General features: G+C 43.4%; 1 protein-coding gene across 1 annotated transcript; it reads left to right on the top strand.

The window, feature by feature from the left end:
- The first annotated feature begins 19,027 nt into the window (after positions 1-19,027).
- On the top strand, positions 19,028-40,140 carry LOC126282161 (prostaglandin reductase 1-like). Its single transcript, XM_049981685.1, has 3 exons — positions 19,028-19,343; positions 33,493-33,840; positions 38,492-40,140. The coding sequence occupies exons 1-3, from the start codon at positions 19,143-19,145 to the stop codon at positions 38,942-38,944; spliced, it is 1,002 nt and encodes a 333-aa protein (XP_049837642.1). The 5' UTR covers positions 19,028-19,142; the 3' UTR covers positions 38,945-40,140.
- Positions 40,141-70,399: the final 30,259 nt, after the last annotated feature.

The following is a 70,399-nucleotide window of genomic DNA, read 5'->3' as shown; positions in this document are numbered from 1 at the left end:
TATTCTTCTCTGAACTTTCTCGATGGGCTCCGTTCATCGTATGTGGTAAGGATCCGAGACCGCGCACCAGTACTCCAAAAGAGGATGGACAGGCGTAGTGTAGGCAGTGTCTTTAGTAGATCTGTTGCATTTTGTAAGTTTTGCCCAAAAGTGCGGTCTTTGATTCTTCTTTCCCACAATACTTTTCACGTGTTCTTTCCAAATTAAGTTCTTCGTAATTATTATTCCTAGGTTATAGTGGAATTTACGGCCTTTAGATTTAACTGATTTATGATGTAACCGAAGTTTAATGGATTCCTTTTAGCCCTCATGTGGATGCCCTCACACTTTTCATGATTTATGGTCAATTGCCAATTTTCACACAATACATATATCTTTTCTAGAACGTTTTGAATTTTTTTTATCTTCTGATGGATTTACTACAAGATAAACAACAGCGTCATATGCAAACAATCTAAGACGGTTGCTCAGATTGTCTCCCATATCATTTATATCGATGAGGAATAGCAGACGGCCTATAACACTACCCTGGAGATCGTCAAAAGTTACATCTGTTTTACTCTATGACTTTCCATCAGTTACTACGAACTGTGAACTCTCTGAGAGGAAATCACGAATCCAGTCGCATAACTAAGACGATATTCCATATGCACGCAATTTCACTACATCCCGCATGTGTGGTATATTGTCAAAAACCCTGTGGAAATCTAGAATCAATTTGAAATCCCTTGTCAATAGCACTCAACACTTCGTGTGAGTAAAGAGCTAGCTGCATTTGACAAGAACGACGTTTTCTAAAAGCGAGTTGACTGTATGTCAGTACACCGATCACTTCGAAGTAGTTAGCAATGCTCGAACTCACTATATGTTCCAAAATCCTGCTGCATGTCGACGTTAATGATGTTTCTTGAATATTGGTGTTAGTTATGCAACTTTCCTGTCTTTGGGTACAGATTTTCATCGAGCGAGCAGTTAAATATGGTTGTAAACTATGGAGCTATTGCATCAGCATACTCTGAAAGGAATCTTTCTAGTATACAGTCTTCACTGGAAGACTTCGCTTTATGAAGCGATTTACGTTGCTTCACTACTCAGAGGAAATCTATTTCTAAGTTACTAATGTTGGCAGCTGTTCTTGATTCTTCTTTGTATCGTCGTCATCGGAATGCAATATTTCCTGCGGTTCCTGTAGTTCCCCAACATGAAAGTCTACTTTATGCCATTCGTCAGGAGCTTCGCGTCTCCCCTATTAATTTCAACATGATTTTCTTGAAACGAAGCAGAGATTTTACTTCTTCCATTTCTGTTACACATACCCAACGAATCCTACCAGAATCATTCTGCTAACGAGCAGATAATTGCTCAATTGCTGCCGTGAGGACTTCAGTTTGACTTGTTACCTTACATACTACAACATCGGATTGGCTTATGACCTTGATTGATTCGATGCTTTCTGACGGATGACGGACATCGTGTAACATTTCATTATATTCTTTTATGACTTCTTCCAGACATTTCTTCACAACGTCTGGACCTAATGCAACATTATCCTCACTGGCTCCCTCATTACTTTTGATCACTGAAACTCGGTTCTCTAGATTTTCGACTACCTTCACATTGTGTTTCTTCATTTTGTCTTAGCACTGGTTTATCACGTTTAATGCCAATTTAAAGCTTTGGACTTCCTGCCGAAGGTTTTCAATTATCCCCATACTGTCGGATATAAACTCTTCTAAACTCTGTTTAATGCTCTCTGCCTGATCTTCTATATTCTTGGAATTTTCTTCTGTTTTTCAAAGTATGTTCTAGTTTTTTTTTTCAAATGTCATTTATTTGTTGAATTGTCTCCTCCTTTTTTCGAAGCATTTTCTTCTTGGAAGGAGTGCTTGCAACTTATTCAGGTCAAAGACAGTTGGTGGAAATCATGCCATGTGTGACCTATTCTCTTCCATTGTTGATTCTTAGAAGTGGGTTAAACCTGTCGCCGTGCCACGGGCGGTAAGCAATATTCTGGACCCTTGTTTCTTGCGTCTGTCTTCTGTGCGTCAGTTCGTTGACTCACGTAGCCACTCTCGACACCTGCTCGTTCCAAACCTATCGGACTGGTTTCTGCCTGGGCCTCGACCACGGCGCTTTCACCTGGCATCGTCTTCTTCAGGGCTGAGCCCACAAAACCTTTCACTCGCGATAGCATGGCAGTATTTATAGTTAAACTTCATTATTTCTTACCAAAACCCAATATGGCTCTCTTGAAATCAGCAAACGCTATCGACTCCTAATTCAACCTCAGATTTAACTAAGCGACTTAAGAGCTGTTGTAAAACCAAAAACATCTCAAACAAGGCAGTATACTCATCAACGATGAGTCACAATGTCACAATGCTGAATAATTCAGAGACCCGGTAAAACAGAATTGCGTGATGCCTATTGAAAAGAGAAAATCACATATTACATAAATAAAGTTAAATCTATCTTATACCACTTCTTTGTTCTGATTGTGGAAAACCGGGATGCCATGAAGTCCCATCCTCAAGCAGGGTCGCCATAAATGTAACCTAGTTGTTGATTTATTACGAATTATTGTAGTACAAATTATTGGAGTTGTCTGGTGGTAATAAATGACAAAACTTGTGAGAATCAATCTCAATGAAATTCTCCAACAGCCATGTAACGTAATATGTTATTTTATTTTATTTTGAAGGCTGTCAGTTTCTGTATTTCACTATGCCATCTTCAGACCCCATATGCATCCGTCCAAATAAACGAAAATGTCCTACAGCGATATAAATCACTGGATGTCGTGAAATGAATCGTTGGCTATTGCTTCATTCGAAGACTTGATAGCATCCGAGTCTTCAAGTCAAGCAATAGCGAAACGATTCGTTTCTTGACATCCAGGGACTTACGGCACTATATGACATTTTCATTTATTTGGAGAGATGCATATGGGACCTGAAATTGGCAAAGTGAAATGCTGAAACTGGTAGCTTCCAAAGCAAAATAAAATATCATCTTAAGTTAGGGGGCTGTTGGAGAAATTCATTGACACTGACAATTACTTAACCAGCGGATGTCCCCCTGTCCATGATGGACCAACAGAGAAACTTGTGAATAGTTAAAAGCTGATCGTTTCTAGGCTATAATAGTACGTCAGTGTCTTTTCCAATCAAGCATCCAAAACTTTTCTCTAATATTTTCCAGTAGTTCTTCAGTGATAAGTGCAATATATGTACCAGTTCCTATTCATACAAACATGAATCTTTGAAGTCTTGAATTTAAGAGAGAGACCTTAATCAAAGCCTATACAAGGTACCCCTAACTCAAGGCAGCATTAGGATGACGGTTACTCGATCATTACATTTAATAGTACCTTCTTAATTTCTACCGCCGATTACAGCTACACGAGAAGGGGAAACTAGTAAATTTTAAAGAAACATTGCAAACTTCAACATTTGTTAACATTCTTTTGACCAATTGACGTGGAATTTGACTATCAAAGAATGGAAATTTAATTCATTTAATTGTCCCGTATACACTAACAACTGCGTGCAAACTAAGTGGAAGGAAGATCAGAAAGGGCATACGCTGTTTATTGAGGAAATGGATACTGCGTTGAAGGCGATGTCAGTCATACGAACAGGAGTCATGCTCCATTAAAGGAACTCTGGTAAACAAATGTAAACACTGAGATTTTAGCAAAGACAGCTACAGACCATGTAGGACACAAGCTGAGAGAGACAAGTTAGAGTCCGCTAATTAAGGTTTCGGAACAAAGTCTTTCTGAAGGAACATATCGGATACTCACGTGAACTGAAATAACTATTCTAAATTTTCTCATTATTTAACTGTTCTTCAAAACAGGAGAAAAATTAAATACAAATCAACTACTCCAGGGTCCACAATACATCTCTAACCTTACTTAAAATTACATGTTTCTTACCATTTCAGCGTGCATGCTGGAACAGTTCCGTACGGCAGCAACCTCTGCAGTCCTCCATCTCTTCCATCTGACAAGACTCTGACTTCTGCAACGCCCAAAGTTGGTCTGAGGACCTCAGCACTGAATTTACTCCGAGTTGCTCGCAGCTGTTATCTGACGATGCCCAGCACCGAGATTATTCTTCGTAATCTGCATAACTTTCCAACGCAATCTCACTGAACTTCATACAATTACACGGATATCTGACTACATTTGCAGCAAACTCAAAGCTGTCTCCACTGTACTCTTTGCTCCCCACAAGCTAACACAGCTATCCTCTTCGCCTTCCCAAAGCTATCAGACTTCTCTCCAGCGATCAAGACGCTTCTTGCCCTCGTTTTAAGCAGTCCTCAGGGACCAACCCTCTGTCACGTTTTACTGCTCGATGGTACAGATCAGACTCCGAGAACGCATAGAAACAAATCTTACTTGGTGCCTTCTGTCGATAGAGAGCTACCACAAGCTCCTAGAAGCACCCCCCTCCCCCCCCCCCCCCCCGCCCCCACCGGGCCAATAACCACCCTGCTTGGAAAATATGGCGGGAACGTCACACCGACCGAGGCACGTAGCTCTCGCAGGAAAGTACCGTCGGGCGCTCCTACAGATTTTCTCAGCTTGTCCACCACGCTATTGTGCCACGAAAGCCAACGGAGCCTCGAAGTGTTCCCTCAACAAGGCATAACATAAATACCTCCTAAAACTCAGCTGAACTTACATCCTCATGCATTAGAGGGAGCCGGAGTAGAGTTGAAATTTGGTGATTAGGAAGGGGACATAAAAATTAAAACAAAACGCAGGTTACGCCGACGCTGTGCATCGGCTTTGCTGCACCACATTTAAAACAGGCTTCAACTTAATGTGATACCAAATCAGATTAATAGATCGTACGTCGGTGAAAAAGGCACGGAAACAACTTACGTCTTGCGCCTGCATTCCCCAAAAAGCTCTAAATTTGTATTCATATCCTCTCTAGCTACAGCGTGTATGGCTGTATTCGTAATCTTAGCTTTACTTCAGTCTGACAATTGACTCTTCGATCAGTGGTCAGTGCGGTGATACAGTCGACGGAATAACCACGAATTTCGTCATCTGACCTCGCTTGTCATCCACACCTATAGATAAGATACTGATAGAACTTGTCTGCTAAGTCCATGATCTTGTACTTTTACGTTATCTAGAGAATATTCTCAAATCTTAGCACAGAGATTTTTATCTGAGTAAACACTTGCGAATACCACTTCCTTATAATCAGTAGAAGGGCAGGACAGTCACCTCTAATAATAGAGCGTGACGTTACTTTGCGGGTGCTTGTGTCTGTAGTCATTATGAATTGTATGAAAACACTCTGGATGTCATTGCTTTAAGGTTAAGCAAAAGTTAACACTTCTGCTTCCTCCGGTGCTCAGAGTTAACTCTTCACACTTGCACAGCCGAGTCAACGAGTACAGCTAGACAGGTTGAGGACGTCGCACTTGTAGCCAACATGTAACACCATAGTAAGACATTATGTAATTTTTACTTATGCTCTTGCATCAAGCGTATTTTCTTTAAAATGTGTTCTTCGATATGTTGTACTATGATTTCTCTTTACTGACTAATTGCTTTGGCTGTATTCAGAAAGGGATGATTTTAGTTAAATCACTTTGTATTGATTAGTTAATACGGGGAAATGAAATGTTTGATTAAAATTTTAACTGCTAATCCACAATCCACACTTAGCGCTCTTTGTTCATGTTATGGTAATAGATGGAGTGGTTTCCCTCTAAAACGGAACTTATTTAGCGCGCGCAAATTGCGGTCCATGTCCAAAAGGTGGAAATGAGAGTCAGTCGGAGACCAGCTACCGTACAGTTTGGAGCTAGTGATTGGGAAGTGCGTTGTACATGTGCCGAGTGAGAATTTTAGTGCTTCGATCTATTCGCGAAGGCCTAGGGTGGATGAAGGGATTGAATATGATGCTCTGTGGCCTGGAATCGTTATAAAATCTGATGATCGTCGCCATGAAGAAAATAACAGAGCAAATCAATTACAAGTGCACGTCCATCTGCCATCATACACTTGCCGCCAGTATATCGCAATCACTATAACAGAGAAGAGGAATCATAGATTCGTAAAGTGATGGATCAGCACATTTAGTACGTACAAATACAAGGTAATTCATATCAAAATGTATGTACCTACCTTGAGTTTTTCCCTATCACAACACCTATCATGATTCTCTCCTTTTGAGGTATGATTCCTGAGTGTCCAGATTGCGACAAATGATTATCAAAAATTGAAAGACAATTATCTAATTAAATTTGTTCAAAATGGCATGAAACAGGTTATTTAATATTACTGAGGATTTTCGTAGCGTTGGGAATGAAGCTAGTTTTAGTGAAAGCCTCCCAGTGATTGAACTAATTCATTTTAAAGTTTTGTGGACTTTTAAAATTACTAGCTTAACTTCTGGTTTCAAAAGTAAAGAAATATGATGATAACTAATAGACAACAATTCATTTTGAGGTTAGCTTTAAAGTAAATCTTCTTAAAGATTGGTTTGAAATGCAATATGTGGTGAACATATTTACTGTAAAATCTATTATAGAAATGCATAAAAGGTGGGTCAATCTTTCAACAGGAGAATTCGAAAAGTTGGCATTCTTTGCAACAGTTGTCAAGATTAAGGGGCCCCAATTGAAAGTTGCTAAAATACATTACGTTACAGGATTAAGGAACATTCTCAATGCTCTTGAAATTTATGTTGAGTTTTCTGCACATTGTGATCTACAAAGTGTAATATCAGTTTATAAGCACCCACCCACTGTTTCATTCTCACTGAAGGTAATGTTACTACAAATAACATTATCCATGAATACAGTTACTTCTTTGCTTTTCTTAAAAGTGTGAAAAGTTATGCAAATAAAATTGAATTGAATTTGTGCTGCATAGAAAATATCTGACAAAGTAAGACTAGACACATGTTCAATTTCCAGTTTAGCGTTGGCTTGCATCTTTTGTATTGATGAGTTACTCAAGTTTGACACAGTATTTAAAATTGATGAGTATACAATAACTGTTAGTATCAACTTTACCTTTTCCCCCCCTTGTCATTGGGGTCATTGCACTTATGTGGGAAACAAGCATAGGCTGTGTTTCTCCACTAAAACTGTTTACTTTTTTATAAAAGAAATGTTACACATTTCTATGCCTAATTAGGCTGGCAAACGTATTCTATTTCATTCGACCGAGTTTGATTAGTTAAAACAGTTCCTAAACAGGTTCAGTTACTTTTAGTGTGTTTACGTAACTTCAGTTTTGTGTCCGATAAGCAAAAACCCTTTAGGCATTTCACGGTCAGTTCTGCAAAAATCCTCACAGAGAGTAACATTATACTGCATCTAAATAACGTAACTGGTTATAAGTATAGTATCAGTACACACACGGTGGAGTGTATAGTGCTATACGTGGCTTTTTCCGTAACTCTTTGTTATTTTGGGGTACAGTGCGTAGTGAACCATATGTGGTATTTGATAGCACACGTGTAGGAAGTTAATGTTATAAACAGAACTAGCAAGACAGAACTTTTACAAACAGTGGACAAATATAATAATTCTCCGACCAGAAGCATGACTGTCTGAGAGATGGGCCATTTCTAAGTTATATTCTGATGTATCTGAATTTGAGGTAAGTTTTATGGACTCGAGATGTGAATTCTATTTATAAATTAAATTAATTTTTACAAAAAAAAGTATGTTTCTATTTGGAGAAAGTGTCCCCTTAACTTGTCAGCCAAAACGTAATTCTTATTTACCCACAAAAAATTAAAGTATAATTAAAATGAACTATAAAGTAAATGTGAATGTAGGCTTTCCCGGCGTATACAGCTGGCGAAGAGTTCTCGGGCTTCCATCCGGGTGGCGGTGTCTTCAAACTGCGACGTTTCCACGAGTGACATACTCGTCATCTTCTGGTGATGTGCCGAGACTTTGACGCTGACGCTAAACATACGGGCCTCATCCTTGGCCCGATGTATGGAGTCTAAGCTTAGTATAGCTGTTCCTCCAAGATCCTCATGGGTTGGAATGGTGTTGCCTCTCGTTCTGGATGGTCCTTGCGTGTTGCCTGGTCGTAGATCCTGGTTGCTGGCGGTGACGTTGGATGTTCCTGTGGTACTAGGTGTTCTTCCCATCTCGCGCTATGTTGTTCAGTGCTGACTCCAGCTCGGGTGTGAGCTTCCTCTCTCCCTCTCCATCTACAACTTCTTTCTTCAGCCGCGCGACCGCGTCCTCTAAGATGAAGCCCCAGTCCCGCGTCGTGAAGATGGGGTTGGAGTTTTATGGTGTGGAGGCCCTTCTTCGTTACGAATTCGAGCATAATTGCCCGATATTCGCCATGAAGCTCGAACGACCGGTGTGGAAGCGATGGCTTCCGTTTCCCTTCCGCTTGCGCGAAAAAGTACGGTTTTCGTTGGACGTCGTACCGCCCATCCCGCACCATGGTCGCGATCTTCTTCAGGACCGCTGGGAGGTTGGTGAAAGGGATGGTTTCGAAGTACATCCCTCCCCGCTCTTGTTTGTCCTGCTGCTGCTTCTTCTCCACATCCGGCGGTGGCGGCGGCTGCGGCGGCGGGACAGGCTCCTTATTTCTTCCCGCAACTCTTGCAGCAGCCGGTGGAGACCGACGATCTCCTTCTGCATGGCCGCCCTCTCTGCCGCCATCGCGGCTTTGAAGGCGGCCACAGCGTCGTCGGTGGCGGCGCTGGGCGGCATTGCGGCTGCCCCGTTTTCCCCCTTGGGCGGGGGTGGCGGGACGGCTGCCTCTTCCTCATGTACCGCTTTCTTGGCGGTTGTTGGTGTCCGATGCTTCAGCTGCGGGCGTTTGCGGCGTGCGGGCCGCCACAGTTAACGCACGTTGACGTGACGTGTGGTGGCTTGTCGCAGTCGCGTGTATCACGTGCCTTTGCACATTTCAGGCACGCGACTGCGTCCTTACACGTCCTGGCGACGTGTCCCATCTTCTGGCAGCGGTAGCACTGCCTCTTGTGCTGCGGTTGACAGAGCTTATTCTTGTTGCTGCCTCGGTCGTCTTCCGACAGCGTGAGCAGAAACTTTGGCACAGCAGCAAGTTTGCCTCCCTTCCCGCGTCCGGACATGGCGTTGGGCTAGTGGCGTGACTTTAAAAAAAGAGATGGGGCCCCTCCACGCCCGCACCAAGATGGTGACCAAACCAAAAGTTCTACTGTCACCCACGTAAACATGTTAGTTATCTAGTAAGTGGATCACAGGATGCTCGGCTGTGATGTTGCCCTTGCGTCTGGGTAATACTACGCATTAACACGGTCCATCAGGTGATAGATAGTGGACGAAACGCGGGTGAGGGTAGCGATTTGAAGAGCGATAGTTCATGCAAGGTTGGATTTGTTAGTATAGGTATCATGCATCATTGCCGTGACAAGCGATGGCGATGTGTCCCAGTTGGTGCAGCTGCTACATTCCTGGAACAATCAAGATCGTTATACAGTAGTGGGAGATCGGCTATAGATCATCTCACTGTGTGGGGGATGTGTGGAGCTTGTCTGCATGCAGTGTACGGTACAGCTTCCCTGTGTGGTGCCAGTTATTCGGCAGTGTGTTTCAGCTGTATATCCAGTAATGCCGTCTAATTAGCAGGGGCTCGCCTGTACCGTTATGTTTGCGCATGCTTGGCCATAGATGTTAGGTCCTTACAAGTATGTCTTTTGGTCTTTTATGTTTCCATCTATGGTTGTGGTCGTAGTTCCCCATATTCAGAATAAACGGGTTCTGCGAATGTCTGGAGTTTCTGTATAGTCTTGTGGTGAGTTTGTGGATTACCTCCGTGAGAGTCTCAAGTCGGTATTCCTGGTGAAGGTCCGCGATGCGTGTGTATCGTGGAGCATGGCTTATGATTTTGAGTACTTTTTTTGTATGAGCTGCAGAGAGCGCAGGCGTGTAGGCGCAGGCTCGAAGTGCTAATCAAGGAGTGCCAAGGCGTCTTGTAGAGGTACTTTCATGAACAAGGAGGTGACGTCGAAGCTCACGGGTAGGTCATCTCTCTGTATTCGGATGTCCTTCAGTATTCTTACTAAATCTGCGGAGATTTTCACTTGATGACTGCAGCGTCCCACCAGTGGCTTTAATAGTGTCGCCAGGTATTTGGCAAGTCCATAACTGTGCGAGTTGATAGTGTCCAGAATCGGCCGTAGAGGCACCCCATCTTTGTGAATCTTAAGCACTCTGGGACACAGCCGTTTCTGCACTGGCTCTGGTAGATCTGAGTCCTTCGGTAGCGCCACGGTTTTCCTGGTCATCGTCGATGTAGGGTCCTTGTTGAGTTTCCTGTAGCCTGGGTCTTGCAACAGAGAGCACGTATTCTGTTGATAGTCGACTGTGCAAGTGAACACCGTCGCATTTCCCTTGTGTGCTGGGAGGACCATGATGTCATCCCTCAGTGTGAAGATAGCCTCTCGCTCCGGCACAGTAATGTTGGCTTTCGGGAGTCGTGACTTGTCGATGATCCTGCAGCAATCCCTTCGGATCTGCTCAGTTTCATCCTTGTTTAGGCCACGGATTGCTTCCTCTACTCTGCTGATGATGTCCCGTTTCGGTATGGTCCTTAGTAGAGGTGCAAAGTTCAATCCTTTCGTGAGGGCAGAAGTTGTGGCTGCATCTAGCAGCCAAATTTACAATAGCTCTGGTGCTATTTGTCACCTTCTGTGTCGACTGAGCTCCAGAGAGTCTGTAGAATTTGTCGATCTGTTTTGCGGCAACATGTCGCTTCTGCACCTCACTTTCGGCGTGAGAGCTGCAGTCAACCCACTCCAAATTGTGTCCCGGTAATGCTTACGCCATTTTCAGGTGACAGGCGATCAGGATGCGTGCATTCTTGTCCAGTTCTTGCCATGGCTAGTGATTGCGTTCCCTGACAATGGCCATTCCTGCTCGCCGTAAAATCGTTCGGTTTTCTTCGTTTTCACAGGATGTCTTAATTCCGCAAATCGTGGCAAGATGTTCTTATCTCGGCAACGTTGGAGGAAAGCCAATGAGCTGAGCAATTTGGCTTTCCTGTTGCGTTCTTTCTGCAGCAACCTGAAGCTGCAGAGCATCTCTTATCCGTAGAGGTGTCGTAAATGTGAATGTATGCTTTCCCGGCGTATACAGCTGGCGAAGAGTTCTCGGGCTTCCAGCCGGGAGGCGGTATTTTCAAACTGCGACGTTTCCACGAGTGACATACTCGTCATCTTCTGGCGAAGTGCCGACACTTTGCGGATGCCGGTCCCTTTATAACCCCCCCCTCCCCCCCCCCCCCCCCCCCACCTGGATAGATCCAGATCAGCCGGCGGGCGGGGTGGAGGGGGAACCGGGTGCGCCGTTCGTGTCTCCGTCAGAGCATTCCGGTCGCGTCTCGTGAGCTGGACGCTTCTTGGTGCGTTCCTGGCGTATTGCGGCTAATGTTGGATTCCAGGCCGCGCTCAGTTGATAACCTTCGTCCCTGTTCACAAGATTCTCGTGGACCCGTATTTCTATTCATTTTTTAATGACGCTGTCCCAATAGCTCCCGGCTCCGCACAGCACCCTGATGTCCTCGAAATGAAAGGTGTGGTTTTCTTTGATGCTATGTTCCGCTGTAGGAAATTTCTCTATCAGTCCAAGTCGGACATACCTGGTGTGTTCCTCGTACCTCTTCGAGATGCAGCGCTGCGTTTGTCCAATGTACTGTACACCACATTCGCAGAGAACGCTGTATATACCAAGTCTGTTGAGTTTGAGTGGGTCTTTAGCTGAGCTGAGCCCACTACATATCCGCCTCATCGCGATAATACGAAACGAATTGCCTTCCTTGACCTTTTTGGAAGTCTTCCTGCGATCCTATCTGATGCAGATCCCATACCAGACAGGAATATTCTAGAAGAGGACGCATTAGCATAGTGTAGGCAATCTCTTTAGCAGACCTGTTTCATTTTCTCAGTGTTCAGCAAATAAATCGTACTCTTTTGTTTGCTTTACTTAAGCTGTTCAAAATTACAGTCCCTAAGTATTTAGTTGAATTTATAGCCTTTAGATTAGCGTGATTTATCGAGTAACCGAAATTTAGTGGATTCCTTACGGCACTCATGCGGATGACTTCAACTTTTCATTATTGAGAGCCATTTGCCGCTTTTGACAAAAATATCTTGTCTAAATTGCCGTACAATTTCTTTTGATAATCTGATGACTTTAAATATAACACTGTAAGTGACATCATCTGAAAACGATATTAGATTGCTACTCAGATTGTTCCTTAAATCGTTTAAAGATCAGGAACAGCAGTGGACCTACATCACTTCCTTGAGGAACACCGGATTTTACTATTATTTAACTTGATGAGTTTCCGTCAACTAGTACGAACTGTGACGTTTTACATTAAAAACGAATCAAGTCGCACAACTGACACGATAGTCTACAGGCTCGAAATTTGATTATAAGTCGCTTGTGAGGTACGGTGTCAAAAGCCTTCAGGAAATCTAAAAATATCGAGTCAATTTTACATCCCCTGTCAGTAGCACCCCCTGTCAGTAGCACTCATTACTTCGTGAGAAAGAAAAGTTAGTTGTGTTTTACAAGAACTTTATTTTCTGAGTCCGTATGTTTGTCAAAAAATCGTTTTCTTCGAATAACTCAAAATGTTCAAAAACAGTATATGCTCAAAAATTCCTCTTCAGATAGACGTTACCGATATGGGTCTGTAATTCTGCGGATTACTCCTATTTACTTTCTTGAGTATTTGTGTCACTTGTGCAGCTCCCCAGGTTTTAGGTTTGGATATTTCAACGAGCTATTGGCTGTACATGATTGCTACATATGAGGCTAATGTATCAGCATACTTTGAAAGGAATCTAACTAAACACTCTGGACCGGAAGTTTTGTCTTTATTATGTGATTTAAGCTGGTTTGCTACGCCGAGTATGTCTACTAAGTTACTGACGTTCGCAGTTGTTTTTGGTGCGAATTATGGAATATCTACTTCTATGGTGAAAAATAGTGAAGAACGCTTTTCGAGTTTTCTCATGAACCGTCCGTGAACTATCAAGTTGTTCGCACCGTTTTTGTTTTGCATGTTGGTATTCCGGTTGATATGGGTTTATTTATCGATTGTCATTTTTTATTTGTTGTTCACTGTTGCTATCTGAATTTACATATTGCCATTCCGTCACTTGGAGGTGCTGGGTGGAGCTGTGGCCACTGGAAAATAGACTACCAAGTGGAGAAATCGAAACGTTTCCGACATATTCTCCTGTTTGACTTCAGTAGAGGAATGACAGAAGTAGTGCAGCCAGAAACATTTGTATCGTGTATGGGGATAATGCCACGGGACAGAGCAAAGAAAAGAAAATGGTTTTTTTCGTTTTCAGGAGGATCGTTTTAATATTAGAGTCTCTCCACGGCCAGAAAGACCTTCGGAGTTTGATGAAGATCGTTTAAGAGCATTGATACACAATGATCCACGGCATTGTACTTGAGAATTTGCAAATGATATGAACCGTGATTATTCAACTATCGCGCGAGCATCTGCATTGATTGAACTTGTTATCAATAATTACTTATTCTCAATTAGTGTAATTATTCCGCGGAGGCTACAGGTTCCTCACATTGTGCACCCACTACACAAGTATGTTGTGCTTTTTCTCCGTACGTTCCTCATGATAAATGTGAGGCACGTACGTAACAAATGCTAAGTATCTCAAGGAAAAGTCTTCTCTGAGTAGTAGATAATATCTGCAGTCGTCCAGAAATTGCATCATTACTCACCTAGAAATAGACCAATGAATTAATTGACAGCACGACACAGCACTGAGCATATAAGGTTGTTTATTATTATTATTACTATTAGACTGGTTAAAGCATTAATAGCCTGATGACGTCCGACTGTACCAGTTAAGAAGTAATGAGTTCAGCAATCACGTGATTCACAAACAGTAAGTATAATGCACACAGTTGAAACTGTTTGATTTTAAGTGGGGGTTGAAGTGTGCAGGTCGAGCAAGTGCGGCAATGGAAAGGAGTAATGCAGGGGAAGCATGTTTTATAACAAATGTCTACCCTCACTGCTCAAAGCCAAAATCACAAAATCAGCAGATGCCATATGAGCATCTCTGCTTACTCGTCATCAATTGGTCCGTGTGCAACATCGACCACACCTATCCTGCATCTTTACTCGTAACCATAAATGGTGTCTTTATGCTAACACAAGGAAAAGAATGCTTTAGATCGAACAAAGCAGCAGCTCTCCGTACAAAGATACGAACTTTGATGCGTCTTGTAGTGCATCTGAGGCCTGGCGCCTATTATCGCTCTAGAGCCTGTGTGTCGGGAGAGTGACTTATATGTGCACAGTGACAGGTGGTCTGAAGCGTGTTCAGTTGAGTACGCAGTTCTAATTTTTGTCTGGACAGGACTAAACCGAAACATCTACAATGCGGTCAAGAATTTTGACAACCAGAGTCCAGTAGAGCACAGAGACATTCAAGAAACAGGCCAAGAGCATGTTTTTGTGAGTTGTTCTGTTTATTTCTTGAAGGATTTTTGTTTACTTATGTTTGTACAGTTTGGTATATGCTTTTAGTAGTGTGAATGATGCGTGAATGTGGTCTAAAATAAATATGTAGATCATTGTTCTACTGATGAGCACTTTACGAACTTGTGTGAGATCATGGACTGTGCTGCTGGTCCCGGTGGAGGTTCGAGTCCTCCCTCGGGCATGGGTGTGTGTGTGTGTGTGTGTGTGTGTGTGTGTGTGTGTGTGTGTGTGTGTGTGTGTGTGTGTGTGTGACCTTAGGATAATTTAGGTTAAGTGGTATGTAAGCTTAGGGACTGATGACCTTAGCAATTAAGTCCCATAACATTTCACACACATTTGAACATTTTGGAACTAGTATGAGAAAGTTTTAAGGCAATGTGGCTGCAGACTATGGGCAATTTTCTATCATAATATGTTAAGAATGTTTACGGTAAAAGGAAATCTAATTCGAGAGCAAATGAAAATAGTTAATAACGTAACGTATGAACAAAATATCAGAATGTTAAATATTTATTTCGGGAAAAAATACTATTCGAAAGCGTGTTAAATGTTGATTGGTTAGCCATGAAAGGCGTGGACTAACGTCGGAGAATAATATTTTACTATTGGCCTTAAAGAAAACTGACCAATCAGAACGAAGCATTGTTCTTACGCCTTTTCTCGTTCAGATACAGAATGTTTACAGCAGTCTAAAGAGCGACGGGGCCTAGCCTTCAATGGTACGGTCAAGTGTAGTATGATCTCCTTAGAAAGTTGAGCCCATTATACACCACTAAACTTAATAATATGGCGACCATTGTCGTTTAAGAACATTGCGTGCTTAGTAGCTCTTCAGATTTCGGGAAATACGTTACCACAAACTTGCTAACGTGAATGAAAGGGTTTGTCCATGACTGTGTTCACATTAATACGGGCTTGGTAGTGAATGTGTACATCTCAAGGTTCAGAATATACCGAAATTTTGCCACTATTTCCTCGTTTCATTCAAAATTAAGGCCTCTTCCCGATTCTTAGAATAGTTACATTGTACGCAGCCTGGTGCGAATTGCAGTACGGTAGGCTGCTGCTGGGCTGTCCTACCGGCGATCTTCTGGAACGAGTTCATAGGTAGCTGCAGGTAAAAAGGACGAAAAGGAACCGCACCGCTGCACAGTGGCGGTGTGATGTGGTACGAATTGTTTCCCCGAGGTGTAAACATCACTGCAGACATTTATTGTCAACAACAGGGGTCTTGCAGATGGAGCCCTAGGACAACGACCAGGATGACAGCGCCCTGCGAAGCGATTCGACGATAATTCCGGCCCGCTTTCTACTGGAATGACAAGAAACACTACGCAGGCTTTCGATTCCCAAGTCATTTCACACTCACCTTATGCAGCTCATCTTGGGCCATCATATTTTCATCTCTTCTGCTCTCTATCGAACAACCTTCAAGGAACTTCCTTTCTTGGTAGAAATGAACTTCGAACATTGCTTGACGGGTTCTCTGCCCTAAAGTCACGTGATTTGAATCGAAAATCTACACCAGCGTTGGCAGACTGTTGTGAATACTAAGGATGATACATTACTGATTGGGAAAGGCTTTATTATGTGTATCTGTTGCGTTTATTAAATTTGTGGAGGAACCCTTCGAACTTTTCAACAAACGCAACACGTGCTACGATATCCCTAAGGAGAACCGTAGACCACATTTCATGCAAAAAGAACAAACCGATTTGCTCCAGTTGCCTAACCTGAAGGAAGTGTGAAGCATTCAAACTGTGATGCTATACTGTAGGATACTCACAGTAAGACAATGCTTCTGTTGGATGTATAAAATGGACTCTAGCCAAAGCTATTTAAAACACTTGACACCTGATTATTGCCATCAATAGAACCAGAGGTATCAGCCACGGGTCAATCGTGTTTGTACGAGCGACATTTTGAGCATATTGGTAGCGCTTGCTGTAGGGTGCATATCCATATGATCCTATGAAATGTAAATAAACTTTTTGAAACATTCTGTGTTTCCGGATGTGCTAGGGCTTTAGGCTGTAAAGCATAGCATTTCAGCTAAAACTGGTGCACTCGCCATTAGGCTGCAAAGCATAGCATTTCAGCTGAAACTGATGCACTCGCCATGTTTGGCATTTACGAATGCATCAAATTATGTCGCCCTAAGCATTAGATACACTTTCCTCTTTGAATACAGGTTTCATGTGTCGCAGGGTGTGGATTCCGAACGAGATGGAAGACATTTTAGACAGTTTCCACTAATAGCCAAACAGTGATGTGTATGGTGTAAAACATCATCGTGCCAAAACAACTCTGAAGTAAGTACAAGCCTTGTGGTAGCTCTCTATCGTGTTCGTAGTGCAGTGGGCACATTTCGAGTGTCTAGACAACTTGCTGTTTGCAGTACACCCTTATCTGTTAGTCTCACAAAGAGATTAATGATACCTCTGACATTTGGAGATATCAGTAAACCCCTGACTCTTCAAAGAATCGAACTCCCAGGTATAAAAGAGCTTCAGCCACTTTATTACTTCATAAATAAGTTAATGTATTAATTATTTGACTATCAACACAAGTAAATGAGAAAAAGTTTGGGAACGATTATGCTTCAAACATGTTGGAGATCGCCAAGTGCTATCATGAAACGCTGAATGAATATAATGAGCGTAATTTACGCTCCATTTTAAGCGAAAGCCAATTCTTCACGCATTTCAATATTTATGACGTCATATCTCCCGAAATTTTTAACTTGCGCAGGTATACCAAGTGAGGTACGTAGGTACAATAAGCGAAATGTATTGCGAGCTGAGTTAGAGGTAAAGAACTATTAAAATTCCATGCCTGATGCCAAACTTCGAATGCATTTGACTGCGGGAACAGCAAAAGTACAATAACCGATAATTTTTTTTCTTCCGTCGTTTTGTGTGGGGTTGAGAGGTGTCAACGATAAAAGTTTCTCAAAGGCCTGAAATTACGTTTAAACTTTGCTGGAAGTCGCTAAACCCTCTGATTGTCAAATAATGGGTGCATGAATTCCTTGTATTTGAGTGACGTCAGTGAATTTGCCTGAAGCCAAATACATGGCTTCTATCTGAGGTATTTGTCGTTTAGCTTTTAACAAGAAATTACACCTGTTAAGGAGTAGATTACGACAGCATTTTAATTTCTTTTAATTCTGCCAATAATTACGGGATATACTGGAAATCGGTGTTTTGTTGAGCCTGCACTGCAACTGGTCCAAGGTTCCGGGTTCCCGGTTCTGGTAACTGGGATAGCGTGATAGTGTTACAGAAGATCTGAAACTAATTCTTCAACAGTGGTAACTTTACTGCTTCTTTATACTTCGGTTGAGAGAAATAAACTTATAATGAAACGGTCGCAAGGGAGGAAGTCAATATTTTGGAGGATTCTTTACCGATCGTTTGCTCGGTGTAACGTGCTTAAGTGCATTTGGAGAGCTGCAGTGACATCTGGGGAACAGTCATGGGAGGTGCATGCTGCTTGATGGACTGTTATCTGCTTTCGTGTATACATATAGAAGGGGTGAGTGAAAATTTGTACCAAGGAATCGAACGAGCGTCTCCTGCATACTAGGTAGGTGCGTCAGCCATTAAGCCACCTTGTCACAGCAATTCACACAACTCTTAGGACTACCTTGGCACCTCTCCCTCCTCGATCCAAATTATACCTCTGTATAAGACGTGTAAAGTCTGTGAAATTGTGTAATTTAATTTGTGTAAGTACCTGCGGCTGGGTCTGAGTCTGCATCCCCCATCTACGTTCCTTGCTGAGGTACCATTCCCGAATTCCAGAACATGGAGAGCCACGGTATTTCTGTTCGTGTATTAAGGGGGAGGGGGGCAGGGGATTTAATGTATACTGCGCCGGTAGTGAGAATTTGAGCCGCAGTGCCAAGGTAGCATAGTCAGCAGCGGATCCGACTTCGATTCCCGGCCATGGCACAAATTTTCAAGAGCCACTTCTCTCTGTATACATGAAATCATATCTGAATGAGAGGAGTAAAGACTCTGATATTGCGTCATTTCATTTGTATTGTCTCCTTGTTCCTGTGTAAGTAATCGTGATACTGTTAAAATACCTAAAGCAGAAATTGAACACACATACTAATGGCCCAGCAACCACAATCGCCTTTTTATGCCACGTAAACCTTGTAGATAACACGCTTGCTCGTTTTTCACACGATGATCTGGCCGGTTATGCCTGTGCAACCACGTAAATAAAGGCGTCACATCAAACTAAACTGCTTCGTATTGTATAGCTTTTGCGGTTAATCTGTGTGGAGGTGAAACAGCTTTTTCTTCACATGTACTGATAACGCTGTGCGACGGTCACCATTACGCGGCAGTTCCTGTGCAGTAGTAAGTTGTTACGGAGAGAGCCTGACTCAGCTCGCCGTTTGCCGAATTTCTGCACGTCATCGTGTTATCGCACCAACCGCTCGCCATAAAGTCACGCGGAGCTCTTCACAAAAGCTAGTGGTTCGCGAATACTCCAGCCTGGCACAACAGAGAGCAGTATACTCTCCTGCAAACAGCGGGCTCCCTGTGTTGTCTTCTGACGCGACCATCACACAACACCAAAACAGGCAGCCATGACGGAGGCGCGGAAGATCGTCATCGCCAAGAGGTTCGAGGGAGAGCCGAAAGTAACCGACTTCAGGGTCGAGACGGAACGACTGCCAGCTCTGCAGGATGGACAAATGTTGTGTGAGACGACGTACATCAGCGTGGACCCCTACCAGCGGGTAGCCGCGATACGGCTACCCATTGGAAGCACCATGGTCGGTTCGCAGGTACCAAGCACAAATCACTCTAAACTATTTACTTCGACCAACAGAGCTGTCTCACAAAATGCCTTACTGATTTACCACAAAAAAATATATTTACATCCCTATAGGCTAAATAAGTAAGGCCTTATATATATATATATATATATATATATATATATATATATATATATATATATAGGTCGAACAACTTAGTCTATATATATATATATATATATATATATATATATATATATATATATATATATATATATATATATATATATATATCAAAAACCTTACTTATTTAGTCTATATATATTGTATACATAGTACAGCATATATAGGCTAAATAACTATGGCAGTATATATCTATATGAATATGTACAGAAACGCATTATATATATATATATATATATATATATATATATATACCTTGCTTACTCTATATACAAATTGCCTATATATATATAGGCTAAATTACTAAGGCAATATATATCTATATGTATGAATATACACAGTAAGTCATATATAACAAAGCCAATTTATATATATATATATATATATATATATATATATATATATATATATTATCCAACACAATCACTTGGTGATGTGGACACTAAGTCAGAGATTCTTCCACCTCTTCCAATCTTGAGCTTCCCATTCCCACTTCAATTCTGTTGTAATCTTTTAAGTCTTTGATCCATCTGACTGGTGGTCTGCCCTTGGCCTGTTTTTGGTAAATTGCGCTCCAGTCTAGTACTTGTTTTGACCACCTACAATCTTTTACTTTAGCGACATGACCAGCTCACTGCCTTTTTCAAGGTATTCATTCTTTACATTACGTCACTGACTTTTGTTATCTATGCTCCATCAACTGCTTTCTTTTCTGTCTCCCTCATTGACCTTTCCATTAGTTTTCTGACAATGGACTCATTTAATGGCCATATGTCACAGCTATAAGTTATTACTGCAATAAAAAATGGTCAATAACTATTTTATTCGGTCCGGTCGACATCTTGGACTTCATAAATGAGCTTGCCAACCTAATTTAATACGCCGAAATATTTCTGGTTACTTTGTCCCAGGAGAGGAATCTTTGGAGGGTCGCATTAAAGCAGTTAGAAAACTGATGAGCAACAATGAAGAAAAGAGTCCTCTGCAACATTATGCTCAGCACACTATAACTACTGGACCACCAGAAGGATCTTGATCGACAATGTCCCAGGGTGCAATCCTGTTTTCCAGCTCTCGCTGAATGAGGGTTCGTGCGGAATCACTACTTGCAGTAACTTTGGTCTCATCCGAGGAGATCACACGACTCCTTTCCTACGCTGTTGGTACCATTGTAACCCGTACTGCCAATGTGTCAGTGAAACCCAACGTACTAGCCGTCGATCAAAGAAACCATTCGTCATGCAGTCGCCGAGTCGGTGTGGAGCGTTGAGATTGCGTGCCCTGCTGTCCTGTTAAATATGGTTGCAACGGCACTCGCAGTTTGACGTGCGTCCATTATTGCCCGTGGTACAATGAAGTAGTCACCCGCTGTTGTAGTTGACCCTGATCGACCACATCCTCTCTTTCGGCCAGCAGTGCCTGCTATCCTGAACGCTCCCGATGCACACAAAACAACGCTTGGGCAGAACCGAACTCCTGGGCCAAACTGGTCACATTTCATTCTTCTTCCAATTTTCCGGTGATTCTTCCCCGTGTGACGTCGTCCATACGTTATCCGCAGGCCATATTGCAATAAATAAGACAATCTCAGGGTACCGAAACTGATCGGTGATTCACATACACTGCCCATCAGCGTTAGTCCTGATGTTCAGTTTGTCGCTGTCATTTCTTTTCCCGTTCTTTCAACTGCCTCGTGTCGTCACGTTGTCGTCACGCCAACTTTCTGCGCTCTAATTGGGGATCGTTTCAACATGCCGGTCCCTCAATTTCATTGGTTTCCACTAAGTGGTTAATGTGTCACTTTATCTAGCTCATCATTAAGTTTATCGCAGCAGTGTACACCTTCCGTAAATGCAGACAGGTCACCGATTCTTAACATTTCATTTGCGCCGCAACTTTATAGTGAACTCTGCGCACAATAAAAATGATGAAACGGTGAATACCATTAACAGATATGAAAGCAAGTCTTATGACTGGTTTGATGCGGCCCGAGACGAATTGCACTGCTGTCCCAATCTCTTCATCTCAGAGTAGCGCTTGCTCAATTATTTGCTGGATGTATTCCAGTCTATGTCCCCCTACACAATTTTTGTCCCTTACATCTCCCTCTAATACCATGGAAGTCACTTTCACTAGAAAACAATGCTTTGCTCCAAACGTACATTCTCAGAAGGTTCTTCCTCAAATAAACGCATATGTTTGATACTAGCAGACTTCTCTTGGCCAGGAATGCCCTTTTTCCAATGCTAGCCTGCTTTTCGTTTCCTCCTTGCTCCGTCCGTCATTGGTTATTTTGCTGCCCTATGAAGTAGAGTTCCTTAACTTTATCCACACCATGAGCGTCAGTGCTGATGTTCAATTTGTCGCTGTTATCATTTCTGGTACTTCTTATTACTTTCTTCGATTTACTCTCAATCCATATTCTGTACTCGTTAGACTGTTCATTCCACTTCAGATATCATTAATTCTACATCACTTTCACTCAATATGGCAATGTTATCAGCGAATCGTGTCATTGATATTCTTTCATCTTGAATTTCTGTTCCACTACTGAATTTTTCTGTTATTCCCATCATTACTTCTCCGATGTACACATTGAACAGTATGGGCGACAGACTACATTCCTGTGTCACACCCTGTTTAATCCGAGCACTTCGTTCTTGGTCGTCCACTCTTATTATTTCCTCTTGGCTCTTGTACATAGTGTATATTTCCCATCTCTCTCCATACCTTCCCTATATTCTTCAGAGAATTTCGCACACCAAGAACCATTTTACACTGTCGAATGCATTCTCTAGGTGGATCAAATCCAATGAACGTGATTTGAATTTTCTTTGGTCTTGCAACCGCAACGTCAGAATTGTCTTTCTCGTGCCCTTACCTTTTCCAAACTGATCGTCATCTAGCACATCTTCAACTTTCTTCTCCATTTTTATGCATATTATTCTCGTCAGCAACTTGAACGCTTGAGCTTTTAAGCTGATTATGCGATAATTCTCACGCTTGTTAGCTGTTGCTGCCTTCAGAATTGTGTGGTTGATATTTTTCCGAAAATCAGAAGGTATGTCGCCAGACTCATACATTCTACATACCAATGTACACTGCTGGCCATTAAAATTGCTACACCATGAAGAAATGCAGATGATAAACGGGTATTCATCGGACAAATATATTGTACTAGAACTGACATGTAATCACATTTTTACGCAATTTGGGTGCATAGATCCTGAGAAATCATAACCCAGAACAACTACCTCGGGCCGTAATTTGAGCAGGATAATGCACGATCGCATTCTATAGGTCCTGTACGGGCCTTTCTGGATACAGAAAGTGTTCGACTGCTGCCCTGGCCAGCACATTCTCCAGATCTTTCACCGACTGAAAACGTCTGGCCAATTGTGGCCGAGCAACTGGCTCGTCACAATACGCCAGTCACTACTCTCGATGAACTGTGGTATAGTGTGGAAACTGCATGGGCAGCTGTACCTGTACACGCCACCCAAGCTCTGTTTGACTCAATGCCCAGACGTATCCACGCCGTTATTACGGTCAGAGGTGGTTATCTGGGTACTAATTACTCAGGATCTATGCACCCAAATTGCGTGAAAATGTGATCACATGTATATATCCTCACTCACGTTCTAGAGTTTTCACCATTTCCAGTTACTTAGACGATCTAGTGAGACATTTACCGCATACGCAAAAAAGAATAAAAGGATCGTAATGACTTAACGCGTGATAAGTATGCAACACACCTAACGTACAGGTAACGCGGTGCAGATCTTAAGTGTCGAAGGTTACTAGGAAAACTGCCATAGCGTATTCATACTTACGATGGCATCTGTTGACAACAAGAAAGTATGATATACCTGAGTGTGTGCTGGCTCTGAGCACCATGAGACTTAACATCTGAGATCATCAGTCCCCTAGAACTTAGAACTATTTAAACCTAACTAACCTAAGGACATCACACACATCCATGCCCGAGGCGGGATTCAAACCTGCGACCGTAGCTGTCACGCAGTTCCAGACCGACGCGCCTAGAACCGCTCGGCCACAGCGGCTGAACAGAGTGTGTGCTACTTAGGAAGATAATATCTTCGGACATCCAAAACGTAATAATTGGAGAGTAATGTCTGAGTATTAAACACAACATTTAGATTGGTAGTATGATGTTGGATGTACCACTGGTCTAGGGGTCAGTCGGCTCCCTGGGAAGCGGACGTGCTCGAAGCTCTGTGCGGCGCACCTACAGCGGGTCGTTGTTTACTCGCGCAAGTAGTGGTATTGCACTGTAAATAGATCACCTCAAACGACGATGGCGTTTGCTTATATAAAGGAGCTGGCCTGTGTGGCCGAGCGGATCGAGGCGCTACAGTCTGGAACCGCGCGACAGCTACGGTCACAGGTTCGAATCCTGCCTCGGTTAAGCATGTGTGTTATGTCGTTAGGTTAGATAGGTTTAAGTAGTTCTAAGTTCTAGGGGACTGATGACCTTTGATGTTAAGTCCCATAGTGCTCAGAGCCATTTGAACCATTTTTTATAGAAAGACCATGATTAGATAACGCTCGATTCCCAGTACGCACGACCTAAGACGTAGGAAGTAGAGAGTTCCCTGCATGAAGTAATGCACGCCGATCCACAGGAACTTATCGGTATACGTCTTTCGATCGTCTCCAGCACACTTTACCTGAAACTTGTCGACGAAACAGCGTGTGAACGACTTCTTCGCCGGTCCACCGATGGATATCGTTTCCATCGCTCGGATGGCAACGTGGATGGAGTAACTGTCGACCATGCAGGACTCGGCGTTCGGAACATACGAATCTTCAAGCTGACGTTTGAAGTTCCGGCCACGCTTGTCGTGAACGCGCTACGGCCTTACAGGGAAGTACTAAGTCACGTTTAAGAAATGTGGCATACGTTCGAGACGTATCCTGTACTAAATGGAGTGCGTAAACATATCCCATCGTAAGGCTGTTGAGAGATCGTCATTTATGACGGTCAACCGCCGACTTGATCAGGGTGTGGGCAGGAATGGCATGTGCGCTCTGAAAGCCTGCAGAGACGTCTCGTCCAGATACCACGTGCAGACACGACGCCTACATCGCAACCGACAACGCTGCCTATTACATACGCTGAGGCAGCGCGGAACATGTCGGAAGCGGACGTTGTTCCGTTCCAGTTGCCGACCCCCGCGGTTCCAGTTTCCGCGCCCACGACGATGAAGCCTCCATCTGAACCGTCGCCGTGCTCGACAACAGCGACCATGTCTGCACCTCAGCCGTGTGAGGAAGGAGAGCATCAGCAAATCGGTTCGAGTTCGGACACGGAGATGCGGGAGGTGCCTACTGTTTGCCGTGATACACCGGACGCGGTCATGCGTTCCCGCAAGCAGAAGTCGGCCAAGCGACGAAAGATGAGATGGCTGTCTAAATGAAATGATTCTAGAGATGGTGACATGTTGCACGAGGATGAGAAAAATCCAACAGCGGTCAGGGCTGTGGACCTCACACCAACGGTTCCTGGATCGCTGCAAGAAACGTCCGCACAAGGACAAAGACAAGTTGACGATGCTCAGCTCACCGACGAGCCCTCTAGCGATTTTGCCGCTAAGACATCGGACGAAAGTCATGCGTCGCCTAACGTGCCACACCTCCAGCATGGTGATTGGGCGTCCGAGATGGAAAGAATGAAATCAGACTCGAGCGACGACCAGATGCCGCCGCCGGGCGTCAGGCCTTCATCTGCGCCGTGACTCTGCCACGCAAGTGGCCACAAAATGACTATACACGTTAGAGTGTAGAAAGTATGAGTCTGGCGACATACCATCTGACTTTCGGAAAAGCATCATCCACACAATTCCGAAGACGGCAAGAGCTGACAAGTGCGAGAATTATCGTACAATCAACTTAACAGATCGTTGCTGAGATAGAAGAATAGAGAAGAAATCTGAAGATGCTCTAGGTGACGATCAGTTTGGCTTTAGGAACAGTAAAGGCACGAGAGAGGCAATTCTGACGTTGCGGTTGATAATGTATTCAACACTAAAGAAAAATCAAGACACGTTCATAGGATTTGTCGACCTGGAAAAAGTGTTCCACAATGTAAAATGGTACAGGATGTTCGAAATTCTGAAAAACGTAAGGGTAAGCTATAGGGAGAGGCGGGTGATATACCGGGTGATCAAAAACTCAGTATAAATTTGAAAACTGAATAAATCATGGAATAATGTAGATAGAGAGGTAGAAATTGACATACATGTTTGGAATGATATGGAGTTTTATTAGAACCAAAAAAATACAAAAGTTCAAAAAATGTCCGACAGATGGCACTTCTGATCTGATCTGATCAGAATAGCAATAATTAGCATAAGAAAGTAAGACAAAGCAAAGATGATATTCTTTACATAAAATGTTCAATATGTCCACCATCATTTCTCAACAATAGCTGTAGTCGTGGAATAATGTTGTGAACCGCACTGTAAAGCATGTCCGGAGTTATGGTGAGGCATTGGCGTCGGATGTTGTCTTTCAGTATCCCTGAAGATGTCGGTCAATCACAATACACTTCCGACGTCAGGTAAGCCCAAAGCTAATAATCGCACTGACTGAGGTCTGGGGACCTGGGAGGCCAAGCATGACGAAAGTGGCGGCTGAGCACACGATCAGCACCAAACGACTCTCGCAAGAGGTCTGTCGGACATTTTGTGAACTTTGTTTTTGTTTTTTTGTTTTAATAAAACCTCATGTCATTCCAAACATGTGTGTCAATTTTTACCTCTCTATCTACATTATCCCGTGGTTTATTAAGTTTTCAAATTTATACTGACTTTTTGATCACCAAGTACAATATGTAAAACAGCCAAGAGGGAATAATAAGAACGGACGACCAACCAAGAGGTGCTCGTATTAGAAAAGGGTGTAAAATAAGGATGTAGCCTTTCTCCCCTATTGTTCAATCTTTAAATCGGGGAAACAATGATGTGAATAAAAGAAAAGTTCAGGAATGGAATTAAAATTCAAAGTGAAGGGATATCAATGATACGATTCGATGATGACATTGCTATTATGTGTGAAAGTGGAGAAGAATTACATGATCGGCTGGACGGAATGAACCGTCTAATGAGTACAAAGTATGAATTGAGAGGAAATCGAAGAAAGATGAAGATAATGAGAAGTAGTAGAAATGAGAACAGCGACAAACTTAACATCAGTTTGAACTTACGGAATTCTGCTACCTAAGCAATAAAATAACCAAATGGCGGACGCAGTAAGAAGGACATCAAAAGCAGACTAGCTATGACAGATAAGGCGTTCCTGGCCAAGGTTTAAGTCTGGTGATGTCGAATATCGGCCTCAATTTGAGGAAGACATTTCTGAGAGTGTACATCTGGAGTAGAGCATTGTATGGTTGTGAAACATGCACTGTGGAAAAACCGCTACAGAGGAGAATCGAAGAATTTCAGATGTGGTGCTACAGACGAATGTTGAAAATTAGGTGGACTGATAAGGTAAGGAACGAGGAAGTTCTACGCAGAATCGGAGAGGAAAGTAAATTGTGGAACACACTGATATGGAGAATGGACAGGATGACAGTACATCTGTTAATATATGAAAGAATGACTTCTATGGTACTAGAGGGAGTTGTAGAGGGCAAAAACTGTACAGAAAGACAGACTTGAACACATGCAGCAAATAATTGAAACGTAGGTTGCAAGTAGTACTCTGAGATGAAAAGGTTAGCACAGGAGAGGAATTCGTAGCGGGCCGCATCAAACCAGCCAGAAGACTGATGACAAACAAAAAAGTAGGATGGTTGAATAATCACTTCATGTTTTTTGCATCTCTGTTGTAACACTATCATATAGCAGGAAAAATTGGAGATACAGATATAGTTATCTCGATTTATATTTGCAGATACACATTCCGCAACGAATGCTTACCAAGCATTTGATAACAGGATTCTCACTGCTTGTTTCAATGTGTGTCGTCATCGTAAGGAAGTTATTCAAAAGTGTCGTCATTTGATAGTCTTCCAGGATAGCTTTCAGAAATTATCGGACGCTGCTATGAATTACTGAATTACCTTAGAATATTCCTGTCACAATGGTGACAATTGGTGTTACGTATAAGCTCTTATACATTTTCAATTTTATCGCCCATACTTCCTGACATTATTTAACTTGCGGATGCTTGATGCTTCAGTATACACCCAGTTAACCGATGTCTCGTTTTAGTATAGTTGGACCATAAATGTACTTTTTCACTGTTAGTTACAGTATCTTCTTATTGACTTTAGGTTTCTTATATTAACTGAACAGTTCATCGTCGTTTTCGTTTGTTTACAAGATTATACTCCAGATGTAAACCTCGAGAAAAGACTTCATAACACAGATTCACATTCCATGCAAATTCCGTTCTGAAACTCTTTAAGTGTTATTGCCAGTCTACTTTGTATATTGTCTCCACTTCCGCCACCGACCGTAATTCTGGTGAGCAAACGAAAGACCTCATCTATTAATTTTAGTACCTCACTTCCCAGTCTGATTCCACCCACACGTCCTGCTTTAATTACGCTAGTTTCTGCTAGTCCTAAGCCGGATTATCTTAAAAAAAGGAATTTTTCTCTTCATTTTGCGTCGTTTTACATAGCGCACTTGTGATTTCTCAGAAAATTATATCAGAAGCGCATTGCCTATTTAATTCACACGTGGTGTCAAGCGAGAGTTTTTAAACGAAGTGTTAAGGCTTTAACCAAAGTGTTAACGTACTGAACAGCATTGATGGATAGCCTGGTAATAAAAGAAAGTCCTGGGTTTTCTGGTGGGTAGGCATACAATGGATGATGGAAAATTGGATTCCTCCAGAATTAGGCGAGGCAAAGAAAATGATCCGACAACGTGTAACTTAACAGTTCATGTTCCTAGGCACCAAGACGTCCTTATACACTACTGGCCTTTAAAATTGCTACACCACGAAGATGACGTGCTACAGACGTGAAATTTAACCTACAGGAAGAAGATGCTGTGATACGCAAATGATTAGCTTTTCAGAGCATTCATACAAGGAATTCTTTTTGACATCATTTGCTGCACGTTAAAGGTGTGGCAGTGGAACTTGTAGCCCGTACCACCCTCTGACGGTGGAAGTTCAAGGTAGCTGAGAAGATGGGACACAACTACAGAGGTACTCGCAACAGCAACTTCATGAAATGAGTGGCCATGTTGAAACACGCATAATTAGTGGCCGTACCAGGGCTACCATTAGATATGGTCAGTATCTGAGTCCTCTAGGATAGTAAGAGCAACACGGTGACTGGTAGAATAACTGCCCAGCACTGGTACAATGTGTTGCAATCCATGGACTGTAGTGTGCAGGATATCCACTTGGTTGTAGAGTAGCCTCACTTTCTCTCGAGCGGACGTCTGGTCTCCTTGTGTAGAGTAGCAATCCTCATGAATGGAGCAGCATATAGGCTCTACCAAAGCACCTTATTCTGCAGGCTCTGGAGAGGCCTGCAGAAGAGCCATAGCTGAGGCCAGGGTGGACAACAATCTGGTACAGTCGGAGATTGGCTTCTAGAGTCCGCTCCCTGCTGCTGAAGAGCGGGTATAATGCTTTTATCAGCTTCTGCCCAATTTGGGTGACGTATTATGCACGTCGATGGAAGAGCAGCTTTATATCCATCAAGACACCTTGACAACTAGTATCCGTGGACCATGGGACCCAGACGTCTGTAACAGTGATGTTATAGCGGATGTTTAGGTGACATTGAAGGGAATCAGTGTGCTCTGGTTAATTTAACCAAATTCGACTGCGAGTCTTATATGATATCCTTCCACACTATGAAACTTTGGGGCGGAACGTGTGTGTCGTGGGTTGATGCACTCCAGAGCAAGGAACGCATCACGTGAACGTCGTACAGAAGTACATCTGATTCACGTATAGACAGAAACTCGTCACTAACAGTGAAGCACCATTCCAACCTCCAGCCGGCTGTTTGAGGACGCCAACGCACCCACGCTTGGCATGTCATGATGTCAGTAGTAGCCTCGCCAGAGTGCAGGTGATGTTAGTGCTGCTGCTATTGAGTAGTTCCCCGGGCAACATGTCACCAGAATGTTTCCGTGCATGGTTCTTGGTCAGCCTGTGCTACCGTCACAATACGACAATCTTGTCGTGCGCCTGTACTAGACAGACATCCAGAAGATGACCGACATTTTATGGAACATTCCACAGACAATTGCTGGAAGCTGCGACAGACATTTGATACTCTGTGTCCAACATGTACAGCAACCCTTTGATACGCCTGTCCATCTTCCTGCATGGCCACAGTGAAATCCCATTCAGATGGCTTAGTTTGTCCAACAGGACTATATGTACTCATCAGGAGAACACAGTAGTATCCTAGAATTGATTTTGAAAATACTGGGCAGCAGCGGTGGCCGAGCGGTTCTAGGCGCTACAATTTGGAACCGCGCGACCGCTACGGTCGCAGGTTCGAATCCTTCCTCGGGCATGGATGTATGGGATATCATTGGGTTAGTTAGGTTTACGTAGTTCTAAGTTCTAAGGGAGCGATGACCTCAGCAGTTAAGTTCCATAGTGCTCAGAGCCATTTGAACCATTTTGAAAATACTGTTCACCTCTAAACACAGCATAGTTACTACTTGCTCTGTCGAGGCACATCTCCTGGGCTCCATCTGATGATCAATGACCATGAAAAACGAATCAGCAACACTACAAGCCATCATTATGCAACTATGATACCCTCATCTCTCTAAAGACAGTTCCTGACGGTGATGAACTTTTTTTCTGGCAGTGTATCATCTAATATTTTAAAAGCCTACAGTCTTGTTGTTCTTGTTGTTGTGGTCTTCAGTCCTGAGACTGGTTTGATACATTCTCCATGCTACTCATTCCTGTGCAAGCTTTTTCACCTCCCAGTGGTTACTGCAACCTACATCCTTCTGAATCTGCTTAGTGTATTCATCTCTTGGTCTCCCTCTACAATTTCTGCCCTCCACGCTGCCACCAATGCTAAATTTGTGATCCCTTGATGCCTCAGAATATGTCCTACCAACCGGTCCCTTCTTCTTGTCAAGTTCTGCCACAAACTCCTCTTCTCCCCAATCCTCTTAAATACGTCCTCATTAGTTATGTGATCTACCTATGTAATCTTCAGCATTCTTCTGTAGCACCACATTTCGAAAGCTTCTATTCTCTTCTTGTCCGAACGGTCTTCTTAATCCATACATATTATAGAATATCGATGTATCTGTGTGTGTTTTTTCTTCCTAAACAACTTGACGGGCTTCAGTCAAACTTGCTACACATATCTCTTTCTGTCAGGCAACAGTAGGTGCGAGAGTAATAGCAACCTACCAATCATAGATCAGGAGATATGACGTTAGTAACAACGAGATGTCCGCAGCTCTTGGTCTTGCGGTCGTGTTCTCGCTTCCCGCGCACGGGGTCCCAGGTGCGACTACCGGCGGGGTCAGGAATTTTCTCTGCCTCGTGATGACTGAGTGTTTTTCTACATCTACATTTATACTCCGCAAGCCACCCAACGGTGTGTGGCGGAGGGCACTTTCCGTGCCATTGTCATTGCCTCCCTTTTCTGTTCCAGTCGCGTATGGTTTCGCGGAAAGAACGACTGTCTGAAAGCCTCCGTGCGCGTTCGAATCTCTCTAATTTTACATTCGTGATCTCCTCGGAAGGTATAAGTAGCGGGAAGCAATATATTCGATACCTCATCCAGAAATGCACCCTCTCGAAACCTGGCGAGCAAACTACACCGCGACGCAGAGCGCCTCTCTTGCAGAGTCTGCCACTTGAGTTTGCTAAACATCTCCGTAACACTATAACGGTTACCAAATAACCCTGTGATGAAGCGCGCCGCTCTTCTTTGGATCTTCTCTAAGTAAACCCGATCTGGTACGGATCCCACACTGATGAGCAATACTGAAGTATAGGTCGAACGAGTGTTTTGTAAGCCACCTCCTTTGATGGACTACATTTTCTAAGTACTCTCCCAATGAATCTCAACCTTGCACCCGCCTTACCAACAATTAATTTTATATGATCATTCCACTTCAAATCGTTCCGCACGCATACTCCCAGATATTTTACAGAAGTAACTGCTACCAGTGTTTGTTCCGCTATCATATAATCATACAATAAAGGATCCTTCTTTCTATGTATTCGCAATATATTACATTTGTCTATGTTAAGGGTCAGTTGCCACTCTCTGCACGAAGTGCCTATCCGCTGCAAATCTTCCTGCATTTCGCTGCAATTTTGTAATGCTGCAACTTCTCTGTATACTACAGCATCATCGGCGAAAAGCTGCATAGAATTTCCGACACTATCAACTAGGTCATTTATACATATTGTGAAAAGCAGTGGTCTCATAACACTCCCCTGTGGCAGGCCAGAGGTTACTTTAACGTCTGTAGACGTCTCTCCATTGATAACAACATGCTGTGTACTGTTTGCTAAAAATTCTTCAATCCAGCCACACAGCTGGTCTGATATTCCGTAGGCTCTTACTTTGTTTATCAGGCGACAGTGCGGAACTGTATCGAACGCCTTACGGAAATCAACGAAAATAGAATCTACCTGGGAGCCTGTATCTAATATTTTCTGGGCCTCATGAACAAATAAAGCGAGTTGGGTCTCACACGATCGCTGTTTCCGGAGTCTATGTTGATTCCTACCGAGTACATTCTGGGCTTCCAAAAACGGCATGATACTCGAGCAAAAAACATGTTCTAAAATTCTACAACAGATCGACGGCATAGATATAGGTCTATAGTTATGCGCATCTGCTCGACGACCCTTCTTGTAGACTGGGACTACCTGTGCTCTCTTCCAATCATTTGGAACCTTCCATTCCTCTAGAGACTTGCGGTACACGGCTGTTAGAAGGGGGGGGGGGGGGGGCAAGTTCTTTCGCGTACTCTGTGTGTTCTTCATCATCATTGACGCTTAAAGTCGCCAAAGTGGCATCAACTAAGAAGAACTTGCAATACGGCGGCCGAACTTCCCCGCATGGGGCCTCCCGGTCAAATATGTCATACGGTCATCATCATCACTTCTGTATTCGAAATAAATTTCTCAGACTGTATCCAAAGACGCCGGTAAATTCACATACATAATTATGTCATGACAGCACACAAAGCTGAGGAGATGCTTCACAAACACTTTTATGCATGATAAACTACACATTGTATATGATGTATAATTTTTTTACTTCTTTGCTACTGAATCTATTCGCAACACATTTTGCAGACCTACTCACATATGCTGCCGAATGTACCTAGAAAAATATATCATTACATGACACATATATCATGAGATACGACGTCACGAACACTGAGAGGCGTGAAAAATGTCGTACCACACATGAAGTTTTAACACAGTTATTCTTCACTACTAAGAATGTCCTAGAGTTAAGTCACCTTAAGAACATCCCACACACCAGGCAGTCTCTGTCAGAACCCAACGGCGAAGCACAAACGGCTGTCTGTAGAGCTATGTAGAGGCCTTGACATAGAGACGTTTACAGAATCATATGGTAAACAAACAAAGCAATTACGCCAGTCATACAGAAAGCCTATCATTTCCTAAAATTTTCACTGCACTTATATATTTGTGTACACTATTCATTTCTTTTGAACGATTGTTTCATAGTTTCACAGGCAGTTTCACAACTTCACGGTAAAGATTTTTTTATACTGCTCTAGAAAGAAAGTTAACTTCTTGTTTCTTTTCTAATAGAAAATTGAGGAAATGACCACCTGGGTGATGCTATTAATGTGATAACAACTAGATGAGTTAGTGGTTATTATTAGTTGTTACTGCAACTATATCATCTAGTTATTTCATTATATTGCGATAATGGCTATTAAAATTTATAACACATATTACAATATGCTGTGTCGCCCTCAGCTGTCGGTGTTGGGTCTCACGAGTGACAAAATTTCAGCTCTCACGCATCGTGGAGAGCCGTGCACCAGGGTACGCGGCAGGTCAATATGTGGTCGGCTTCTGGGGCTGGCGCGACCGCACGGTGGTTACCTTGGCAGACACCGGCAGCGACATCCTGCCGCCGATGCTGGTGCCGGACTACGGGGACCTTCCCATGTCGCTATCGCTGGGGGTGTTTGGCATGCCAGGAGCCACCGCCTACTTCGGACTGCTCGACATCTGCGACCCGAAGCCTGGAGAGACCCTGGTCGTCAGTGGCGCAGCGGGCGCTGTAGGGTCCATAGTCGGACAGATAGCTCGCATCAAGGGCTGCAAGGTCATCGGCATAGCAGGCTCTGACGCAAAGGTAATCCCGCAACGACCCACGCTCACTCGTCCACTGTCCGTCTCTCCCTGCCTGAGGCCGGGTTTTTATTTTTTATTGTTTTGATTGTTGTTTGGTACCTTTTACAAGTACCATGCCACCTAATTACTCAGCCAAGTTGCGTTTTCACGACATGAAATTATAAGTAACCAGAACATTAAACTTTATTCTAACAAGATTTAGCAATCTTGCAGCTCTAAAAAATTGTACACTTAAAACCAGTTAAAGTATGGAATACTTAAAATTAAGAAGATAGAAAATAGAACATTAGAAATAAAAAATATGTTGGGAATTAGAACGCCACTACTGGTGGTGTCGTGGAGGGAGTGTTTCAGAAAGTCATTGAGTCCCTCATTCCTGGACTGCCACCACCTTTTCTACCAAGCGAGGGGGCGCAATGGCTAGCACACTGGACTTGCATTCGGTAGGAGGACGGTTCAATCCCGCGTCCGGCCATCCTGATTTAGGTTTTCCATGATTTCCCTAAATCACTCCAGGAAAATTCCAGGATGCTTCCTTTGAAAGGGCACGGCCGGCTTCCTTCGCCGTCCTTCCCTAATCCGATGAGACCGAAGACCTTGCTGTCTGGTCTCTTCCCCCAAACAACCCAAAAGATAACCACCTTATCTACAACAGCACGCCATCGTAACTTAAAGATCTGAGCAATACTTTCAGGCACATGGTGTGACTCAGCATCTACTTTAGGATACAGCTTTTGCTGTCCTCTATTTCTACGTTTCTCTTTCAATCAAGTAGTAATGTCTTACAGCACCTTAGATGGACTGATAAGCTAAGGAATAAGGAGCACCTCCAGAAAATAGGCAAGGAACTGAATATGTGGAAAACACTGGTGACATGAAGGGGCAGTTATGACACCTGAGGATAACTTACATTAAATGCAGATGAATAGGAAAAAAATCCTGTAATGTTTGAATACTCCAATAGTAGTTTAGCGCTTGACACAGTCACGTTGATTAAATATTTGGGAGTAACATTGCAGAGCGATATGAAGTGGGACAAGCATGTAATGCCAATTGTGGGGAAGGCGGATAGTCGTTTTCGGTTCATTGGTAGAATTTTGGGAAGATATGGTTCATCTGTAAAAGGGGCCGCTTATAAAACATTAATACGATCTATACTTGAGTACTGCTCCAGGGATACCTATCAGGTCGGATTGAGGGGGGACGTAGAAGCAATTCAGAGGCGGGCTGCTAGATTTGTTACTGGTAGGTTTGATCATCACGCGAGTGTCACGAAAACGCTTCAGGAACTCGGGTGGGAGTCGCAAGAGGAAAGGAGGCGTTCTTTTCATGAATCGCTACTGAGGAAATTTAGAGAACCAGCATTTGAGACTGACTGCACTGAAATTTTACTTCCGCCAACTTACATTCGCGGAAAGACCACAAAGATAAGATAAGAGAGATTAGGGTTCGTACAAACGCATATAGGCAGTCATTTTTTCCTCGTTCTGTTTAGTAGTGGAACAGGGAGAGAAGATGCTAGTTGTGGTACGAGGTACCCTCCGCCACGCACCGTATGGTGGAATGCGGAGTGTGTACGTAGAGTAAATGTAGCAGAGGGCGCTGTAGAGGGTAAGAACTATAGAAGAAAAGAGAAATTAGAATATACCTACAAATAAATGAGGACATAGGCTGCTAGTCCTACTCTGTTGAGGGATGCTCTGGATACTATCCTAGATCATTTGTGTTTCTAGATGTATTCGTCTAGAAGGGTGATAATGGGACATAGGAACCAGTGTTTATCGTAATCCCAATCGTATGGACAGGTATCTTCGTGCATCAAGTTGTCATCCACCATGCCAACACAAACGGGATCTACATGTATTGGTAAGAAGAGCTTAAACATCTCAGTTGTAGTTTGACTCAATAAATGGATCATATAAAAACAGTGGCCTAGCAGAATGGTTATAAAGTCAATTATATCCGTCATGGTCGACAGGTTGGACTTCTGTGGAAACCAGCATACGATACAAGCAAATCAGTGGCGTTACTACCTTTCACGGATAGCATATATTCAAAAATAGAAATATTTTAAAAAGGTCCGATGTTAAAAGTGTATACCGTCCTCCAGCTAAGACTAGAGCTGTGGTTGGTCCAGTAAAGGACAATCCGGGTTTGAGGAATCTCGGTGTCTACAAAATTCCCTGCCATTGCGAGAAAGTGTGTATTGGACAAAAGACTGACTCGTGAAGCACCATCACCATACGCGTTTACTTCAGTCAGAAAAATATGCGGTTGTGGAAAATTGGCTTATTGGAGAACAAACTGTTGTGTGATGAGACACAAGTGGTTGTCCTGGGTCGCGTTATCGAAGCTATTGATATCTGGCTGTCTGACAGTGTTATAGACAAAGATAAGAAGTATCCTTTAAGAAGTAGTTGGAACCATCTTTTGTTGCCGGCCGGGGTGGCCGAGCGGTTCTAGGTGCTACAGTCTGGAAGCGCGCGACCGCTACGGTCGCAGGTTCGAATCCTGCCTCGGGCATGGGTGTGTCTGATGTCCTTAGGTTAGATAGGTTTAAGTAGTTCTAAGTTCTAAGGGACTCACGACATCAGAAATTGAGTCCCATAGTGCTCAGAGACATTTGAACCATTTTTGAACCTCTTTTGTCTGATATTAAAAAATAACGGTCTTTTTTGGTCATCAGAAGACGTCAGCAGAGTTCAGTATCGATTTATTGTTTCCGCGAGTGTTCACCATCGGTGCCCTGCTTGGGCTAAAGGGCAGCCACTTTCGCGCACGAGCGGTGGAGCCACGACTGGTGTATGAAGCAGCCCCCGCTGCCGTTTCATTTCAGTTTCAGCGAGTTAGCACGACGGCTTACTCAGCTGAAGCCTCGTATGCCGCTCAAATAATGTGCTGAGCTGCCATCATGTTCCGGCTGGAGACCCGATATGAATGTCGTCAATGCAGCATTGCAGAATGTCAATTATTAGAAAACAAACATATCCCTTGCTGGACGACATACCTGCAAGAATTAAACATGTATAATATACACTATTGGCCATTAAAATTGATACACAACGCAAAAGACGTGGTACAGAAGCGAAATGTAACCAACAGGAAGAAGATGCTGTGATATGCAAATGATTAGCTTTCCAGAGCATTCACACAAGGTTGGCGCCGGTGGGGACACCTACAACGTGCTGACATGAGGAAAGATTCCAACCGATGTCTCATACACAAACAGCAGTTGACCGGCGTTGCCTGGTGAAACGTTGTTGTGATGCTTCGTGTAAGGAGGATAAAGATCAGATTGTATCGGGACATTGCTGCTCGCGTTCGTCGAGATCCAATGACTGTTAGGAGAACATGGAATCGGTGGGATCAGGAGGGTAATACGGAACGCCGTGCTGGATCTACATCTACATGACTACTCTGCAATTCACATTTAAGTGCTTGGCAGAGGGTTCATCGAACCACAATCATACTATCTCTCTACTATTCCACTCCCGAACAGCGAGCGGGAAAAACGAACACCTAAACCTTTCTGTTCGAGCTCTGATTTCACTTATTTTATTTTGATGATCATTCCTACCTATGTAGGTTGGGCTCAACAAAATATTTACGCATTCGGAATGGCCTCGTATCACTAGCAGTCGAGATAACAGGCATCTTATCCGCATGGCTGTAACAGATCGTGCAGCCACATCTCGATCCCTGAGTCAACAAATGGGAACCTTTGAAAGACAACAACCATCTGCACGAACAGTTCGACGACGTTTGCAGCAGCATGGACTATAATGCTGCATTACAGACAGGAGCGCCTACGATGGTGTACTCAACGACTAACCTGAGTGCACAAAAGTCGAAACGTAATTTTTTCGGATGAGTCCACACTGGAAGCGTGTATTCGTCATCGCTATACTGGCATATCACCAGGCGTGATGGTAAAGGGTGCCACTGGTTACACGTCCCGGTCACCTCTTGTTCGCATTGACGGCACTTTGAACAGTGGACGTTACATTTCAGGTGTGTTACGACCCGTGGCTCTACTTTTCATTCGATCCCTGCGAAACCGTACATTTCAGAAAGATAATGCACGACCACACGTTGCAGGTTCTGCATGGGCCTTTCTGGATACAGAAAATGTTCGACTGCTGCCCTGGCAAGCACATGCTCCAGATCTCTCACCAACTGAAAACGTCTGGTCAATGGTGGCCGAGCAACTGGCTCGTCACAACACGCCAGTCACTACTCTTGATACACTGTGGTATCATGTTGAAGCTGCATGGGCAGCTGTACTTGCACACGCCATCCAAACTTTTTGAATCTATGCCCAAGCGTATCAAGGCCGTTATTAAGGCCAGAGGTGGTTGTTCTGAGTATTGATTTCTCAGGATCTACGCACCCAAATTGCGTGGTAATGTAATCACATGTCAGTTTTAGTATAATATATTTATCCAATGAATACCCACTTATCATCTGCATATCTTCTTGGTGTAGCAATTTTACTGGCCAGTAGTGTAAGTAAGATCATAAGGACGGCTGTAGGCGTTTCATTCTGTTATAGTAGTGAACGACCTTGGGGATCCAAGAGCTCCAGTGAGAAGAATCGACGTACAGAATGTTGGTGAATTGAGTTGAACCTTATACTGCGTTTCTGGCCGCAGGTGAAGTGGCTAAAGGAGGAGCTGGGTTTCGACGAGGCGATCAACTACAAGACGTCGGACGTGGAGAAGGCGGTAGCGTCGGCAGCGCCATCAGGCGTCGACGCCTACTTCGACAACGTGGGCGGAGCCGTGAGCCAAGCAGTTTTGGGCAACATGCGGCCCCGAGGCCGCGTCTGCCTCTGCGGCAGCATCTCGACGTACAACCAGGACAGCGTCCCCACGGCGCCCGTCGCCGAGACGCAGGTGCAGGACCGCCAGCTCAGGATGGAATGGATCAAGATGAGCTCCCGGTGGGGACGCCGGGACGGCGCCTTCGCGGAGATGGCACAGTGGATCAGGGAGGGCAAGCTCAAGTACAGAGAGACGGTGACCGACGGCTTCGAGAAGGCGCCGCAGGCCTTCGTCGGTATGATGAATGGGGAGAATTTGGGCAAGGCGGTCGTTAAAGTGTAACACGGCGCCGCTTCCCCGAATGTGAGATGCCTCAGCTCGCTCTATGCCAACAGCTTAGTGACCGTGAACATTACGAGACAAGAAACTTCCTGGCAGATTAAAACTGTGTGCCGGACCGAGATTCGAACTCGGAACCTTTGCCTTTTGCGGGCAAGTGCTCTACCAACTGAGCCACCCAAGTACGATTCACGCCCCGTCCCCACAGGGAGGTAGGAGACGAGGTACTGGCAGAAGTAAAGCTGTGAGGACGGGGCTGAGTCGAGCTTAGGTAGCTCAGCTGGTAGAGCACTTGCCCGCGAAAGGCAAAGGCCCGAGTTCGAGTCTCGGTCCGGCATATAATTTTAATCTGCCAAGAAGTTTTACACAGCGCACACTCCGCTGCAGAGTGAAAATCTCCTTCTGGAAACATCCCCCAGGCTGTGACTAAGCACGTCTCCACAATATCCATTCTTTCAGGAGTGCTGACTCTGCAAGGTTCGCAGGAGGGCTTCTCTAAAGTTTGGGAGGTAGGAGACGAGGTACTGGCAGAAGTAAAGCTGTGAGGACGGGGCTGAGTCGAGCTTAGGTAGCTCAGCTGGTAGAGCACTTACCCACGCAAGGAAAAGCTCCTGAGTTTGAATCTCGGTCCGGCACACAGTTTTAATCTGCCAGGAAGTTTCACCTAAGTGCACACTTCGGTGCAGAGTGAAAATCTCATTCTGATTATGAGACACGTTTGGTGCATCGAAAGTGCACTGATCGGAAAAACTATGTCTGACAAATGAAAGCTGGGACTTTTCTCTGACGTACCACAAGGCATGATGAATATACAGTACCACTTTCGCTGATATGCGGTAGGGAGCTTATGTTGAGCAGAAAGATACTGAACCATAATAAATTTATTAACGGTTCTAAATACTCTAATGAATTCATTTTCAAAGCAAAAATCCAAGAATAAAATTGACAGAGAAGGCTAAATTTCAACTACTGACTGATGGTTAACACCTCAGAAGGGCAACAATAGAAAATCACTGAAACATGGTGATCAAGGGAAGGTATGATTCGGTTACGATTGTGTACAGGGCCATAATCAGTTACTGTTAGTAGCCATTTACAGTTAGACACATTACACACATTTCTCTTTAAAACATTAACTCCAGACTCAACAATAAATAAAAAATTCCACATGTTATTGATACAGGAATAAACAACTGTGCAAATAATAGTGTTTTCAGTACATTACAATGTAGCAAATCATCAGAAAATACAGATACAAATAATGTTTAAAATTTTATTGCCAAGAATGGCAATAAAATTAAGACTTTTTAAGAACTCGCTGCAATTACAACTTACAGGTATTGAAACATTAAAAGGTAAGTGGCCAAAACCACAGCAGCAGTTATCAGACTCCAGGAATGGCAGTTAATAAGGTTTTAAGCCTTTCTGATGAAATATAAATATCTATTTATTTTTTTAAAGCAAATAACCACAATCACGACCAAAGGCCCTACACACCAGGAAATGCAATTATATAAAAAAAATTAGAAACCCGCCTTAAAAGAGTAAATACAAGCAAAATTTAATTAAAAGGAACAAGCAACTGACCACCAAACAGGTAAAATAAGGTGATCGTAACCTTGTAACACAACCCTTACACTGCTAGATTTATTCCATAAGGCGACCGGAACTGTTAACTAGACATATATACCTTTAATGTAGGCATTACAAGGTATGGTAATATATAATACAATAACAAAACTCAAGGATCAGTCACAGACATTGTTCCAGGAATCAACCTCTGAGACGTCTGGCAACAAACACTTTCGCGAGCGATGAGATAGGCACCAAAGAGTTACATTGACTTCACAAGATGCCTAGTGGCAGTCTAACGAATGATAATCTGGCTGCAGCTAGCTGACGTCCAACAAACCAAATGCAAGAATGGAACAACCCACCAAAGCTGGAACTGGCGGACTGCACTTCGCCCTCCAGAATACTGTGCTTAGAGCCCCTGGAACGAGAAAGGAATCACTACCACCGGAGTAGAAGAATCATAAACGTCCTGCAATCAAGAAAGCTGACAGAACTACACGCCTAACCGGACAGCAGTGGCAAGGCGAGGAAATGTACACTGCCGCTACATACACTGCAGGTTACTGGGGCATTACCGGCCACCGGGCAGGAAAAATATCGCTGGTTGAACTTAACAATTTGTAACAAGCTGAACGCAGTAAATAGTAATCAGAAGTCGAGGAAACCTAATCAGATCCGCCTTCCCCAAGCACTCCAGTGATAGCACTTCGCCTTTGCAGAACTACAAGCAGCAACACGAACCCAAGTCACTGGAGAATCGCAATATGTCACAATGGTGGAGGTTTTCTCTACTTTAACTAAAATGCACTCATCTTAAAGCCTGCCGGATCTGGTTTACGACGAGGTCGTACACCCTCGTGACCACAGCCCTTCCATCCAGCAGTCCATGCGTGCCGCAGCGGTAACCGAACTGGTCCACTCACACGCCCCGGGAAAACAACGATGCCGCCCCAAAAACAGGGCAACATTTCCTACATATCGATAACCCCTGCTGCTGCCACTAGCGGACAGGCAATGCTTGCGAAACGACTGGCCCCAGTCAACACGAGGAGAAGTCAAAAGATTATTAAAAGATACTTTTACACTACAAACGGCAGAACATATGGTCAAATGGTTATGTCACAGATATCAAACATCGACTATTGCCAGTAATTATCAAAAGGAGTATCGAAAGTCGTTGAAATTTATTGTGACAGAGGCTGGCAGAGGCGATGGCAGTAGCAATAATTCCTCCTTTTCTACCAAACTAGGACGGCTGTTGCCGCTACCACAGTTATAGAGACTTACATTACCAATCATAGTACTCAGGCATATTTAACAAGATCACATTTAACAAGAGATACGACCACTTATCTTGTAATCTATAGGCAAAGTGTTAATTATTTAGTAAAGCTTAACACACTACAAGTTCCTCTTTAGTCTTTTTTTCTCTATATGGACACAATTTAGTAAACAGCTCGAGCTCGTGATACCAGCCAACAGGTAACTATAGACATGCGTCAGAAGTAAGGTAGCGAGATTCAACAGTTTTCTCTTTCTATAAAGTACAATTCTTAAATCAGAAGAATTACATCTGCGTTATATACTCTTAAATCTAAAATCAATTTTGGGGTAGTAACAGTCACAAGCCCACACACACTGACAGAGCTGGACTGAAGTAGTACCAGGCAAAATCCTCATAAATAACACACTGATCTACATGACAATGGGCAACCAGGATACAGAGTTAAAATAGCCACCACACGACAGCAAGTGACGTGCACACTAATCGGATTCTCACTGTTGTTGTTGTTGCGGTCTTCAGTCCTGAGACTGGTTTGATGCAGCTCACTGTTATTTCTGTTATTTCTCATAAACTCCAGCTCCCATTGGCAAACGCCGAGAGAAGGATGCAACGAAGATTACTCGTAGTCGGAAAACCACGAGTATCATACAGCAGACGCCACCAAAGGTCACACCGGATTCCAACCCACCACCACAATGGACACAAACTACTTCAACTTCAATTTTTGTTTCTTTATTGTCATTTTACACCTTAGACAAGGTGGGCTGGCAGCGGCAACTTTACACTGCTCTTCAGTCACAGGCAGTATATAGAGAGAAAAACAATGAAGACACAGAATTAACATATCATAACGGTGGACAAAAAACAGACACAGAAAAAGAACATGAAGCCGTTCACACGCAAAGAAAAAACAAAGAAACTGTCAGCACTGTACACGAACACTGATGAGTAAGATGACACGTGAACGATGGAGCGTTGGCGGCGAAAAACACTGAAGCACAAACACGGCGGCACACACACAAAACCAATGGCGGTTATTTCCAGCGCGCTAATGTTCAGATGACGTCTGCGAGTCCGGGGAGAGGGGAGAGGGGAGAGGGGAGAGGGGAGAGGGGAGAGGGGAGATTGGAGAATGGAGAGGGGAGATGCCAGTGGCAGAGGTGATGGGGGGAGGGAAGAAGGTATGGGGGGTAGGGGAAGCTTGGGGGAGGAGGGGGAGGAAGGGAGGAGGGAGAGAAGGGAGAGAGAGTGCCCTTGGGAGAAACACAGGAAATGGAGGAGGATCAAAGTTGATAGGAGGGGTGGATGGAGGGGATGAGGGCATCACCAAGGAGGGGCAGCTGGTGGAAGCCACCTTGGGGGAGATTAAGGAGAGTGGAGAGATGGAGAGCAGGTGGGATGTGGGAATGCAGGAACGGCAGCTGATGGGAGGTGGGAGAGGATGGGAGAGACAAGTGGGTAAGGGGGATCAAGTTTACAGGAGGTGTAGAGGATCCATATCCGTGAAACATCAGTTGCACAGGACACATCAAATACTGGGTGTCCTGCCGAAGTAGCTTTTAACGAGTGATGTTCACTGTTGCGACCAACACTCGGCCCCTCCAAACCCGCAGTCAACAAAGGCACTACTGCAGACGCTCGGCCACACCAACACTCCGCCTCACTTGCGCTCTTCATCGGCCGTGTGACATTCTCCTCCTTTCTAGGTCGCTGCAGCCCTTAACTACCTTCTCCTCCCTCCTGCCCTCTACCAGCGACAGTAACGCTCCAAGCGCTCTTTCGGCCAGAGGGATTCCAAATCCGTGGGAATCACGCGGAAGTAAACGCGGGCGCACGGCACAGTAGCCCTATCCAACTTCCTGACAAAGAAATAGAATAAAGGATAGTTCCGTAATGTTTCTGGCGTATAGCCGCATACACTTCAATTCTTCTTCCAGTATTTTGGGTGTATATTATCCTGCCATCTTCAGAGTGAGAAGAGGTGACTGACGCTCCAGCACTTGCTCCGTCCTTTTAGACCCTCGGACCGCGATACTGCGGATACGCAAGCCGCCATAGACTGATCAGTGGCTAACAGGTACCACGTATGATTGAAATTAGATCTATGGCTGCACGGTCGATCCACACGATGATATAGATGTATCACTGCGGGCTGCACCGTCGCGACGTCTTTGTGCCGGTTTACATGATTTGCACAAGCTGAAGCCGCTACCTCAGTTAATTAAATTCATCGACAACCGAAATTCAGAATGAGATTTTCACTCTGCAGCCAAGTGTGCGCTGATATGAAACTTCCTGGCAGATTGAAACTGTGTGCCCGACCGAGACTCGAACTCGGGACCTTTGTCTTTCGCGGCCTAGTGCTCTACCATCTGAGCTACCGAAGCAGGACTCACGCCCGGTACTCACGGCTTTACTTCTGTCAGCATCTCCGCAATGTCCTTTCTTTCAGGAGTGCTAGTTCTGCATGGTTTGCAGGAGAGCTTCTGTAAAGTTTGGAAGGTAGGAGACGAGATACTGGCAGAAGTAAAGCCGTGAGTACCGGCCGTGAGTCGTGCTTCGGTAGCTCAGATGGTAGAGCACTTGCCCGTGAAAGACAGAGATCCCGAGTTCGAGTCTCGGTCGGGCACACAGTTTTAATCTGCCAGTAAGTTTCAACCAAAATTCAGTTGCTTCTTTCACTTCTGAGAACCAGAAAGGTGAAGTAGAAGCTAAAATTTCGACGTTATTGTACACCGTAAGGTACCCAGTGGCAACACAGTGTACTTATTAGCTTGTAAGAGCCGGATGTAACTGCGGTATTCTGTGCATCTCTCATGAGCTGTACGTGTCGTTCATCCGATGTATGAACGGCCATACTCGCGGAGGATCTTGTAAATCCCAGGCGTCCGAAGCACCAAATCATCTTTAACGGAACCCAGAAGTGCTGTTGTCTTTCTACATCTACATATATACTCCACTAGCCACGAAGCGCTGTGTGGCGGAGGGCACAATTCGCGGCAAAGTCATATTCCCCCATCCCCTCACCCCTCTGTTCCACTCGCGGATCGCGCTAGGGAAAAACGTCTGTCTGAACTCCTCAGTACGAGCTCTATTTCCCTTATCTTTGAATGATGATCATAACGCGATTTGAAAATTGATGGTAATAATATATGCTCTACATCTTTGGTGAAGATTGGATTTCGAAATTCAGTGAGCAGCCCCTTCTGTTTATCGCGTCGTTTATCTGCAAATGTGTCCCACTTCAAACTTTCTATGAGATTTGTAACGCTCCCTCGATGGCTAAATGTACCAGCCACGAATCTTGCCGCTCTTCTTTGGACCTTCTCAATCCCTTGAATCAGACACAACTGGTAAGGGTCGCATACAGACGAACAATACTATGAGACAGGACGAACTAACGTATTATACGCTACTTCTTTTGTTGAAGGACTGCATCGCTTCAGGTTTCCACCAATAAACCTCAGTTTAGAGTTCGCCTTGCCCGTTGCTTGTGTAATCTGACAAATCCATTTGACATCATTTCAAATAGTAACACCCAGATACTTGACTGATGTTACCGCTTCCAAAGACTGATCATTTATTTTGTACTCATACATTAATGGGGATTTTCGCCTTGCTGTACGCACTAGGCTACACTTACTAATATTGAGAGATAACTGCCAGTCATTACACCATGCATTCATGTTTTGCGTATACTCATTGATTTGTTCACAGCTTTCGTGTGATACTACTTTCCTGTAGACTACTTCATCATCGGCAAACAGTCTAAGGCAGCTGTCAGTAGCGTCAACTGGATCGTTTATGTAAATCGTAAAAAGCAGAGGACCTATTACGCTGCCCTGTGGCACACCTAAAGTTACTCTTGTTTCTGTTGAAGTTACCCCAATCAGGACGACGTACTGCTCTCTGTCTGTTAGAAAACTTTCTATCCAACCGCATATGTCATTGGATAAACCGTAAGCACGCACTTTCTGTAGCAAGCGACAGTGAGGAACTGAGCCGAACACTTTTCGAAAGTCGAGAAATACGGCATCAACTTTTGAGCCGGTATCTAGAGCCTGTTATGTATCATGCACAAAGAGGTCCAGCTGTGACTCGCATGACCACTGCTTCCTAAAATAGTGCTGGTTTCTGCAGATGAGCTTCTCAGAGTATAGAAAGGTCATTATGTCTGACCACAAAATATGTTCCATGATTCTACAACAAATCGATGTCAGTGAAATTGGCCGGTAATTATATGCATCCGACTTTCTACCCTTTTTATGGATTGCTAAGAGCTGGGCCTTCTTCCAGTCCCGTGGAACTTTCCGCCGTTCCAGTGATCTCTGATAGATGACGGATGAGAATGGTGCTATATTTGAGGCATAGTAAACATAAAATCTTACCGGGATACCGTCTAGGCCAGATGCCTTTCTGGCGTCTAAGGATCTTAACTGTTTTACAATCCGAGATACACTAAACAGTATGTCAGCAATCCTTTCGTTTCTTCGATAATTGAAAGGGGGAATGGTGCTGCAGTCCTCTATCGTAAACGAGTTTTTGAAAGCTAGGTATAGAATTTCGGCCTTCTGTTTATCATAATCAGTTATATTACCCATACTGTCAGTAAGTGAAGGTATTGATGCGTTAATAGATTTTACGTACGACCAAAATTTTTGGGGTTATTTTTGGAATCTGCAGATAAAATATTGCTTTCAAATTCGTTAAAAGAGTCTCTCATTGTCCTCCTGACAGCTGCTTTGGTGGAGGGCGAAAAATTACTTTGTGTTTGCTAAGGATCCGTCCTATTTTTTACTATAGGCTTCCAATGCATGGCAGAAAAGACGTGGATTTAAAAATTTCCATGTCTTCTTCTGCGTTCCTTACGCCCACTGTTGGTTTCATTTGTAGTGCCCTACGTATGTACAGTGGAGAGTGCACGTTAGCTTACAAATGTGAAGTGTGCATATGAAAATGCAAAAAAATTAGATAATTTACATTTTTGATCGCAGATTCGTTTTGAGCATGGAGTTACGAATCGGTTGGCAAAGGTCAGCGGATCAGCAGATTTAATGTCAGACACCAGTAGAAATGATTGTTCAACAAATTGTACCAATACAGTTTTCCCCGCCAGCTACAGATCTCTGTAGGCTTTCATAAACACAGGACTATCATCTCGATTGGCCGGATTAATTTTCTAAATCCCTGATTAATTATTATATGTCTACATCTACATCATAGCTACTCCGTATGCCACCTAATGGTGTGTTGCGAAGGGTACTTCTGATGCCATTAACTGGTGCCTGCTTCCCTCGTGAGTGGCGGGCGGGAGAAATGATTTTTGGTAAGCTTCTGTATTAGATCCAATTTTTAGAATTTTCCACCGTGTTCTTTACTCGAGATGTCTGTGAGATGAAGTGATATGCAATTGTCCACGGAAACCAGTTGCTGCCAAGTCTTCGGACGTAGCACTAGTGAAACGATTTAATTCACGATATACAGAGATTTATGGCTCTATATGACATTTTCGTTTATTTGGACAGATGGAGAGATGCATATGGGGCCTGAAGGTGGGGTAGTAAAATTCTGCAACCTTCATAATAAAACAAAATAACATCGTAAGTTACACGACTATTGGAGAATTTCATTGACATGGATGATTACTTAACCAGCCGATATTCCCTGTCCATGACGGACCAACACAGACTGAGGTAATCTTCCCGGGATGCACTCACCCGAAATGTCAGCAGTAAACTTCTCCGTGACGCACAACGCCTCTCTTGTAACGTCTGACATTGCAGTTCGTTCAACACCTCCGCAACGCTCTCGCGCCGACTAAACGAAGCCGTCACGAAACGCGTCTTCCTTCGTCGGAAATTCTCCAACTCTTCTGTCACTCCTACATTGTAAAGATACCAGACTGACGAAAACTATCGAAGAATCTATCGAACAAGCGCCTTGTAAACCACTCCCTTCGTTGATGAGTTGCAGTTGCCGGCCGTTGTGGCCGAGCGGTTCTAGGCGCTTCAGTCTGGAACAGTGCGACGGCTACGGTCGCAGGTTCGAATCCTGCCTCGAGCATGGATGTATGTTATGTCCTTAGGTTAGTTAGGTTTAAGGGCTTCTAAGTTGTAGGGGACTGATAACCTCAGAAGTTAAGTCCCACAGTGCTCAGAGCATTTTGAACCATATGATTTGAGTTGCAGTTGCTTAAGATTCTTCCCATAAATTTCAGTCTGGCGTTTATTTTTCCAACTATTTGGATTTATGCGGTCTTTCTAGTTAGGGTTACTCTGGGTAGTTACTTCTAGAAGTTTTACGATAAATATTGTTTCCAGCAGGTTCTCAGCAATAGTGCAGTTTTAAAGTACTAGAATTCTTTTTGTTATGTATGCGGAAAAATGTTACATTTCTTTACGTTCTGGGTCAACTGCCAGAGTCAGCACCTTTCATCAATCCGCTCCATGTCGTTTCTGCAAATCAATATTGTATTCAGGCGATGCTACTTCGTTATAGGCAACAACATCATCTGCGAACAGTCTTAAAGAGCATCCGACGTTTTCTAATAGATCACTTATACACGTTGTAAACAATAACGGTCCTTTCACATTTCCCTGTGGTACTCTGGAATTTACCAATACATCTGTCGATTTTGTTCCGTTAAGAGTGATGTGTTCAGTTCCTGAAATTTTGAAAGCTGCCGGATATCCACAAAGGCTGGCCGAACCGTTACGTTGAAATTCATGTCACAGATACTTCGAGGCGGGCACACAATGGACTGCCGCGCTCTTCTCTGAATTGTCGCCACTCCAGTATGACCAGTCTATGAGCTACGAGGTTTAACTTCGCTGGCGGGAGCAAATTGTTGCGGCCACTCTGTATAGGTTGGCCACAGGGTCATCTTTATGTTCGCAGGCGCATTCTGTACTGCGGTGCTGCGGTGAACGCTTTCGCAGAAGTGTTACTCGCCTTGTCTGTCGCTCGCAGTTCTTGGTGGGAGCAAGTGTTTATCTCCACTAGAGTGGGTGCTGCCGCCATTTTCACGTCTGTGTGCACGCTATCTGCACAGCCATGGCCCGACCAGGTCGGGTTAGTGCATCTTTGACTGTGACACAAACGCGAATATTTCCGTTGCTATTCCGTCATGTTGCAACCGTTAGCATCCCGACCCGTAGGCGCGCTAAAGCTCAGCATGCTTTCGCTATGGGTAATTTCGAATGTCCTTATCCTGGGCTTTAACCACCTCAGTTCTCTTTGCTACAACTCATTTTAATGTAACTCTCAATTCTCTCTCTCTCTCTCTCTCTCTCTCTCTCTCTCTCTCTCTCTCTCTCTCTCTCTCCCCCTCTCTCTCTCTCTCTCTCTCTAACCAGGGCCTGAACGTGTTATTCAGACGCTCGTTTACGTTTCAGTTACTCGTTTCATTTTCATTTACCTGAAGGAAGATTTTTTCATGCTACGTTTGATTTAATTATGGTGGAATAACTGTTGTTACAACCCCACTTGTTTTATGATTTGTAGAATACCGTCTTGCTCCTATAAATGATTTTATTTTCTAGCTGTCAGAAAGCACTGCTGGTTGAAAGAGAATTCTTTGACTGCCACAGTCGCAACAATATTATCGGGTGAGACCAATTGTTCCACCTAAATGGTAACAACGAGTGTAGGATTCGTTATGAATAGGAAGGTAGGGTAGAGAATTAGTCACTGCGAACGGTTCAGTGACAGAATTGTTCTCATCAGAATCGACAGCAAATGAACAACGACAACGGTAGTTCAGTTATACACGCTGACGTCGCAAGCAGATGATAAACAGGCGCGGAAAGTATACGAAGATACTGAACGGGTAATTCTGAGGTAAAGGGAGATGAAAATCTAGTAGTCATGGGGGACTGTAAAGCAGTTGTAAGGGAAGGAGTAGAAGAAATGATTACGGGAGAATTTGAACTTGGTACGAGGAATGGGAGAGGAGAAGGACTAATTGAGTTCTGCGACAAATTTCAGCTAGTGATAGCGAATACTCTGTTCAAGAACCACGAGAGGAGGAGATACACTTGAAAAAGGCCGGGTGATTCGGGAGGATTGAAATGGTTCAGATGGCTCTGAGCACTATGGGACGTAAGATCCGAGGACATCAGTGGTCTAGAACTTAGAATTACTTAAACCTAGCTAACCTAAGTACATCATACACATCCACACCCGAGGCAGGATTCGAACCTGCGACCGTAGCAATTGCGCGGTTCCGGACTGTAGCGCCTAGAGCCGCTCGGCCACCCCGGCCGTCGATACGGGAAGATTTCAGTTAGATTACATCATGGCCAGTCATAGATTCCCAAATCTGTTTTTAGATTCCAAAGTGTACCCAGGAGCAGACATAGACTCAGATCACAGTTGAAGAAAAGTAGCCTTGGGTTTAAGAGTCCAGCGAAATAGAATCAATGCGCAAAAATGTGGGATATAAAAGTACTACAGAATGAAGTTCTCTGAGGCTATACATACTGCAAGAAGAAATAGATCAGGAAACTGTATAGTTGAAGATGAATGGATATCTCTAAATGGGGGATCACGTAAGTTGGAAAGAAGGTAATCGCGAAAAAAGTATGGTAAAAGAAGATATACTGCAGTTGATCGATGAAAGAAGGAGGTGCGAAAATGTTTAGGGAAATTCAGGAATACATAAATACAAGTTAGAGGACTGAAACAAACAGGAAGTGCAGGAAAACTTAGGAGAAATGGCTACAGGAAAAATGTGAAGAAATCCAACACAAAGTATGGTCTTAGGGACTGACTCACACGTAGAAAAGAAAGGAGAAATTAAAAGCAACGGCGGTAACGTTTAAGAGTATAAGGATATGAAACGTCCCCTTTGAACAACTTATACTCGACTGTGCTCAAACTGACACACAATATTTTTAGCGCAACGCAATCTGACTTTCAAAAACTCCTACGAAAGAATGGCCCTGACTAACAATAACCTATACGTTTCACAAATCACTTACCTCACAAAAATCTTCGTTACTCAAGCTACTGCAATACAGAGAGCGCCACTACTGCCAGCTAAATAAAAGATTCAAACTACTGAAGGCACTAACTACTGATAGGCATAGTTAGCAAATGAAAGATTTTAATAGAGAACAAACAATGTATTTACCTCACTAGTCATAATATATATAGCAGTTCATGACATCCAGTCTTACAAATTAAAAAACTCCGCCATGTCTCTCCCCACGTCCACCACTGCTGCCGGCTCACCTCCAACTGTGCAACGCTACGCGCTGTTAGCATCCAGCTGCCGCTGCCCAACACTACAATGGCGAGTATTACAACAATGCCAACCAGCCAAAGACTGCACACGGCACAGCCAGTGATTTTCACACAGAGCGCTACGTGGCGGCGGCGTTACCAATAAAAAAACCTAAACAGCCTACTTACAAGGAGAATTTCACTGTTAAATCAGAAGAGAGAGCAGTTAGGTGCAAAGAGTACAATCGATGCCTCTATGAGGGGGCACACTTCTTTGATGACATGAGAGAAGAAGAAACAGGGCTCGATATGGAAGACATAGGGGGTCCAGCAGTAGAATCATATTTTAAAAGAGTTTGGAGAACTTAAGATAAAGAAGAGAACAGGGCTAGATAAAATTACACCAGAATTCACAGCATCATTGGAGGGTTGGGGTTGGGTTGTTTCGGGGAGGAGACCAGACAGTCATCGGATTAGGTAAGGACAGGGAAGGAAGTCGGCCTTGCCCTTTCGAAGGGACCATCCCGGCATTTGCCTGGAGCGGTTTAGGGAAATCACGGAAAACCTAAATCGGGAGGTTCGGGTGTGGGATTGAACCGTCGTCCTCACGAATGCGAGTCCAGTGATCATTGGAGGAAATGGCAACAGAACGGCTATTCACGCTGGTGTGTAGAATGTATTAGGCTGACGATATACCATGAGATTTTCTGAAAAACATCATTCACACAATTCCAAAGGTATCAAAAGTTGACAAGTGCGAGAATTACACCACAATCAGCATAACAGCTGACGTATCAAAGTTACTGACAGGAATAATATACAGAAGAATGGAAGAGAAAATTCAGGATCCATTGCATGACGATCAGTTGGGCTATAGGAAAGGTTTAAGAACCAGAGAGAAAGTTCTGTCGTCACGGCTGATAATGGAAGCAAGACTGAAGAAAATCAAGACGCCTCCATAGGATTTGTTGACCTGGAAAAAGAAATTCCACGATATAAAATAGTGCAAGATGTTTGAATTTATAAGACAAGTGGGTGTAAGAAATAGGGAAAGACGAGAAATAAGTATTAATAAGTATTATGTGTAAGAACCAAGAGGGAACAAAAGAAGTGCAAGACCAAGAACAAAGTACTCAGAGTGTAAGGCAGGAATGCACTCTTTCTTACATAGTGTTCAATTTATCTGTCGAAGCAGCAATGAAGGAAATAAAAGAAAGTCTCAAGAGCGAGATTAAGGCTGAAAGGATAGAAATGGGATTCGCTGATACCCTTGCTGTGCTCAGTGATATTCAAGAAGAATTACCGGATATGTTAAATGGAATGAACCATCTAATGGGCAGAGAATACAGACTGATTGCAAATCGAAGAAAGACCAAAGTAATGAGAATTAGAAGATATGAGAATGCGAAGAGCTTAAAATCAGAATTGGGAATAACGAAGTAGGCGATGTCAAGGAATTCTCCCATGTAGGCAGCAACCCACGACGGACCGAACTAGGAGGACATAAAAAGCAGTCTAGCAACAGCAAGAAGGGAATTCTTGGCCAGTAAAATTGTACTAGTAAAAAAGTGTACTAGTAACATACATAGGCCGTAATATGAGGAAGAAATTTCTGAGAATGCAACTTTGGAGATTGTGAAACATAGACGGTGGATAAACCGGAACAGAAGAGAATCGAAGCCTTTGAAATGTGGCGCTTCAGAAGAATGTTGAAAATTAGGAGGTTTTCTGCAGAGTCGGCGAGAAAAGGAATATATGGATCCACGAAAACCACTAACTAGAATTTAAGGACAGGATGACTGGACATTTGTTAAGACATCGGGGAATAACTTGCAAGATACTAGATGGAGCTGTAGAGGGTTTAAACCGTAAGATAAGACACAGATTGGAATACATCCAACGAATAATTGAAGATTTAGGTTGCAAGTGCTACTCTGAGGTGAAGAGCATGACACAGGAGAGGAATTGGTGGCGGACCGCATCAAACCAGTCAGAAGACTGGCGACTCAAAATAAATAAATAAATAAATACATGAATCAATTAAATAAAAGAGGGATATTGGGAGACGCACAGCTTCAATAATTAATCATTCTTCTGGCCAAGTTCAGTTACCAAAAACAATACTAACTTTCAAGCTTGCCACGTGTTGTAAAGCTTTAACCGAAGTTCAAACGAAGTTTTGTTCATCCTCAGTTTTATACCAAATACTGCAGATAACGCAAACTGACGTGTAGAATTTAGGTTCTGACCTGATAAAAATTCCCTAAGTGGAAAAGTATTTCTAACTAGCACGTATTGGATGTTACGTATGCACGCTGCTTAAACAAAAAAATAATCTCGCTATGAGTATCCCCTTAGATGCTCGATTCCTTAAAGGAAATATTTTTGACATCTGTTATAGGCATCACCTGAAAAATTACTGAACAAAAAGGGAAGGTGCTCCTACTTCGAGTTATATACACACCTGGAAATGGAAAAAAGAACACATTGACACCGGTGTGTCAGACCCACCATACTTGCTCCGGACACTGCGAGAGGGCTGTACAAGCAATGATCACACGCACGGCACAGCGGACACACCAGGAACCGCGGTGTTGGCCTTGAATGGCGCTAGCTGTGCAGCATTCGTGCACCGCCGCCGTCAGTGTCAGCCAGTTTGTCGTGGCATACGGAGCTCCATCGCAGTCTTTAACACTGGTAGCATGCCGCGACAGCGTGGACGTGAACCGTATGTGCAGTTGACGGACTTTGAGCGAGGGCGTATAGTGGGCATGCGGGAGGCCGGGTGGACGTACTGCCGAATTGCTCAACACGTGGGGCGTGAGGTCTCCACAGTACATCGATGTTGACGCCAGTGGTCGGCGGAAGGTGCACGTGCCCATCGACCTGGGACCGGACCGCAGCGACGAACGGATGCACACCAAGACCATAGGATCCTACGTAGTGCCGTAGGGGACCGCACCGCCACTTCCCAGCAAATTAGGGACACTGTTGCTCCTGGGGTATCGGCGAGGACCATTCGCAACCGTCTCCATGAAGCTGGGCTACGGTCCTGCACACCGTTAGGCCGTCTTCCGCTCACGCCCCAACATCGTGCAGCCCGCCTCCAGTGGTGTCGCGACAGGCGTGAATGGAGGGACGAATGGAGACGTGTCGTCTTCAGCGATGAGAGTCGCTTCTGCCTTGGTGCCAATGATGGTCGTATGCGTGTTTGGCGCCGTGCAGGTGAGCGACACAATCAGGACTGCATACGACCGAGGCACACAGGGCCAACACCCGGCATCATGGTGTGGGGAGCGATCTCCTACACTGGCCGTACACCTCTGGTGATCGTCGAGGGGACACTGAATAGTGCATGGTACATCCAAACCGTCATCGAACCCATCATTCTACCATTCCTAGACCGGCAAGGGAACTTGCTGTTCCAACAGGACAATGCACGTCCGCATGTATCCCTTGCCACCCAACGTGCTCTAGAAGGTGTAAGTCAACTACCCTGGCCAGCAAGATCTCCGGATCTGTCCCCCATTGAGCATGTTTGGGACTGGATGAAGCGTCCTCTCACGCGGTGTGCATGTCCAGCACGATCGCTGGTCCAACTGAGGCGCCAGGTGGAAATGGCATGGCAAGCCGTTCCACAGGACTACACCCAGCATCTCTACGATCGTCTCCATGGGAGACTAGCAGCCTGCATTGCTGCGAAAGGTGGATATACACTGTACTAGTGCCGACATAGTGCATGCTCTGTTTCCTGTGTCTATGTGCCTGTGGTTCTGTCAGTGTGATCATGTGATGTATCTGACCCCAGGAATGTGTCAATAAAGTTTCCCCTTCCTGGGACAATGAATTCACGGTGTTCTTATTTCAATTTCCAGGAGTGTATAAGGAAATGCGTCGCAGCGTTCTTACACGGCCTCTGAAGAACCTCACGAAATAAAAGATGGAGTGTGGACTGCAAAGTAATTTGACGCTTAGCCTTCAAAGAGAACCACATAGAAAAGATAGGCAAGTACCCAGGAAGCCAATTCTATCAATATGAATGAACAATGCTACAGTCTATTGCTGTATCGGTTGACAAAAACACATTTTCCACTGCACATAAATATGCGCAAAAAATTGGAAATACGATAACTCATGTTAACAAACTGTGGTCTTAACACCCACAAGCACAAAGACTCAACGACAAAATCAAAACACAACAAGAGAAAAACGAGAGTAATCAGAGAAAAGAAACGCAACAGAATCACACAAATGATATAGAACACACAGAGACCCAAAGCACCAATACTCATGACTTGACCATATGAGAGAAATGGTTCACTTTAATATACAAACAGAAATAAAAACACAGAATAGCAAATATACTAAAAAAAGATTTCACATGGCTTACAGAACAAGAAACACTCCAGTCACATTTCGAAAAAGCAATAGAAAAATCAGATAAATACCAAGGGTCATCAATATACCAGTTACAATATCAAGAATGTGAATCAGTGTATCTCGGAGTAAAATTCAAGCAGTATCAGCCCTCGGTCCAGAAATTAAGTATTTTGACCTTGTTTCGGCACTACTATGAGCGCCTTCATCAGAAGTGAAACATTCAAACTGCCATGCCACATATAGCATAAATATCAAGTAATATAGCTTTAGTCACAAAATTATTAAAGTATAGTACGTGGAAGGCAATTCGTTACGGGTTGCTCACACATGTTAAACTACAGGTAACGCCAGGAGTCTGAAAAACGAAAAGTGACATGAGAGGACGTAACATACACTGAAGCGTCGAAGGACTGGTATAGGCATGCATATTGAAATACAGAGATGTGTAAAAAGCCATAATACGGCGCTGCGGTCGGCAGTGCCTATATAAGACAACGGCGCAGTTGTGTGCTGTCGGATTCATCAGTGTTATGTACGCCGCGTCAATATGTTTTCAGTGTCATTACAGTCGAGTGTGAACGGCTCCGTGTTGTTTTGTATTTCTGTGTCCGCTATTTTTTGCCCGTCACTATGTTTATTTTGGATCTCCATTCTGAGTCATATCATTGTCAACTCTATGGCTGAAGAGCGGCGTAGCATGCCGCTGACAGCCTGCCTGATTGTACAGGTATGAAAATAACAATAAAGGGAAAAGAACGGCGCAGTTGTTACATCGGTTACTGCTGCTACAATGGCAGGACATCAAGATTTAAGTGACTGAACGTGGTAGGTAGCGATGAAGTGGGGATTTTCACATATAACCATTTCACGAATGTATCGTGTATACCAGGAATCCATTAAAATATCAAATCACCGACATCGCGGCGGCCGGAAAAAGATTATGCAAGAACGGGTCCAAAGACGACTGAGGAGCTTCATTCAACGTGAGAGATGTGCAACCCTTCCGCAAATTGCTGCAGATTTCAGTTCTGGGCTGTCAACAAGTTTCAGCATGCGTACCATTCGACGAAACATTATCGATATGGGCTTTCCGAGCTGATGACTCACTCGTGTACCTTGATGACTGCACGACACAAAGCTTTACGCCTCGCCTGGGCCCGTCAACATCTACATTGGACTGTTGATGACTGGAAAGATGTTGCTTAGTCGGACGAGACCCCTTTCAAATTGAATCGAGCGGATGGACGTGTACGAGTATGGAGACAAAAACCTGATGAATCCATGGACCGCCGGCCGGTGTGGCGGAGCGGTTGTAGGCCGTTTAGTCTGGAACCGCGTCACCACCACGGTCGCAGGTTCGAATACTGCCTCAAGGGACTGATGACCTTAGCGTTTAAGTCTCATAAGATTTCACACATTTGTTCGAATCCTGCCTCGGGCATGTATGTCTGTGATGTCCTTAGGTTAGTTAGGTTTAAGTAGTTCTACATTTTCGTGGAGTGCTGAGAGCCATTTGAACCAATCCATGGAGCCTGCATGTCAGCAGGGGACTGTTGGAGCTAATGGAGGCTCTGTAATTGTGTTGGAACCGTGATACGTGTAGATATGACTGTGACGGGTGACACGTACGAAAGCATTGTGTCTGATTACCTGCATCCGTTCATATCCATTGTGCATTCCAACGGAGTTGGGCAATTCCAGAAGGACAATACGACACCCTATACATCCAGAATTATTATACGGTGACTCCAGGAACACACTTCTGAGTTTAAACACTTCCGGCCGCCAGCTCCCCAGACACCAACATTAGCAAGCATATGTGGGGTTCCTTGCAACATGCTTTTCAGAAGAGATCTGCACCCTCTCGTACTCTTACGGATTTATTGACAGTCCTGCAGGATTGATGGTAACAATGCCCTGCAGCTCTACTCCAGACATTAGCTGAGTCCATGCCACATCTTGTTGTGGCACTTCTGCGTCCTCGCTTGCACCCAACCTGATGTTTGGGAAGTGTACCTGTTTCTTTGACTCTTAAGTGTACTACATGATGCATATTTTTTATAAAATATATATGATAAATGTATTACGGGCCAGGCCACTGAAGATGCTTCATAAATAAAAGAAGCGAGACGCATGTTGGAAAAAACTAACTGCCCATAATTTAGCTGCAAAGACGGGACATACCGCCGTGAATTTTGAAGCAACTGAGGACCGACGGAAAACGAAAAAATGGCGAGAGTGGAATGACGTTTGAAAATGATAGTGCAGAGTAGTCTAGTGGAAAATAGTACACAAATGAGTGAGATGATGAAACCCACTAGGAATGTTACAAAATGTCTCCATTGCATTCAACGAGAGAGAGAGACAGACAGAGATGGGGTTAGCCATTTGTACTCACATGTGGAATAGTTATGCCAACGGCTTGTCTCGGTTGATAAAACGGCTCCCGTCAGGTCACCGAAGTTATGCACCGTTAAGCGTGACTAGCAGTTGCATGTGTGACGATCCAGATCTACCGTGGGCTGTTGGCAAGCTGGGTGCGACGCCCACGTGAAATCAATTGAGGAGCTACTTCTTTGAGAAGTAGCGATTCCAGTACACAAAACCTGACGTCGGCTGCGAGAGCGGTGCGCTGACCACACGAGACTTCACATTCGCATCGAATGATGCGTTTGGGAGAGAAAAAACTTAGCAGTACGTCGGTATCGCTTAGCCTCAGGGGCCTCTTAGCAAGAAGTTCTTATTTCACGAAATGTTATAACTGGATACACTCAAACGGCTACTGAATAAGACAGAAGACCAAGCAAGACACACAACTGGCGAGTACCAAGTGGGACTTATAAAACAATAAATCGTGCCCAGAGAAAATTTTTAACTCGAAAACAACCCTCAGGAGCGGAATAATGCGGAAACATAACACGGTCGTTACACTGATTGATTAAACAGACTAACATTATTCCTAAACACTGGAGGAAGTAGGTGCAAAAGAAGAGAAGACAAGAAATGGTGGAGAGACTTACAAACAAAACTTCAGAAATTAAATCCCTAGGGGAATTTTCTGGACCCTTCAGAATTAACAGAGCGATTGGCTCTCAGATTCTCTTTAGTAAGGTCTAAGAAAAGGTCACGAGACAATGGGATAAAGAACTGTAAGAGAAAATCATCGAAGGGATCCATCTAGGACAAGGAAGAGGAAGATTTGAGGTGAAATGTCTCACTTTTGTTGACTACACTGCAGTAGTTTCGAAGGAAAAAACAGATGCAGAGGTAATCATGGAAACACGTCACGTAATTAAAACTGTCGTATGAGGAAACTAAATACATTTGATATAAACACAACAGACAAGAAACACACAAACTCAACACGGAAACTCCAAAAGAGTTGATAAATTTGAGTATTTTAAGAATACGAACTCACCCAAAACCGATATAACAAGAGATCAATATCATTCCATACATACCACGAAACAACAATGAAACCGGAAGCTCTATACGGACCTGTATGCCTAACACTGAATAAAAGAGATGAACAAGAACTATGAAAGATAGAAAGGAAAATACTCAGAAATAATCTAGGAACAGAAATGAACAAAGATAACTACTAGACGAAGAGATATAAAGATCTAATCAGAAACGTAGAAACATTGACAGGCACAATACGGATGTGGGGATTAAAGTTTTAAGGTCATCTTTTCAGAATGTATAGCACTAACACTCTACTGTTGTTGGTGTTGTTGTGGTCTTCAGTCATGAGACTGGTTTGATGCAGCTCTCCATGCTACTCAGTGTTGTGCAAGCTGCTTCATCTCTCAGTACGTACTGCAGCCTACATCCTTCTGAATCTGCTTAGTGTATTCCTCCCTTAAATTTTCTAACGTACCCGCCCGTTTTCGAGATCTGACATTCCACGCTCCGATCCGTAGAACTTTCTCCTGATAACGACGTCCTTCTGAGTAGTCACCGCCCGGAGATCCGAATGGGGGACTATTTTACCCAAGAGGCCGAATAAAGACTGGAGGCAGTACGTACTACCAAATACAGTATCATTATCTTTTACGTTTACTGCTCTTTAAAACGTACGTACAGTACTGTTTCAGAAAGCGTTACTACGTATGACATCCGTGTTGCCTCTTATTTGCGTAATGAAATTATTTTGTTAACCAAATATGGTATAACAAAAAACAGTGCAACGTTACCCTCTGAAAGGAATTTTGTGGTTTCGACTGATGTGCCTAAAGGAGGTTGCCTATAGGACGTAAAAGTGAGGATTACGTAATTATTAAACAGGTAGTAGATAATGTTTTACCTATTTAAACCAACTAATAAAGAAAAAACGACCGCCAGCCAAATCAGGCATAGAAGTATTTAACATTCCTGCTCAAGAAATAGATATAAGTAACTTCACTGGAATGGCACTGCCTATACTTTCTCGTTTGAGAGCGCAATGAACCCAGTCATGCGCATATGATAACGTTAAAGAAAGTACTGACAGTCATGGCAGAAGATACCTATCTGCATGGACACTGCAGATATTGACACACTTTAGTATTCAGGGCTTAGTCAAACTAACTAATTTTAACAACATTACTGTTGACATTCACTGCCGAATTGCAAATTTGGGCTTAGGTTTAGTCTTACATTAACAAGTGCTTTTCTATGAACATGAAAATTAAATACAAGTCACTAGTGAACACATCCCACTGTCCTCTGAATAATAGAAATTACTGTTTTCCTAGAAAATGATCTTTCTGTTAATAATTTTCTATCAGTGAGCACAATGGACAAACTATGGATTCTGTTGCACTGGTAATACGCACTTTCAACAAATATAACAATCAAGAATTTAGCAAGTATAAGTACATATCTTTCAACAGCGATAGTTTTTAACTTTCACTGCAGTGAAACACAAATTGACATAGTTGTAAGACAATGACTCATCTTTTCGCAATTTTCAACAGGTTGCTTTATGATCACTTACTATGCAAAACTCTATAATCTAAAGTTTTGAGAACATTTACTTTTGAAGTTGACGCAAATTGTTTTAATACCTGTGTGTACTACTTTATTGCTTTAAATTCAATTATTCACTTTAGGTTTTTTTAATCCCACAAATTTTTAATAAGCAGTTTTAATTGCAAAATTATTTTCAGCAAGCATCATTTACTATATCATACACTTTTGCCACATTAACTTTGATTAGTTTCTTCTTACTATATTCAAGTGGCATTATTAAATTAATAATTGGACTTTCCTATTTTCACAATATAGACACTCGGTAAGCATATCTAACATGGGAAAGATCTTAAGTAGTTATTTGACTGCGGATAATCAAGGTAAGTTTTCAAAATTAGCTTTTAATTTAGCTTATTATTGGAAACAGATAACACATCCATATAAGCAGATCCTTCACTGTACGTTTTTACGATTCCTTCATTCCGTTGCAGTTATTGCACAATTTGCTGGCTAGTATGTCTTGACAGGTGGATTTGTAGTCGGTAATGCTGAGCTGTGACGTTTCTTGGTAGCGACGATCTTCAGATTAATACGTATCATTTCCAGAATAGAGCCAGCTATTTTTCCATCCATCCGAAGCTTTGACACAGTGGAAAGCAGCACAAAAGGCCTCTCTTAGCACCAGCACAACTCACCTGCCAGGACATAAGTTGCTGGTGGTTCGGTAGCTCGTCTCTAACTCCTTGTCCACCTCTTCCTTCATGCCAACCATATCTTGCGCGCGCTGCATGATTCCGTTCCTGAGGGGAACCACAACAACCTTTCATCCTACAATTAACTAAAACCCAAAGTGAGGATCAGCAAATACAAAGTTGCGAAAAAACATTTTAAAGAAAACATAAAATTTGCTCATATTGACAGTTCAATATAAAATTATTTAAACAAATGTTCAGTTATATATAATAATTTTTGTTTCCCTCCAAGTGAGGCTAAGTGTTTAACTAATAAAGACAATACATTGCATATGTTGTTACCAGGACATCAAAGTTTTTACAAAGAAAAAAGTAAACACTCTTATGGTATCGATACAGTCAAATAATATTTACAACAATTTAACTACAGAATGTTAAATAAAATAAAAAGGCAAAATAAATCAACTGAGCATTAAAACTCTGGTGTTACAAATGACTAACAATAAGCTGAGGAAGAAATTTTTAATTTTATTTCCAAATTCAAAACCACCACACGACGGCTGGAAGCAAGAAGAAGGGACTTGAGAGTACTTAACAGAAGACACGGTACGAGGCAGAGAAAATTTTGGGCTACTGATGAATACTGCAAAATTTCCTGTCCAACAAGAAAAACCCCCCAACCTGGTGGGGGGCTGGGGGAAGGGTTGCAAATGGTTCAAATGGCTCTGAGCACTATGGGCTCAATTGCTGTGGCCATCAGTCACCTAGAACTTAGAACTACTTAAACCTAACTAACCTAAGGACATCACACACACCCATGTTCGAGGCAGGATTCGAACCTGCGACCGTAGCAGCAGCGCGGCTCCGGACTGGAGTGCCTAGAACCGCACGGCCACCGCGGCCGGCGGGGGGAGGGGGTGATGTCAAATGAGCAGAGGTAGACCATCAGCTAGCACATGAAGGACATACATGAAATTTATTTCCAGTTACGAATATGGACAACCATCAGCTGTAGAATGGAATGACGACAAAGAAAACTTGTGTCGGACGGGAACTTGCAACCGGATTTCCCGCTTATCGCAAGCGGTCGCCTTACCATTTTGCCATCCGAGCACGGCTCTGAGCCACGGCCAAACTTCCATACGTCGTCTACCACCTTTCTACAACCTGCACTCGTACATACATTATGTATATTATCGCACGGAGGAGACATTTTACTTGAGACTTACTCGATCGATATCGGCGGATAAAACTGATATTGCAGTGCCCGTTACGATGTAACGTTCCTTCGGACGTGCATACATGTGTGTACAACCTGTATTCGTACATCCATTATGTATATTCCCATACAGGGGAGACACTTTCCTTGAAACACGCTCGCTCGTTGTAGGCGGATTAATACGATATTGCTGTGCCTGTGTTATTCCGAAATACGAAGAAATGTTGCATCGTGATTCGGAATAACAAGTACCGCAATACCGTATGTAATGCATGAAGAAATTCTGGCAAGATAAAGACACTATCTTTGTCTTAGGTTTTAAGTGGTCTTTAATTGGCCAAATTCTGTAATTAAAGAAAGAAATGGGAGACCGTCACACACAACGCAAGACCAACGAAAGGAATGGGACTTAACTGCATGCCTAGCGCCTGCAACAGGCATCAGTCTTATCCAGTTTTACAGTACAGCATGCTGAAGCACCAAAAGACTATCCTCCACCAGTACATTTGACACAAATCGAAGCAGGACCCAGACACCAATGCGTAATTTCAACGTCAGAGCGTGTAGATGTACCAGTGAATTTTGTTATCCGGCGCTGTCATTGGCTCTCGCAGACTAAACTGACCAAGATATGACGTGCCACTTAACATCCTCCGCTGGAATATCTATTCGCAAGGCACGCAGTACTTCGCAACAAAGTTACTTGTGCTTGAAGCAGTCGCACAGAGTGTGTGAAACTGCAACAGGCCGAATCGAATACCGCCGACCTGTTTGACAGTTTACTAGCGTAGTCATCCTCAAGGAGAGATTTACACAGCTGGGTTTCTACTATAAGACGGACTGCATTCTTAGATAGCAAGAGGAAAGTGAGGGGATGGAGCAAATTCAAGCCCTTCATGCAGCGTTCATACTGCAGGACCTCACAGCGACTTCAGAGGAACTTAAATACGCAAAAGACCCTCAAGAAGAAATGAATGAAATTTATCAGTTTCACCCTCAGCATTGAGACGCCCGCTAAACCGGCTGGGCAGAACAGGTAATAGGATTGTGGAAAGGGGCCAAAGGTTGAGGTCAGTTTCTTTTTCTAATTGTCATTTATTCTAAGTTTGTAACTCTTTCACGGCTGAAGGATTCCATCAAGAAATCTGAACAAGATAAAAATCCAATTACGATAGCAATAAAGTAATTCAAAAAACAACATACTCAAAGAGCAATACAAATGGCTCAGGGCCACAATTAATTTCCAAAATTTTAGAATATATTACCATAGACCTTCAAACGCAGAAGGCCAACAAGAAATCTTAAAAAAAATCTAAATTCAATTAAAAGAGCAATAAAATAATTTAAAACCCAGAAGGCAACATATGCAAGGTGGAACACAAATGGCTGAGGGCCACAATTTCGAAACTTAAAAATATATTACCACAATCTCTAAAAGCAGAAGGCCTCAATGTTTAAACTTGAGAGATAAATTTAAAAAATTATTTTACAAAATTTTAAGAAAACAAAACATAACCATAAACCTTAAAATAGCTGACAACAGATGATTAAACACCTGTGGCACTCAAAGCCTCCAGGGCGGTCGGTCTGCCCTCGTTCACTTAGGTGAGACAGCTGGTGAGCCCAACTCTACTTGATCCGTCGGAAACCAACCAGGGGGCAGCCACGGACCGACAGACACAACAACCTGCTTCCCGTCAATCAGTACACGGGAACCCTAACCAGCAACGCTACAAACGTGATAATCCACAATGGAGTACGTATTAGCTGTCAAAAGTACACACCATGTTGGACAGCGACAACAGGTGAGGAAAGGACGCTGCCTGAAATTAAGTTAGTGGCCGGGCAGGTAACCGGAACACTAACGACCACTAGACAGAAAATTCCATCGGTGCACTCAAATCATAGTCGACCAGAAGACTTAATTACACCGCATGGCGCGTAAATCTCAGCAGTAGAACCACTGTGTTGCTCACCGGAAAACCTCCCCCACAGCAAACCACGGAAGCTAATCACCACAACCTGAATAGACGTGGCTTGGGTAGTTGAAACCACTACTCAACTTTGACGTCCTGGGTCGGCGAACCACGAATCTCGTAGCGATCGGACAGCTGCACACAAGCTCCGACACTGCGCAGGGGCTGCCAGCGGCCCCAGCCAACTACACCGTTCGGAGGTAACTCCCCTCGACCGCAACAACACACCGACTCCTCCGAATGCTGACAACATCTAAAATAGTCCACACACACACACACACACACACACACACACACACACACACACACACACACACACAGCCGACTCATGTACGATCGGCTAGTCAAAACGCATCCTCTGGTTGGACGAACGACCGACGATCCACCAAGACCGTGGCCCAGCTCATGTGATACGTAGCGGCAATGGTCGGGCGAGCCATGTCGACGCAGACCTCACTGCTGCTCCAACCCGACTGCATTAGTGCCACATTGCAGCTCCCGACTGGCAGGTCCGGACTGCGCTCCAGACGCGTTCCAACCGACTGACAGACCCGAACTCACGATCCGAACGTGGGATCCTAACTCCATTACAACAGACAACGAACGGAAAGTAATAGCAGTCAAGCAAAGATACTACGAGAGGGGATATATCGATACGCGCTGCTAGCGCTGGTCACGGTCAGGCAAAGCAGCAACTCAGTGACAGTAGTAATTTAAATTAACGTAGTGAGGTGGAAGTACGTTAAAAACTGGGTCTGAAATACATGATGGCGGGAACACGAGCCACGCACATCTCAAGCATTAACGCAGTTAAAATTCTACAGTGTCAGCAATACCAAACATTATTCCACCTATCACATTATAGAAGCTCATCAGGACCTATCCCGCCTAAATATGAACTGCCATTAAATTCTGCCGGCCGCGGTGGTCTAGCGATTCTAGGCGCGCAGTCGGGAACCGCGCGACTGCTACGGTCGCAGGTTCGAATCCTGCCTCGGGCATGGATGTGTGTGATGTCCTTAGGTTAGATAGGTTTAAGTAGTTCTAAGTTGTAGGGGACTGATGACCACAGATGTTAAGTCCCATAGTGCTCAGAGCCATTTGAACCAATTTTCGACCATTAAATTCTGAGTGAACGCGAACAGTGAAATAAAGAGAAACGTAATAAACAGCCTGTGTCTCTGGTGCACATTCGCCGGCGGGCAGTACTGGTTTTCGGCGCCTTCCGTTGTTCCATTAAATCCGTATTTGCCGAGAACAAAGCCGTTCTTCGGGAGGAGTAGGTACTACTGTTCTGAACTCTGGAGCCCAGCTTTCTAATTGCTTCCTTCTGTGTTTGTATTGCCAATGTGGCACAGAGCTGGCTCGAGATTGCATTTTAAATGACTGCCTTCACCTACTCTGACTCTGATTATTTATAATACGACATTGTTTAAGTTGGCGTCTGAGCGATTGTTTTAAAATTCATGTATTTTATTTGTATTAACATTGGTGCAAGTCTTGGTGTGTTCTAGTATTGCCCACGCGAACAGCTAAGTTCACACTACTGTTATGTCATTGGATGGTTGTCCCGCTGGGTCCACGTGACCTGTCATTCCCTGCTGCACTGCCTGCTGGGACTGTGGTAAACTGTAAGCTATTGAAGCTTAATCTGCCTTTCATTACATTGTGAAATTTTACATGTAACCATCTGCGCAGCATTACAGGTCTTGTTGTTGTTGTTGTGGTCTTCAGTCCTGAGAATGGTTTGATGCAGCTCTCCATGGTACTCTATCTTGTACAAGCTTCTTTATCTCCCAGTACCTACTGCAACCTACATCCTTCTGAATCTGCTTAGTCTTGTCATCTCTTGTTGTAAAATGTAAACTTTCACGGCCGGAACTGTCATGATTAATAAAATTCTTTTCCGGGCTATTATGCCGTGGTCTGATGGATTTCGCATTGTAACCCGACGTTTCGTCCCCATCTGCGGAGGACATCTTCAAGGGGGTTCGTGGCTTCTGTTAACTTCCGAAACACACACTGTCTCACTACTGACAGTGACGCTGCACTCTAATACTATATTAGTGATCCCTTGATGCCTCCGAACATGTCCTACCAACCAATTCTGGTCAAGTTGTGCCACAAACTTCTCCCCAATCCTATTCAATACTTCCTCATTAATTATGTGATCTACCCACCTAATCTTCAGCATTCTTCTGTAGCACCACATTTCGAAAGCTTCTATTCTCTTCTTGTCCAAACTAGTTATCGTCCATGTTTCACTTCCATACATGGCTACAATCCATACAAGTACTTTCAGAAATGACTTCCTGACACTTCAATCTATACTCGATGTTAACAAATTTCTCTTCTTCAGAAACGCTTTCCTTGCCATTGCCAGTCTGGTATGAATTTATGACCTAGCCAATATTTTTTGCTAGTTATGTATTTCAGATTTCTGTAAATGTCTTCTGCTGCCTAGTGAGACTAATTTCATTTTATCGTGTTTGTAAGCTTGTTCACGTTACTGAGGTTTCCAGGTAGTAGCGTCCAGGCATTTATGGCGATTGTTTAAATTTGTGTCACACGCATGCGCAGTGTAGTTCAAATCTGACGTACCCCTCAGTACAGTTAACGCGAGTTTTCCCTCTTGCATCAAGTCCAGCAAGGCAAGTTTGACTTCATCAGGAATCGTTGTGCACAGCAACCGTAGGCTGTAACGAAGGAAACGCACACAGTCGCAACACCATTAGTTTTTATTATTCTTGCGAATCTAGATTTTGGCTATAAACAGCGACCTTCAGCTCATTTTCATTACAACTCAACAGACTCGTGGCATTTTGTATGGCCATAAATGTTCTTACAGATATATAGGCAGAAGGTGTCTGTAACGAAAATGCACTGAAGATGATTATTTATAGCCGAAATCTAGATTTTAAAGAATAATAAAAACTAATAGGATTGTGAGTGACTGCTGTGTAGCTCCCTGGAATTAGACCTAGGTCTGCCTCCCATCCTAGTTGTTAATGTACTTTCGTGTATGGGGTAACTTGTTTGTGTTAGTCGTCCATGCTTTGGTCGCTGAGAGGTTCGCGCTGTCAAGTCTCCACATCTGCCATCGCGAAACGACACCCAGACATCGGGCGACACAGTTTGTTGCATGCAACCATTCCAGAGAGACTGCGCCTCCATAGGGTGTCTGTTACAACTAGTCCACGAAACTAATTGGCAAAGGCAAGTTGTCGTTCATTGAGATTGGAAACTGGCCTTGAGACTTTAATGGTTCGTGTAATAACTTAAACTTATTCGTTTTCCATGCTCCAAGAAGTTGCTTGCTTTATTGTTGGATGTTCTTGCAACTGGTCTGTTACTGTCGTGATTAAGTTCTGCAGGCCTGGCCTCCCCTTCATCATATATTGATCTCACTGTTATTTCTCTCAAGCAATTTTATCGATAAAACGCTAATTATTATTCTTATTTTGATACAGTTGATTTTCTTAAAGGGTGTATTTCTTTTTAATAGCGGTGCTTGGGGGTTCGGTCCCAATGGCAAATAAATTTGATTTCTTTCTTTGTAAAAGAAAATAATTTAACATACACTTCTAATCTGAGCATTAGCAAACCTGTGAACCTTGATTTTGATGTTATTAATGACGGCCACGTTACACAGTCTTGTGATTGGTGAAGCAACCTCTGAATTAACTGTTTAATTAAATTGTTGTTTTCTGAATGACTATTATTAATACATATTTGAATTAAACGGTGAATGCTGTTGAACAACTTGTGGCCATCCAAGAATGCGTTTCTATCGTTTATTCGATCTACTTTTCTTTCCTTTCACTATTATTTCTTCTGTTTGCTATGTTGTCTTCTACTTGTCTTGTGACCACTTCAGGCCAGTTCTTTTCACTCTCCTACCTTGGAATCATTCCGTATTCGGTACTTTTTCCCTAAACACATCTCTGCCATCTATTTATCCACCCTTTGCTTTTGAATCATCTTTTACTTCATAGATCCAAATTCTTGTTGACTTCTTATCTTACAGACATTTGAAGAACTTTCTGCTTAATCTACTGGCTTGCAATCGATAAAAATGTCAAATACTACGTCTTCTTTTTCTCATTAGTTCTCATTACTACTTTTTCTCATTACTTCAGGAAAGTTTTCTGTATTTCGATAAATTTCATCGTTACTTCGTAATTTACAAAGTCCCGTAGTTTTTCGTGCAGCTAAAACTTTCCAAATGATTTGCCATTCTACTATTTTTGATGTATCTAAATTACAGCATAATGCCACATATTCGCTTGCATAAAGGCATTTTGGCTTCACTACTGTACTGTAATGCTTTATTCTTTCGCTTTTAGACAGGTTTTTGTTGTTAAAGTCTTTAGGTATACATTATGCTCTTTATAATTTATGTATTCTCCCTTCTACAGCCGATTATTCCAAATCATTTCCTCCTATTATCTCTCTATGATATTCTAATGTTTTAACCTTTTATATTTGCTCAACATTTGGTTTCAGAAATTTCGGTGTATGGTTAATGTTAGTAAACAGTTTGGATTTTTGTGCAGAAATACTTCAACTACTGCTATTGGCTACTTCTTCTGAAAAATTTATTTGTTACAGCATATGTCACATATTCAGGCGGTGTAGCAAAGCCATCTACGAATGCGAACCGGTTTATTGCAACGTTTTTCATTCTCTCTCCCCCCCCCCCCCCCCAACCTTATTAATGGAATCTTATATTCATTCAGTTTGTTTTCTCCAAAGTCTCACTGTTATTTCTGGAACACAAAAGTAATTGAAGATATTCCAACACCTTGGCGTAAACCTGTATTTCAGAGGGTTGAAACATTTCTACCATAAATTTCACTTTAGATTCTCTCTCTCTCTTCTCTCTTCTCTCTCTCCCTCTCTCTCTCTCTCTCTCTCTCTCTCTCTCTCTCTCTCTCTCTCTCTCTTTCTGTGTGTGTGTGTGTGTGTGTGTGTGTGTGTGTGTGTGTGTGTGTGTATCTATGTATGTATGTATGTGTGTGTGTGTGTGTGTGTGTGTGTGTGTGTGTGTGTTTCACCCATTAGATTTGCCAATTTAGAGATTATACGAAATTCTCTGATTATTTTCTCTTTAGTTTGTGTGCCAATGAAATCGAAGGCCTTTTTGAAATTACCAAACGAATAAAACCATTTGTAATGTTTACAATATCAATGGAATTTACGATTTGTTCTTCCTATTCTTAAAAGCGTTGGCATTTGTGACCCATTAAAACTGGGGTTCTAGTAAGTTATAGTTGGAATGAATTGTGGTGAGCGGGTGGGGGGGGGGGGGGCAGTCATGGAATCAGGAACAAACCGTAACGTACCTGACCAGTCCTCCACCTCCGACTCTCCACAACTGAAGGCTTAACGCTTGTGTACTCGGAAATCGTAATTAGGTTACGAAAGAATTTTCAGCATCCAAGATAAGTGACAAAAATATCAAACAGAAGTACTTCAGAGAAGTTAAGTTCAGTACTATGATCGATGTCATCTTAATGTCCTAAACACACCAAAAAGGGAGGGGTAAATTACACAGACAGAAAGAATACAATAAACACAGAGCTTTATTGTTGTTTTATCCGAGGTTTACTTCATTGTGCTGTACTATACGTTTGTATAGCACAGTAAAGTGCACCTGCAAAGTCTCGTCCTACATAAGCGGTAAGCTTAACTATCACTACCGTCACTTCCAAGTGACGGTATTCCACGCCAGCCAATTGTAGCTACTTTCAACAACAACCTACTCTACACAGATGGGAAGACGCCACACAGTTTCAGTTTCAGTTGTGAAGTGTATTAAATATTCACGAAAAATTACCGCAATGGGTTGATGTAGCGCAGCAGTATCACCAGTCTTCAGAGAAGCCGCCGGGACACCGGTACCTCGTCTTACTGCTTCTGCCCACCCCTTAGCGATGCACTCCCTTTCCGTCCGCAAAGCCCGCTAAAGCGTGACAAAGCGACACCACTGGGACTTAAATTTGAGAGCAGGCACACATTCGTCTCCTCGCACCCGGCTATCAGCTTCAGTGCTTTACCGAACTCGCCAGGCTAGCTTTTACGCCAGAGACAGCTTTAAAAGTTTTTCAGTGTCAGCTTCTCTCAGCCTGTGATCATTCAGGAAATCCTAGG

This window comes from Schistocerca gregaria, chromosome 1, assembly GCF_023897955.1.
Source record: "Schistocerca gregaria isolate iqSchGreg1 chromosome 1, iqSchGreg1.2, whole genome shotgun sequence".
Classification (NCBI taxonomy): domain Eukaryota; kingdom Metazoa; phylum Arthropoda; class Insecta; order Orthoptera; family Acrididae; genus Schistocerca; species Schistocerca gregaria.
This window is presented reverse-complemented; position numbering and strand designations above follow the sequence as displayed.

Bases quoted from the DNA above. Each gene is read 5' to 3' on its own strand.
- LOC126282161 (XM_049981685.1), top strand. From the start codon at position 19,143: ATGACGGAGGCGCGGAAGATCGTCATCGCCAAGAGGTTCGAGGGAGAG. The intron at 19,344-33,492 runs GTACCAAGCACA...ACAAAATTTCAG, and splicing joins GCACCATGGTCGGTTCGCAG to CTCTCACGCATCGTGGAGAG. The intron at 33,841-38,491 runs GTAATCCCGCAA...TTCTGGCCGCAG, and splicing joins TAGCAGGCTCTGACGCAAAG to GTGAAGTGGCTAAAGGAGGA.